This window comes from Sturnira hondurensis, unplaced genomic scaffold (assembly GCF_014824575.4).
Source record: "Sturnira hondurensis isolate 20B ecotype Veracruz unplaced genomic scaffold, ASM1482457v3 Scaffold0007406, whole genome shotgun sequence".
NCBI lineage: Eukaryota > Metazoa > Chordata > Mammalia > Chiroptera > Phyllostomidae > Sturnira > Sturnira hondurensis.
This window is the reverse complement of record NW_028080037.1, coordinates 13,855,900-13,925,068: the sequence shown is the minus strand read 5'-3', so window position 1 is coordinate 13,925,068 and position 69,169 is coordinate 13,855,900. Positions and strand designations below refer to the sequence as shown.

Here is a 69,169-nt window from a genome sequence, read left to right as displayed (position 1 = left end):
AGGCAAGGAAGGGAAGACAGCCAGTAAAGGATGTGTTATGGAGCAGGTTACCACTGTGGGCCACAGGGCTCAATTCTGTCACTGAAAAGGACACTGGGTGAACAGTCACCTGGGGGTGGTGGGGAAGCTAAGGATTTATACACCAACTCCTGGAAATCATTGATTGGGACGGAATCCACCAGCCCTTCCGACTGTCCAGAGCATGGGCACAGGGGGTCCAGTGGCCAGAAAGAGCCCCCCAGAGAAAGAAGTGCAGAAATGTGGAAGTAAGTTAGCCTGGCGCAGGCCTAGGGAATACAGGCAGGGCCCTACCCTCCACCCCACGGGCCAGCTGCAGGCCCCGTCTTGTCTGCACCCACAAACTCCTATGTGCACAGAAATCCCCTAGTAGCAGAAAGAGTGATTCAAAGCTCAGGTTATGGCACAAGGCAGATTTGACCTCAAATTCCAGCTCTGTCACCCTCTACATGACAACCTGGGCCAACAGTCTTCTTCCCTGGAACAGGGCCCTGCATGGTTGAGGGGACACAGTAACAGGGGCATAGGAAGTGCCAGGCACATACCAGGGGCGCCAATACACGGCAGCAGCAACAAGGAGTTACGGTTGCGGTCTCCGATGGTCTCCGATGGACTCAGGAGTTCTTGACTTGCTGCTTTTGGGATATGCACAATAGATCACATGAGATGGTCCACACTTTGTAATAAAATGGGCTTCGTGTTAAATGACTTTGCCCAGCTGTAAGCTGACGCAAGCGTTCTGAGCACATGCCAAGTGGGCTAGGCAAAGCTATCACGTTCAGTAAGTCAGTGTATCAAATGCATTTTGGGCTTAACGATACTTTCAACTCACAGTGGGTTGATGGGTTTATCACCACGTAACCGCGTGGCAAGTCAAGGCCGGTGTCCATTCATTCTCTTTGCCCCCAAAACAGTAAACATCAACATTTTCCCACTAGAATTTTCCTCTCTTCAATCACGTTTAAAATTTAACTGATGAAACAGAATACATCGACTGAGTTCCAGATCCAAAAAGTATCGAAGAAGGAACTGGGGAAACCCTCCCTCTCTCCTGGTTACCCCGCCACCAGGGGTGCTCCGCACACGGGACCAAGGTGGTCAGCAAGTTGGAGCGTTTTCCCAGAGACATTTCCACACGGCATTCTAGCATATTTTGGCCTTGCTTCTGCTGTTCCATGGCTGAGCCCAGTGCATGATGGGATTTGATTTGGCATAAGTAATGTACGCGGGTTTAACGTTCGATGTTGAAATAATTATATATTTACAGAAGAACTGCAAAGATAATACAGACAGTTCAGGGTATGTATATCTTTCTCCCGGCACCCCCTCCCCAGCGTTAACATCTTGCATAACCACAGCTCATTGGTCAAAACTATGAACTTGACGTTGGTGCCCTATTATTAACTATATTAAAGATTTTATTCGATTCCACACCTTTTTTTTTAACTAAAGGGGATCCAATTCAGGATAACGTGCTGCATTTAGTCATTATGCCCCCTTGGTCTCCACCAACCTGTGACAGTTTCTAATCGTCCCTTGGTTTCATGATCTTAGTACTTTCAAAGGATATTATGCAATTATTTTTAATTTAATGAATTCACGTGTCTTGCTTTCTCTGAAGACGCCCAGATGCTCATGCTTAGAATTGCTAGTGCAAGGAAGGGGCAGTGAGCCCTTTATTGCTGTTACTACCACAGTAGGGCTGGAAATTCAGATCACTATTGCTGTGTGTCTTGTACAAGTCACGTTCCCTCTCTGAGTTTTAGACCTCCCCTTCAGCAGGACAAAGCAGTCCCAACCACTTCAGCATTTCTGAGGTTGTGTGGGCAAAGCGGTCTACACACTCTGAGACCTCTTGGAGATCCCCATGTATGTTAGCATGTTAAGGGCCCCGAGAAGTCTGCAGAAAAGACGCCGGCTTCAGCACTGTGTCTCAAGGGAAGGGCAGTTGTGGCCACATTCCTGCTAAGCAGAGGACCACTCGTGAGTCCTAGAGATCCAGCCAGTCCCTCCCTGGGGGAAGTGATCATACTCAATGAAAACAAATCACTATGAAGGACTCACCCAGCTCAACAGCCAAGAGACAGACAGCCCAGTGTTTTCCCTCCAAAAAAGGTTAGGCAGATGACCAGAGGACATAAGAAGATGCTCAACATCATTAATCACCTGGGAAATGCCAATCAAAATTACAGCGAGATGTCACTTTACACCCACAGGGACAGCTCGAATCAAAAACAGGACAATGACAAGTGTTGGCAAAGACATGGACAAGTTGGAGCCCTCCCGCCCTGCTGGTGGGGGTGCACAATGGTGCAGCTGCTGTGGAGAACACTCTGGTGGTTCTTCCGGTTGGACCGAGAGTCACTTTATGACCCAGCACCCGTGTGTGTGTGTGCGCGCGCAGAAATGCATCCAAAAGAATTAAAAGCACGTGTTCAAACAGATATTCTGAGCCAATGCTCACATCTGCATTATTCACCACAGACAAAAGACAGAAACAGCCCACGTGTCTACCAATGGGTGAGCAGATAGAAAAAATGGGGTACGTCCATGCAATGGAATACCACTCAGCCACAAAATGGAATGCAGTACCGAGGCATGCTGCACCGTGGGTGAACCTGAAACCACCATCTGAATGAAAGCAAGCCTGTACACACATAGTGCACAACTCCATTTACACGAAATACCCAGACTAGGATTTCATTGATACGAAACACTGGACCACCCAGACATAGAGAGGAAGGCTGATCCATTGCTTTCCTAGGGCGGGGGCGGGGAGCGGGGTGGGGGGGGGGTGGACAGCGAGTGACTCCCAGACACTCCCACACACAAGGAGTGTCTGGGAGCTCCTTCTGGGATGATGAAAACCATATTCTGGAACCAGAGAGCAGTGAATGCGCCTGTGTCCCCTGTGGGGTCCCAGTGGGCACATCGTGTGACCGCTCTGTGCCTCAGTTTCCTCATCTATACTGTGAAATAACGGTACCAAAGCTACGGTAAGGGTGCAATTCAACGCGCCTGGTACACGCTGAGCGTTCTCTGTGTGGAGGGAGAGGCGACTCATCTGACCAGGCCCACTTCCCACCACACCATACATTGTTCCGTGGGGCCCCCGCCCCATCGTGGGACCCCTGGAAGTCCAAGCTCCAAGGCTGGTCCAGCCTCTTNGAGAGTCACTTTATGACCCAGCACCTGTGTGTGTGTGTGTGCGCGTGCAGAAATGCATCCAAAAGAATTAAAAGCACGTGTTCAAACAGATATTCTGAGCCAATGCTCACATTTGCATTATTCACCACAGACAGAAGACAGAAACAGCCCACGTGTCTACCAATGGGTGAGCAGACAGAAAAAATGGGGTACGTCCATGCAATGGAATACCACTCAGCCACAAAATGGAATGCAGTACCGAGGCATGCTACACCGTGGGTGAACCTGAAACCACCATCTGAATGAAAGCAAGCCTGTACACACATAGTGCACAACTCCATTTACACGAAATACCCAGACTAGGATTTCACTGATACGAAACACTGGACCACCCAGACATAGAGACGAAGGCTGATCCATTGCTTTCCTAGGGCGGGGGCAGGGGGCGGGGTGGGGGGGTGGGCAGCGAGTGACTCCCAGATACTCCCACACACAAGGAGTGTCTGGGAGCTCCTTCTGGGATGATGAAAACCATATTCTGGAACCAGAGAGCAGTGAATGCGCCTGTGTCCCCTGTGGGGTCCCAGTGGGCACATCGTGTGACCGCTCTGTGCCTCAGTTTCCTCATCTATACTGTGAAATAACGGTACCAAAGCTACGGTAAGGGTGCAATTCAACGCGCCTGGTACACGCTGAGTGTTCTCTGTGTGGAGGGAGAGGTGACTCATCTGACCAGGCCCACTTCCCACCACACCGGACAGAGTTCCGTGGGGCCCCCGCCCCATCGTGGGACCCCTGGAGTCCAAGCTCCAAGGCTGGTCCAGCCTCTTCCCAACTTCCAGACGCCCAAGTGCCTTTGGGATGAATATGCCTCCCATCGCGCGTTCGCGGTTTAGACTGCGATGGAGATTAGGCGGGTCATAGTGCCCCTGGGGAGGAAAGAGCCTTTGCGAACAGTTTATGCTGAATTTAACGCGATTTCCAACACAGGCGCCCGCTCCGCTCAGAAGAGAAGCTGGTTTGCATGGCCTCCGCTCGGCTCTCTTCAATCCCCTGGTGGCAGGAAGCCGAGAAACCGGAGCCATGGGAAACATCTCAGAGGGCTTGTCCCTGGAAACCCAGTTTGTTAGAAGGCAAATCCCAGCGTGGCAGCGGAAGAGCAGCGCAGAGAAGGCGGAGCCGGAGCGAGGATGCGCAACGCCCCCTGCTGTCCATCAAAGGCGGTTCTCTGGGCTCCCCAACTCTGACCAGCTGTGGGGTGCCTCAGAGAACTCCAAGCTGGGAAGATGGAGGGGACTTCACCGTCTCTAAGCTTTAAGTCACGCCCCCGAGTATCGGCGTTGAGCTGGTGGGCAGAGAGAGAGTCATTCTCCTAGTCAGAGACGGCTTTGAGAGACGTGCGTTTCCCCGGGCTCCGTTTGGGGGGCACTGGCAGGCGGACACTATCCTGGCCCTCGGGAAGAGGGCAGCCCAGGGGTTCTGCCACACGGTAGGAGAGGCAGAAAAGAGTCTCTGGAATTCTCTGGGGAGAATGATTAAGGAAAGATGGTGGCCGACTCTCTCTGACCAGCAGACCTTCTGAAAACAGGTGTTATGCCAAAGTTAGAAAAAGGGTAAAATGTGTCCAAGTGAAGGAAAAACCATGGCCACTGAAATTAACAGGTGTCTTTATTGCAGGACGTGCCGCTGCCTTTAACGTTACGCTGTGCCCTGTGGGTCTCAGAACCCTCTGGGAAGCATCTCAAAGACAAATGGGCTGCAGACCGATCGAATCGGAATCCCCGGAAGTGAGGCTCGGGACACAGTCCTGTCCCAGGGCCTCCGGGTTGACTTCAAGGGTCAGCCAAGCTTATCTGGAGACAGCAATGTGGGACTGTTAAGGACTGAATGCTTGTGTCCCCCAAACTCATGTTCAAGTCTAATCCCCCTTCCCCAATGCTGTTTGGAGGTGAAGGCTTTGGAGGCAATTAGGTCACGAGGGTGGAGCCCTCGTTAATGAGATTAGTGCCTTTATGAGAAGAACGAGGGCTAGTTCACTCTTCCACCATGTGGAGAAATGAGGAGACCTTGGCAGTCTGCCACCCAGAACTCTCCAGAAGGCCACCCTGATCTCGAACTTCCCACCTCCCAGAACCATGAGAAATAAATAAATGTCTGCTATTTATATGGCACCCAGTCTCTCTGTCTTTCTTTCTGCCTCCCTCCCTCCCCTCCCTCTTCTGTGAGAATAAATGGGAAGGGGCTGTCTGGTGCCTCCAGATCTGCCGGTGCCTCCAGATCTGCCGGTGCCTCCATCCTGAATTTCCCAGCCTCCAGGACTGTGAGAAATACATGTTTGTGGTTTAAGCCGCTGATCGAGGGTGTTTTTGCCACAGAAACCCGAGCTCACAGGCACCTAAGCACACGTGTTGTTACGTGTTCACCCCTTCAGTGTACATCTGTCTGCCTGCAGCCCTGGTCCGAGCTGTGTCCGTCACCCACTCCCCACTAGGAGACGTGCTATGGAACCAAAGTCTGGTCCAGGTGTGCCCGTGAAAGGAGCCTGGTACACACATCCCAGACCAGGACAAAAATCGCTGAGCGTGCCAAAGCAGATCGCGCAACTCGGTCCGTCAGGACTGCAGGGCCTCTTTTGGGAGGTCTGGTTTTGCCCTCATCCTGACACACGGGTACTGGGGCCAGAAGGGTGCTCAGGGGAGCCACCAGTGAGAAGTCTGCAGAGGCTGGAGGAAGGGCTGTGTGGGTGGTTCCTGTGAGGGGGTCCTGACGCAATCAGAGTGCAGCGAGTGGGTTCTAGAAGGAGGTGATCTCCAAAGGTACGGGGACGTGGCCACGTCTGAACTCTTGGTCCCGTCCCTCTTCTGCAGGATTTCAAGGGGCTGACCTCCCATCGGACGGTCAAGTTCCTCCCAGGGTCCACACTAGCCAATTCACTCTCTTCCACCAGCCTCATCCTGGTATTCACAGCCATGCAGCATGGGGTACTAGACAATCGTAATATTAGTCCAGATCGTTTTTTAAAATCACCCGTTCTTCTCTGGACAAGTCATTGAACATTTCTGAGCCTCAGGTTCCTCACCCGCAAATAAATACAGTAGAATAAAATCTACCTACCCAGATGGGGAAGGTTCAAGAGAAAACATTCCAAAGCATTACAAGATCTTCAATCAGTGTGAGTTACTCCTTCATCCTTGCCTCCTTCTTCCCCCAAAGGGCTTTGCATTGGAGAGGTGAGAGACACCAGGACAGTTTCGCCCACCAGCCTACACGGTGACATTGGCCATCTCCCGGGCTCTGAATTTGTCAGGATACCTTTGGTGAAAAAGAAACACAGACTCGCTCAAATGAACTCAAGCAGAGGAGGAAGGGAGAAAGAGTAATTGTTATGAAAATGCAGGGCTGACTGAGAACCTGAGCTGAAATGCACCCGGTTCGCAACAAAGGGCCAGAGATAGGGACTGGGAGGAACTAGGGAGCTTTTTCTCTCCTTTCATTTCTAACTGCTTCCCAGTCCGCAGGCCAGAGAGCAGCCTTGGACACTGCCCTGAACACCCAAACTGGGCCCGTGGGACCACCTCCCCTAAACCTCACTCCCGCCTCCCGAAGAGGGCTTCCAGTGGCCCCACTTGGGCTGACTCTGACCTTGGCCACCCTGGCCCACTCAACAGTGTCCACGGGTAAGACTACGAGGCTCCCTTGGCCCAGACCAAGTTGGCCCTGACCCCGATCCAATCCACAGTGTCCTCAGGTGGAGCCATGTCCCAGAATCACAGCAGTCTCTGCTATAATCGTGTGGGTGGACAGAGGAAGGGACAGTCCCAGGGAACAGAAGGAGAGTGTGCCAAACAATGAGTGACTTGCTGAAATGAATGACACGTAACGCCTGGCTTCAAGGACTTCCCATTTCCAAGAGGGGACAGACCCACGACAGATAAACTCCATTCCTACTTAGACTCTCCCAGTGATCTGACTCAGCGAGGCCTACAGCACCAGCATTCAGTGGGAGAACTTCCCAGAAGTGGCCCCGACTGCCACCCCAAAGCCATCCTGGGACCTGACAAGCTAATTAATCACAATTATTATTTATGGCAGTGCCAGGCCACCTGCTCGTGTCACCAGACATTAGTTATTGCCAGGACTGATGAGTCCCAGGATGTAGAGCATGCTAAAAATATTAATCTACAAGTGAAAATTACTTTAATTGGATTTCGCCCTTGGGGTCGTGTCAGGGGCCCCCTTTCAATCAGACGTGTCCAGTCAGCACGGCAGACCCCAGCCTTCCAAATTGAAACTGTGATTGGCTGGCAGAGGTTAATAGAAATGTTGGGAAATAAATAGGTTATTGATTGATCCTAACAATCAGCGGGCTCCAGGCTTACCTTCCTGACCTCGCCCACCCCATTGTACGGCAAACTCGGTTAGCATCTCATTATGGATCACTTTTACAATGCTGCGTATTAATGAGCAGATTATACAGTGGGGGGGGGGAGGGGAATTCCTACTGGGGAAGGGCAGAGAAATATGGCGAAAGCTCCTGTCCAACTCGGGGAGAAGGGTGCTATGAGGAGCTAAGTCGCTCCCCTCTGATCCCTGCTTCGGCCTCATTCTCTCACTCCGAGCACGTTTATGGGGCGTGAGTCTGGTGCAGGGAACCTGGGGACACAGCACGGTGTTAGATGCAGCCCCTGCTCAGGAGCTCACTCACGCCGAGAGGCAGGGGTACCAAAGCATCCCTGAGCATAAAAATTGCTTGGCGGGTGGCTTATTAAGAAGGCAGCTTTGGGGGCCTACCCTCTGAGGCTCTGATTCAGAGGGGCCGGCGTTTTCCAGGAGCCCCCCAGCTTGAAAATCCTGATGCACTCGGGGAAGCGCAGGCTGAGACACGCTGGTTTAGATGAAGAGAAAGAGCCACATAAAGCAACGGAAGTCAGAGCTGAGAATGCCCGGCGGGAGGCGGGTCCGGAGTCCAAGGGGACATGAGGGACGTGGGCACAGCTGAAGCCGGACATCGCTGTAGGACAGGTGATGCTGACACTGAAACCCGGCTTCCAAGGCGAGCTCCAAGAGCAGAGAACCCCCACCCAGGGTCGCTTTTGACAGGCACCAGTGGACCAGGGGTGTCTGTCTTTGCCTTTCCAGGGACTGGCAACCTGGCTGGGAAAACACACACAGGAATAACTTTGGATGGCCTCCTCCATTCCCAAGGGCACGCACCTCACAACACACAGACGCCCCCAGGGTCACACCGGTGGGGAAACTGAGGCTTGGCGGGGCGCCAGTGGCCTGCTGGAGGTCCTTCTGGACGATAACACACGTCCAGTGGTCATGCACTGAGGGGCTGCAGCTGTCTCATCAGGGAACACAGCTCCTCCGAAGAGGGCAGGGAGGTCCGGGGGTGAGGGCATGATCAGAGTCACAGGGGGCCACAGTGACCGGTGGCCCAGTCAGCCTTTAGGACAGTGCTGGGAAGCCCTGACTCCCAGCTAAGCTGGGTGTCCTGAGGACTTTCAGGATGCTGAAGGGAGTCTGTTAAGAGAGACCCTCCTGCCTTGAAGGTGGGGAGTGAGAACCTTTTAAAGAACAGGAGGCCGAGCGGGCACTGAGGGGGGGTGGCCAGCGGTGTTTCAGCCTGGGCGTCTGGGCCGTGCCGTTTCTCGCCCAGACGCTCCGCAGACTCCTCCCCAGGCTCCCTGCGTGCCCCTCAACCCTCACATCCCCACAGCCTCCTGCTGTGTCCCTCAGCACACCAACTCTTCCCTGCCCCAGGGCCTCGGCCCTGGCAGGTGGTCCCGGCTGACAATCCCCTCCTCCGATGGAGATGACTCCACCTTCGGAAACTCGGATGCCGCGTCTGCTCCCAGCCAGATCTGGTCCACCCCGGCCACCCTGGCCCATTGCCCTGCTTTACCCCTTTCATAGCAGCGAAGGGTGGTGGAAGCACCTACCCCTCCTTGTTTAACACCTGCCTCCCCCACAGCTGGGGCAGGGGGGGCTGTGAGACACAGACAGGATGTGGGGGCCACAGGGCCTTCTCCTGGGCTCCTGTGAAGAGCAAAGAGGACAGGCCAGGAAAAGACAAATACAGGTCACAAGCTGCAAGGCAGACGAAATCGCACTAGGGTTTACCTGCTCTGGGCATCGCTTCTAGTCCAGATTCCTGCTCTACCTGATAGGTCGTGAAGCTGGTGACTGTCCGAGAGGGAAGTGCGGGGAAGGGAGACCGGGAAGAGTGGACAGAACCAAGAGAGAGTTAGGAGGGGAGATGCCAAGACTTGGCAAAGGTTGAACAGAGGGTGGGGGAGGGCGGAAGGATGCCCCCCACCCCGTTCTCCTCCGGGACCCCAAAGACCAGACAGCAGGGCTCCTCCCTGACACCGGAGACGCTAGCAGAGAAGAAAGCTTGTGGGGGAGGGGAAGGTCCTGAGTTCAGCTGACAGGGAAGCAAAGTTGAAATATATGGGTTACCTTTTATCACGCAAGACCTGGTGGCTTAAAACGAGAGTCATTCATTTTGCTCCTGAACCTGCCGTTTGGCCTGGGCTCGGCGGGGGGGGGGGGGNGGAGGGGGGGGGGGGGGGGGGGGGGGGGGGGGGGGCACTGTGTCTGCTCCACTCGAGTTCCCTGCGGCGGCCCAGCCAGAGCTGGAAGACGCATCTTTAAGACGGTTCACTCACATAATTGTCTAGTTGTGGGGGACCGGTGGGGAGCTCAGCCAGGGCCGTGGACGGACAGGAGGGTTCTTCCCCACTGCTTGGGCTTCCTCACCTCAGGGCAGCTGGATTCCACTGGGGTCACAGCCCCCCGAGATTCAAGGAGAGAGGACGGAGTTGGCCTCTCCGTGGGAGGAGGGCCAAAGTCACGGTACCAGAAGAGCGTGTAGGGTGGGAGATACTGTTGCTGCCGTTTTGGGGAAACAAAACCGACCACGATAACAGCGTGTTCATTGCACGCTTAGCCTGCATCGGGGGCATCAGGTGCGTGGGGCCCTTCCCCCTCACAGCTACCCCCAGAAGGAGGGACTGTTCTCACTCCCACTTGACACACAGGGGCACAGGCAGAGTGACTCGTCCTCAACATGAGTATCTGAGCCAAGATCTGAAATGGGAGCTGTCACACCTGCAGGTGGCTCAAGGCAGAGGTCAGCCCCACCTCTCTCTACACCTCAGGGCGCGGCACGGCCCCGACCCCACAGCACTGGTGCTCACTGAGAGGCTGAAATCAAGACCACGCAAGCCCAGCAGGGGCTCGAGCACTCCCAGCCTAGGAACCTGGGAAAGTTTCAGGCAGTTGAGGCCTGACCCCAGTGCCAAGAGGTGATGTCTGGAATGAGTTCCCTGGTGGCCCGGTGGCCCGACCATCCCTGAGATCGCTGGGAAAATGTCCCTGCCGCCCTGGGCTTCCAAGGCACCCTTACCCTGGGGCCCAGCTGGAGGTCCCAGGGCATTCCTTACATTCCAAAATTTTCTCTGAGAGAACGCCTCCTTCCCACAAGGAAGGCCTCTAGCAGGGCCACGGGGAGGCCACCAGGTGCGTTTCTGCGGAACCAGCTCTCCGAAGGGGCCTCGCTCCCTGTGGGCACTTTGCATGGGAGAATCTGTCTATTGGCCACGGCCTGGCGAGCAATGTGGACAGGGAGCTGGCCCCCATGACTGCAGCTCCTGGGGGTGGGGGACCCGCTTCAGGCGGGATCAGAAGCTGGGGCACGAGGAGGCCCAAGCCCCGGCTGTGCTGCCTGCCAACTTGCTCCATGACGTGGTCCAGTCACCCCTGCCCCATCTGATCCTCAGGCCCATCTACCTCCCTCCTGGATTCTGTTGGCAAGGCACACCTGCCCAGGGCCAGTAGGTTACGGTGTGTGAGAGAGGCATCCGGGGCCCATCCTACACTCATGCTTTGCATCCACCCTCTGTGACAGGGGACAGTGTTGTCCCCATTTTACAGATGGAGAAACCAAGGCTCCAAAAGGTGAGGGCGCCAGCCTTAAGTGATACAGTCAGAGAAGAGTGGGTCTGGACACTCCCAGGTCAGCTTGGGCACCACCCGCTCCCAAGGCTCAACTGGCCCCCTATTCTAATCCCTTGACAAAATCTTCTCGACCTCTGACCCTGTGAAGGCATGGGGCTGGGTTCCCAGGAGACAGACATGAAGCAGGCAGCACCATCCCCGCCCTTGTGGAGCTCCCAGGGGAGGCAATAAATGAGCAAATAAATATGAAAGCACCAACTGTGCTCAGCTCCCCAAGGTCAGGGCCACCTCACAGACAGAAGTGACAGGAGAGAGAAGCAGGCAGAGAGAGTGATTGCAGGGGTCTGGGGGTCGAGTAGGGGCAGATGAGCCTGCCCAGAGGAGGACACCAGCGGGCCCTGCACTGCCGGAATCGCCAGTGTGGTCCACCTAAAGTGTCCCTGGACAGGAGAAGCACGGTGAAGTGGAAGCCAAAGTCATAGTTTGCCCATTTTGCAGAGAAGAAAACTGAGGCTTAGAGAGGGGACATGATGCAGCTTGACTTAAGAACAGACGCCCTCAGCAGAAATCAGCAGCGCTTTTCCAGAGCTGCCATCCTCAGCTACATCCACTCCAGCCTTTTCCTTCTCCAACCCATGCAAGGCCCTACCCAGGGCCATGGAAAACTCTGGAATCCAAAGAGTATCCCCATTGAGCATTCCCAAATACCCTCAGAGAGTAACCAGTTTTCCAAACGGAGACTGAGTTGCTCTTGGAGCAATACCACCACCTTCTGGCCACGCTGAAGAACTGCAGCTCTGGCTTGGCCTCTTTGGGCTCCTACAATGAGCTCCGGGACCCTTCGGTCTAGGACCAGACAACAGAGACCGACAATAGACAGGAATCGGACAAGAAAGCGAGGTAACTCAAGATGGGGATAAGTGTCAAGCAAGAAGCAAACAGGCCTTGTTACAGAACAGCAAGGCTGGAGATGAGGTCCGAAGGTCTGGGGATGAGGAGAGATATTAACTTGCCTTTTTCATCTTGTTCCCTCACAAGTTAAGTGTACAGTGGAGTTTTCCGGAGGGTACATGCCGTGATATTGCAACAGATTGACTGCAGAAGCAATATCAGAATCCAACAGAATCCATCTTCAATTTAGCTAAACATTAAAGAGATTTACAAAAAAAAGTAAAATAATGCCTCTCACTCAATTCATTTTGTTTTGTAAATAGATTTATTTTTCATAAAGAATACATTATTCACATGGGCATGCAATGAGTTTATTTTTGTCATTAATTATCTTTCAGTGAATAATAAAGTCTCTAAAACATCTCAGTTCTAGTTTCTAATGTGTTAGACTCTGTCGACTCCTCACTCCGGTCACACCCTCCTCCCCACCCCGCAAGGTGTCCCCTGTCCTTGGAGAGCTGTGCAGTCTGCTCACTTACCGCCTCCCTTGGACTGTGAGCCCCGCCCGGGCGCGGGCAGTGCCTGCCTGTGTCAGGCCTGTCCCCTGGGCCCCCAGCCCCGTGCAAGGCTCATGGACCAGCATAAGGCTTTGTGGAATGAAATGGAGAGCCAGCTGAGCTTTGCAGGTGGGCGGTGTCCAAGCAGACTTGGCAGTGACCATTTCCTCTACGGCAAGAGCATAAAGGGGTCCTGAGACCAAAGTGTTTGAGAACCTCAGTGACAGAGTTACTACAGTGGGGTGGCCAGGGGAGACGTCTCTGGGGAGGTGATGCTCGGCTGAGACCTGCAGGCCACAGTTCATCAATGTAAAAAGCACAGGGACATATAGGCCAAGCAAAGGGATTAGCTAGTGCAAAGATGCTCGGGAGAAAATAAGATAGGTGTATCAGAGAAAGGCTAGCATTCTGGAGTCCAGGCCAGAGCCCGGTACACAGGCAGATTCGGTGGGGGAGAGAGAGAGCTGAGAAGAGAGCAGTGGGTGGCCAAAAGCTGCCACCAGGGGTAGGAGGAAGTCATCCAGTAAGGCATCTTTTAGTCCTTTGAGGGCAAAGGGGCCTTAGAGGTCCCCTATACGAACTGCTTCTTTTACTGAAGAGACCGAAGCCCAGAGGGATAATGTGTCTCCTCAGGATCACCCAGACCAGATGGCAGCAGAATAAAAGCCAGAAGCCAGGGCTGCGGGCACAGGGACCGTGTCCTTTGGGCTGGAGAGAGTCCAGCAGCTGTGGGGAACTGTGTGTGAGCAGGCTGGTGCGTGCACGCAGCCTCCGAGTGCTGTCCTGCCCCTACTGACCTGCCTCTGCCCTCTCTCCTCGCTCCCTCCTCCCCACCCCAGTGTCCAGAACTTCCACAAGACCAGCAACCCCTCTCCCTCGTCTGTCTGGCCCTCAGGACCTGACAACCCCAAGGGATTCTCAAGTCTTCTAATCGCACCCTGGGCGCTGCCGTGCAGACAGGCCTCTTCCTCCAGCTCAGGCTGTAATGTAACCTCCTCCAGAGTGCCCACCACCCAACACCCCCACCTACTGGAAAACTGGCCTGGTGAAACACCTGCAAGGCCATGGCCATTTTATTTCTGTTGGTTAACTGTCCCCATCCTTCAAAGCTTTGCTCGTGTACCACTTCTTCCAGGAAGCCTTCCCCTACCACCCCACCCTCACTTCACCTCGCCCTGACCTCTTCTCCAGCAGGTCCCTCCCACCCCCACCCGCACATCCCACCCTCCCCCGTGCTAACTCAGAGTGGAATTGGGGAGGGGGGGACACAAGTGTGTCGCTCTGCAGGAGCACTCCCCTGCGGTCCCTCACAATAGTCCCACCAGGTAAGAGTGGTCCCGTCTCACAGAGCAGTCAGGGCTCAGAGAGGGAAAGTTAGCCCCAAGAGCTCACAGCAGGTAAGTGGCAAAGCTGGGATTCAAACCGAGGTTCGTCAGGAATCTCAATCCTAGAACTGACTTCAAGTTCTTAAGAATACCCCAGCAGTGGGAGTCGGGGGGGGGTGGTAAATGGTGATGGGAGGAAACTTGACTTGGGGTGGTGTACACACAATACAATACACAGATGGTTATAGAACAGTACACCTGAAACCGACAATTTTATTAATCCCCATCACCCCAATTTAAAAATACCCCAGCAGACTGGTCTTGGCTGCCTAGAACACCACTCTAAGGAAGATCCTGAAAATACATCCAGGTTCCCTAAGAGAGATAGGTGATCGACTAGCAATGTCTGCCACGGGTGCTGGAGGGGAGGGTGGCAATGGGTGTGCCATGTACTTGCAAGCCTGACAACACCACACACTGAACGCTTTCTATTTTCTCTGTCACCAAAGAGCTCTTTGCCTTCCCAATGGAGTATAAGCTCCCAGACAAGAAAACCTGGCTCTTCTTTGAAGCCCTGTCCTAGGCACAAAGTAGGGCTGTCAGATAGCTAGATGATAGACAGATAGACAGATAGGTAGATAACAGATTAATAGATGGATGGATGATAGACAGAGGTGATGGCTACGCATCAATGTGAATGCACTTAATGCCACTGCGTTCCACACTTCAATTTATTAAGATGGTAGCTTTTATGCTAAGTGCATTTCCCCTCAGTTAAAAATAAAACTACCCAATTGTATTGACAGGACGGGCAGAGCCCACCCTCTCCTGACCCTGGCTCGCTCCCTCCCCAACACCATGCATCCCTTTTGCCAAATAAGAAACAGGCATCCTTTGGGTGTGAACTGGTTTTTAATATCAAAATGGTATTTAAACAGAAGATGAGACATTCGCGGGTGACAACAAGAAGCCAAGTTTATACTCCGTTGCTGGATCCATGTAAACATCTGGTTTTTCATCTACAGCAGAATTTCTGTCCCCGAATCCAGCATCCCCAGGAGGCAATGACATGGAAAATGTCCTCTCTGGTCTGTTAAAGTAAAACAGTGGGTCCCGGAAAAGACCCTCAAGAGGGCCTTTGGGGTCTTCTGTGGGCTGAGACCGGCCCCCCAACCCAGGAACCCTCGCATCTCCATGTGCCAGCATTTGTGACCCAACAGCCCTCAAGCAGGGTGTGCAGTGGCCACGCCCCCAGGCTGCCCACCAAAGGGTTAAGATGCCTTTCCAGGCCCCACCCCCATTCATGAGATCCTGCTCCTAATGAGCTTGAGTTTAGTGGGCTCAAGGCCAGCGAAAACACCAGCAAGCCCAGGTGAGGCAGGGAGAGGGGGGGAGACGCAGGGACCATAGTGTGCCTACTTGGGCTTAGTGTCCTCCGGTATGAAGTCATGGACACACAGTCATCACCAGGCTCAAAGGTGGCCTATTCCCAATCATTGTCCCCAGAGCCAGGATCTGCCTCTTGCATGCCTACTCCTCCCCACTGGCAGGTGCCCCCTGCAACCAGCCGCCCAGAACAGGTTCCCACTCCAATGAGATTCTTAGACTTGCAGTTCATGGCCACGCCCCCTCGGATCTCCCCTGGAAGCCACCTACTGCCAGGGGCCTGGGAGGACGTGCTTTCCAGACGGCCCCTCTTCAGAGGCAGCACTGTCCCTCAGCCAAGCCGCAGCCCGGCCTGAACGCTGCCCTCTTTGCTTCGTAATCATTGCAGCACCACCGCCAACCAGGGCAAGTTTATCTCCGGATGGACCCAAGGGTACCCCTGGTTTCAGGACGTTCTAATCCGTTACCTAAAATTTGACCAGAACTCCTGACAAGCTCCTCAGAATCCCACCTGGGCCAAACTGCCAGCCTAGAACGAAGACCCAACACCTCCCCACCTCAGATCACATCCGCGGCCCCCGCAGCCCTTAGGACAAAGCCCGCACTCCCTGGCAAGACAGCTGGGTGCGTGTCCACTTCCCCTGTCTCCTGCTACCCTCCCCACGAACCTTCCAGAACCCCTCTGGTGCCCAAAAGCTACCGTGACTGCCCACACCCCATGTCACCCCTGCACCCACCCGACCACTAGCATTAAAGTGCTGAAGAGCAGTTGTGTGACCACCACTCATCCCCAACGCCTGGCACTGTGCCTGGCACAGGACGTGTGCGTCATTACCCTTGTCCATAGCCTGGGCTCCTCCACAGCCCCCATGGCCCCTACCCCGGCTCCCACGGGCCCCGCTGAGCTGTATAAGCACCATAATGGAAAAGTTCCTGTGTGGATCCCAGCACCCACAGCACCCAGTGCTTGGCACAGAGTGGGTCTTCAGCAGCAGCAAATCTTTTTTTTTTTTTTACATCAAATCTTTGTAGATGAATAAAAAGGCATTGCCTGGCATAGGAAATGTTTTAAGATTCCTGCTTCAAGTGAAATGGGGCGAGATAGCCACTAGAGGGCAGCAGGCACGTGTTTCCCCAGTGCAGACTCCACCCCATCCCGTGTCCAGCCAGCAGCCAATGCACCTTCTCTAAGCTCTTGCTGGAGCATCCTCCTCTTATTCCCTTTGCAATCCAGGCCTCGCTGCCAGCTCCACTCGGGTAGCTGAGTCCATGACTGTGCCAGACTCTCAGCCCTACACCACCATCCAAGGACCCACTCAATCTGCCTGCAAGGCCTCCAGACCGACCTCGGCTGATCCAACCGTCCAGGTCCCACATGAGCTGCTCCCAGCCCCCCGCAGACCCTGACTACCAGACCGAGCCAGCAAAACCGGCCCCTCTTCCCATGCCCCTCTCAACCTGGTGCCACCTGCCGCTCCCCCAGGAACCCCTGGCCTCGTGGCTTCCTCTCTCTGCCCCCAAAGGACCCTTCCTCAGCCCTTCCAAACTCCCTTCCGGCCAAAATCCCACCATCTCAGCGCAACTAAATTGCGCACAAATTAGAAGAGGAAGCTGAGCTACTTTACACTAAGGTGTAAACAGGCTAATATTCCAATCTAAAGCTTTACGTCCTGGGCCTCCCGAAACTCCAAAGTCCCCAAATTGAGGCCTCTAGGCCCTGGGTTGGTAACTGATGGTGATTTCATACGTAAGGGCACAGTCTCTGAACACAGGGGAGGGGCACTTTCTGGACTCGAAGAGCCATTTCCACTCCTTTTGACTATTACGGCTCTGAGGCTCTAAGAACCAAAGCCCAAATGCAGATAATGAGGGGTTAATAGAATGCGTCCAGTGGCCATCACCTTGGATGGCGGGCTCTGCTTCCTGGCCCCACCCCAGCCGACACCACTCCTCCATCAAGGCTGAGCCACACCACCCCTCCGCCGGGGCCCTGCACCTCCTTTACGGCCCCTCGCTCTTTACTGACTTCAGAGGGTTCTGACCCAGAACAGTCGCCAAGTCCAAGGCTACTAGCTACACCTCTCCCTGCATTAGTCCAAGTCCAGACGAGTGTTAGCCCCGACCCAGCCATGCTGACATCCACGCTGTCAACAGCAACAGTGAGGAGTGTTAGACCTGTTGTTAGTCAGGAGGAAATCCACAAGCCGTTAGTTTCTGCTGAAAGGAACAGACCAGGAGGGCAGGAGTTAGTTGAGGTTGAAGGAGAGGTTAATTAAGAGCCGGTCAGAGCCAGGCTGAGAGCCTGGAGCCCCCACATGGGCAGGGCTGGCTGTTAGTGGCCAGCCCCCCAAGGGGCAGCCAGGGCAAGGCAGGGATTAGCTGGGTGAGAGCAAGGGTTAGTGCAAGGGAGCCAGAGAATAGCCCAAAGAGACCAAGGTGCCTACTGGAGGTGAGGTACAAAGTCACCCCCAGGTGTGGCCCTGGCCTAGCGGCTGGCGGGCTCTGGGTGAGGCAGGCTGGGGCCAGGGTGTGGGTCAGAACAGGCCAGGGGGCCAGGGGGCCAGGGACAAGCTCCCAGCTGGCCTGAGGGGTTGCAGAACCCTGTGGGGCCCTGGGGCTCATTTCTTGCTTCCCACTTCCTTCTCCTGCAAACTCCAAACCCAGAGTATCTCTGCTTTCTTTCCTGCCTTCTCAAGCTTCCTGGCAAGGACAGCCCTTCTCAATGACTTGCAGTAAGATAAATGGCCCTTATCTACTTTTTACGTCGGGTGAGGGAGATCCAGGTATCCCAGCCTCCAGTAGGGGAAGGGCTGTCATAGGAGCAGCCACCCCACTGATCTGTTGGCCACACCTTCTCCCCGCCTTGCGAGCAGGTCAAAGACGCCCCTCTTGCTGACTTCTTCCCATCCTTCAAATATGGGAAATGCTCTCTCTGGCTGCCTTCCTTTGCTAGATGCTCCACTCAGTAATTTCCAGTATGGGAAAAGCCCTTTTATTGGCTTCCCTTACTGACTTCCAGTGCGAGGCGAGTCCCTCTGCTGACTTCCAGTGCGGGACATGCCTCCCACCACAACCACCACCACTGACTTCCGGTGCAACACCAACTTTCCAAAGGGGAAAATTCTACCCTCACTTCCCTGCAAAGGACACACGGGCCCCTTCTCTCCAATCCCTTGGCTGGGCTGGGAAAAGCCCAGAGCGCCACATTCTGGACCCACAGGCCCCCCCACGCACACCCCAGAGGTTGCCCTGGTCCCGCCCACTCCCAGTGGCAACCAGACTTCCGCTCCGAAGAGAGCTGCTCGTGCTCAGAGGCCAGCCTCTGCGTCCGCACGACCACCTCCTCCTCCGGGCCACCCGTACGGTCAATAGGGCTGTCCCCTGCCTCAGACCTGGCCCCGTGGGCTCTGAGCTCACAGCCACTCGGGGCAGCCAAGTGGAGCCTCTGCCCGCAGGGCCAGCCCCAGGCCATCTGCTTGCCAAAAGGAAGGAGGACCAGCCCTCAAGGGGGCCCAGAGCTCGGCAGAGCTGGGGTTAGTAAGAAGAGAAAACAGGGTTAGTAGAGGCTGGGTTAGTAAGTCAGGGCACAGCACCAGCAGACAGGGGCACCTCAGCAGACACACACAGGAGGCGCTAGGAGAAAAGGAAGAACACAGCGGGCCCGTTAGTTTGTTAAGGGACGGTCGGGGTGCCCTTGAGACCCCTCCGGGTTAGACGGGTTAGTAATCGAACACAAGAGCCGCCTACAGAAAAGAAGGCTGAGGAGGAGGAAGAGTGTGGGGAAGAGACGGTCAGGGGATCGAAGCGAGTGTCTGGCCCCAGGCAGCAGGGTCTCTGTGCAGAACACCCAGTCGACCAGGGCTGGGCAGGGTTCATGGCCAAACAGCTTTTCTGGGTCTCTCACCCTCACCCCAGCACCTTTTCTTTTTTACGTATCTGCCACTTGTCGAGTCCTTAATATTCCTAGGACTCCTCCCTGAACCCCGTGAGGTCAAGATCAAGACTCCCAAACCACCACTTAGGAAATGGGGTTCAGAGAGGTGAGGTGACTGCTCCAAGTCACCCAGCAGGAAGTGGCAGAACCGAGGAGTCCTACTGCGTGCCCTGCCCTGGATTGTGGGTCCACACAGAGACCCCAGGCTGTGGGCAGGGCGTTCCGGAGCCTCATGTGCCCCAACGTCCCAGGGCCTTGAAAGGCCCTTGAAAGGCCCTTGAGCTGCGAGGTTAGTAGGGTCAGAATGCGGGGAGTTAGTAGGACATGCTTGGGCCTGGTTAGTGGGTTAGTCAGTTGGCAGAAGGCCAGGCACCTTGTCACAGGCCACAGCGTCCCGGCCGAGCCCTGGGTTAGTAGGTTAATCACACCATGCAACACTGCCCGGCCCCTCCAGCCGGGGAGCCTGGCCTGACCAGGGCAGGGGGTCTGCCTCAGGGCCCCGCAGCCCCACCCGAACCAAGACCATCCACGTGGAGCCTGCCCAGAAGCATCTGCTTCCCTCGGAAACCCTCTCACCAAACATTTCAGTTCCCTTGAAAATAGACCTCGCTTGTCTTGGCTAGACGCCCCCTGCTTGGTTCTGGTCAGGCCCTTCCCAGAGGGCTGGATCCTGTCACACGCGCACACACACGCACACGTGCACACACCACATCTTCCCACTAAAGGGCCGATGCCCCAGAACCACTGTGTGCAGTGGGCTTCTCTTCTGGTCACCACCAGCTGGGCCTCTGGCTGCTCCAACCACGAGCTGTCTCCGCCTCATCCCCGCACTGCGCTGAGCTCACCACCACCCAGAGCCAAGGTCAGACGTCCTTGCCCCTCCTGGTCTATGGCCTTGCCAGCCAATGTTGCAAAGCACCTTCGTGCGCCCCACTTACAGCCTCTCCCATCACTGCTGTTAACTTCCCCACAAAAACCTCCGCACTTCCCAGGCTTCCCTGGCACTCTGTTGAGATTCTGCCCAGTGAAGTCTGGGGGGAACACCCCATCCTTGAGCGTTCAGCATCCACCCACATTGCAAAGGCTCTAAGAAGTCCCACAGTTCAGAAACGTACTGAATTTGACCTCGCCTTTTTTTTTTTTTTTTAAAGAGCAAGGGCATCTCCTGGAGCTCACCTGGGAAATCTCTGCTCTAATTCCACGCCCCTCACCCCAACTCCCACCGGAAGCTCTCTGCGAAGCCACATCCTTCTCAGCTTTCAGCGCCCTGATGGGGTCGGCCTTGCGGGGAAGTCCGTCCAGGCTACTACAGCCCACTCTGGGATCTCACTCCCGCAGCCAAGCTCTCAGAACCTGGGCCTCCGTGGACGGGCTTCTGCCCCGTTTTCCAGTTCTCCAGTTCTCTCTGGAGAGCTGCTTTTCTCCCGCTCAGCGAGGCTGTGAAGTCTGAGCATTGGAACCACGGCTAGAGCTTCACCTGGACCCCTCCCCAGTGGCTGCCCAGGAAAGGGCTCCCAGCAGATGCTCCATGCTGCCGGGATGAGAAGAAGTTAGATAGGAAGCTTGGGAGCTACTGCGGAGGCCACGAAGCACAGCCGCTTCCCCAAGCTGCTCAGAGAGGGGTCTTAAGAAAACAGGCAGGGGAAGAGCTAGGCAGAGATGCTTCTGGATCGAAACATGCTGACTTCACAGTCCAGAGCACCGAGAGAAAAAAGGCAAAGCCTAGATCTAAACTCCTGGGGCGGGGGGAGCATCTCATGGGCACCTATTAAAATGCAGGCCCTGTGCCAGCACTCGGTTTCACTGAATCCCTCCAGGCCACCCTCCCCCCAAGGGAACAGATGGCCCCTTCTACAGAGTGGAAGTCAGACTCACAGAGAGGAGGGGACAGCCGAGTGTGCACGGTGCAAGGTGGAAGGTGCAAGGTGGTACGGCCGAGTGTGCACCCTCAGCCCAAAGCCCAGGCTCTTCCCAGGACATCCCTCTCCTGGGGGGGTCCTCCTCACTGCCCTGCGCCCAGCCAGTTCTGTGCGTCCCCGGGGGACCCAGGGCCACCCTAGCCCAGGCCCCCCACACTCTGTTACACCTGCCTGTAATGGACTAGTTGGTGTCCCTCCCCAAATTCAGAGGTTTCAGCCCCACTGTGACTCTGTTTAGCGATGGGGTCTTTAAAGAGGTAATTAAGGCTGAATTAGGGTGGAGCCCTAATCTGGTAGAACTGCTGTCCTGATAAGAGAGAGAGAGACACCAGATTTACCCATCCCCACCCCCACCTCTGGGTGTGTGCACAGAGAAAAGGCCCTACGGGGACACCAAGAAGGTGGCCACCTGCAAGCCAAGGAGAGAGGCCTCAGGGGAAACCAACCCTGGCACCTGGATCTTGGACTTCCAGCTCCAAAACTGTGAGAAAATACGTTTCTGCCATTTAAACCATTCCATCCGGCAGCCCGAGCCGACTGGCACAGGCCCCCTCCCCACCCTGGGAAAACGACCTCTAGCTTGAAGCTTGCCTGAGGAAGTCCAGGGGGGGTCTTGTGCAAACACTAGAACCAGACCCTCCAAAAGGCCTGGGATGAATGGAGAATGGTGAGGTGGGCGTGAACCTGTGTGATGGGAGAAGCGTGGGGCCTGCCTTGCCTGCCTTGCTCCCCACAATGACAGAATCAGGGAGCAGGGCTCTGAGGTCTGACACCTGGGGAGACCCTGCGCTGGGTCTCCTCCTGTGTTGGAAACCCTCCTCTTTCAGGATAGCACACCCATACCCACCCCCACAGCCGCCCCTCCCAGACCCTGACGGCCTCCTCCCAGTGGCCGTCAGATAGAAGAAGAGCACGAAATATCCCCGCGAGCACCACTCACAGGGCAGATGGCGCACAACAGACTGAGCAGAGCCGCTCTGCCTTCCCTCCCACTGGCAGCTCCGCCCAGCTCCCACCTGCTGCTGCTGCCCACCCCCCACCCCCCCACCCCCGCATCCTGTAGGGTCCTCAGGACCAGGCCTTGGGGAGGGTGGGGTCAGTGGGGCCTCTGCCCTGGCTGGCTCGTACCACCAGCAGAAGGTCAAGGAGGAGCCAAGTCTGCGCAAGGTCAGAAAGTGAAGGCCCAGAAGGCGGGTCCAGGCAGCTGCAGATGGGACGGTGGGCTGCCGGCCACGTGCACACCCCTCGAGCTGGCCTCTCTAGCCAGGTCCCCATTTCCCTGAGCATCGACCCGGAGGGCCCGGCATCCACGCAGGAGAGGCTCCATCCCGGGAGTCGGGCAGAATAAGGTCTTGGGAGAAATAGCGAGGATTCCAGAAAACCGCCGAAAGCTGCTCCCTGTGCCCCTGTGGCCAGAGTCACACGGGCTCCAACGACAAGACCAAGGCTGGGAGTCCCGGAGCTGCGGGCACACCTGGGGGAGGCACGGCGAGTTAGGATAAGGGCACAGCCTTCGTCCCCGGCACCTCACATCCGCCCAACCACCAGAGGGGGAACACCTTCGGAGACCCCCAGGCTCCCTCCGATGCCCCCAACACCTAGACAGGGTGCAGGTGAGGGCTCTGAATGCCACCAACTTTTAGAAGAATAGGAAGTGATAAAAGCCGTGGACACCCACCTGGGTAGGACTAGCTGGGAGAAGAGGAAGCAATCAAGGAAACCCAGAGCCAGCCCCGTGGGCATCATGACCGAGGGCCAAGGGTACCAGCGGAAAGAAGGGGCCTTCAGAGTCCTTGGGAGGCCTGGGTTCCTTTTACAACATTCCCGCCAAGGAGACCTCTGCAGTGTTCTCCAAAAATACACAGCACACACGTACACATGTACACATACCTCCCAGGACGGGGAGCTCACTGCCTCGCTGAGACTGTGACAAGGCATGTTCTCACTCGAGCATCTACAAGGGCAGAACCATGCCTGTGGTGTGCACTTCTGGAGCGTTGGACTGGGAGAAGGGCTTGGTCCATGAGTGTGCTGAATGAAAGAAGATGCTGAAATCGCTGCCGTCGATCTGCCCCCACCAAGACCACACAGAACAAGCCTGCTTTTCAAGAGCTGAGGTGTCTGGCCAGGCCCAGACCTGGGGCAGGGTCTGAGTGGGGAGACAGTCTCCCTCCATGAAATAAGATCAGTGGACCCTCCCTCCCCCAGGCTTACCCGGGCTCACCTGGCCACGCCCAGCCAACACAGCGGTAGCCAGGGCCCAGCTCCTGGCTCCCACGTAGAGCCCCGCAGGCCCATCCTGGAAGACAAAAGAGCCACCACACTGCAGGAGAAAACTGCAGGCAGGCCCCTCCCCAGACCTGACCCAGTCCTGGGCTGGGCAGAATCCTCTGCTAACAAGAGGAAAGCTTGAGAGCCAGAGGGGCGGGGCCCAGGCACATCCCCCTCCTCCTCCCTTCCTCCCATCCTGGGACATCCGTCACCCACTTCCTTGGTCCCCAGCAACAGCGGAATGGGACCCAGGAAAAATGGAACAGAGACAGGAGTGGGGAGTTTGGATCCCAGCTCCGGGATGCTGTGTAGCCCTGGAAAGTTTGTCTCTCCATCCTGGGGCCGTGGGACCCTCCCAGCCCTGACAGTCACCCGAGGCACACAGTAGTGACAGTGGGCAGGAAAGAGCAGGGGCCCTTGTTCTCAGACACAGTTATTTTTCTGTCCCCCGCCACCTCCTCAGATGCCCACTAATTCTGGCCCAGACCATCTCCCAAGTTACGCTTTGGGTGACAGATAAGCCACCTTCATCGAGACTGGCAGACCTGGGCTAGAAGAGTCGCTGGCCCTCCACACATATTTCAGAACCCACTGTGGGCACCTGGGACCTGGGGCACAGGTCTAGGGGTGGCGCTGAGAAGAATGTGTCCTATAGGCAGTGGCTGCGGTCCCCACTGGACCGCCAGGCAAAGGAGCCCTGGCCGAGTTGTATAACTAGGAAGACAAAGGGCCGGTAGTGAGGACAGAAGGGCCAGCCCAAGTCACCAGGCGTCCCCAGCCTCCCTCTGAGACCACATTGGCCAGTTCTCAAAATGAAGCAGTTCAACTCAGCCCCTCAGCAGTTCCTGACAGTGGACTTTCTAAAACACTAGACTTGACCCCACAAGCAGGGTGTGAGTATTACCTTTCGTGGGGCCCCATAACGTGGGGACAAGCCCTTTCTCTGCGGCACAGAGGAAGAAAAGTGAATGAGCTGCATCACCAACGCCCCCTCCCACCTGGGGGCGCCTGCCTGCACAGACCAGGAGAGGGCAGGCTGGGAGGCTGTGGGCTGGTAAGTTTGAATACTTATCTGCAAGGCGGCCTCCTGCGCGGCCTTGGCCGTCCAGAAGCAGTCAGAAACTGCCTTCTCTCAATTCTGCCCCGGGATCTTGCTGTGCTCGGCAAAGACGTCCTCAGGGGAGCATCGTGTGAGCAGAAAGACCCTGTCCCCTGGCCGTCATGTGCCCATCCTGGAGGTCAATAAGACAACGGCGTTCTCAAGGACGATGTCAGCTCCTGGGTCAGGCTGACAGCTGTGTAGGAGAGAAGAAAAGAAGGCTCTGAGGTCAGACACGCACAGATGAGGCCCCCAACCCCATGGGTCCGACATGTGACTCCAAGTTCATTCTCCAAGGCTTAGGCAGTGCCTGGCACACAGTAAGTGTTCCAAAACCTACTCTCACCAGTTAACGATTTAAACTGCGAGTAAATCTTGGGGGAATACTGATGTCCCAGCAACATGAGTCATAGTTTTCCCGTGGCATGGGTGCCCCCCAGGGTGGGGGGGGTAAACACCCAATTAGAAAGGCCAGCTCTAACTCAAACCCCTTCTTAGTGATGGGACCAACCACCCCCAGTACCTGCATCTGATGGAATCTGCTTGGCGGGGAAGAGGGACAAACTGTTGATACCATGGGTGAACCTCAAAAACGTACAGAGTGAGTGAAAGAAGCCAGGTACACGTGCCAGATGGTCCCACTGATGTGAAACACCCAGAAAAGGCAAACCCACGGAGACAGTAAGTAGACCGGTGCTTGCCTGGGATTAAGGGTGGGGTGGGGGTGAACGGTAAATGGGCGTGAGGAATCTCATTGCGGCAACGGAAACTCTAAAACCGATCGCTGGTGCTGGGCGCGCAACTTGGTCAATTTACGGGAAATCACCGTGCTGTGCTCTTGAAGTGCGTGCGTTACACCATCTAAATGATGCCTCCGTGGCGTCAGACGAAAAGGGATAGAACTTCTGATCCATGCAAAAACAGGTACAAACCTCAAAACCTCGGTGCCAAGTAAAAAAAAACAAAAAGAAAAAAGCCCAAACACAAAAGCTTCCATATTTGCGGCACCATGGAATGAGCAACCTTATCCACGGGCGTAGAAAGCAGACGGTTGGTTCCCCGTGCCCGAGGCTGGAAGACCATGGACAGGGGGCACTGTAAGGGGTAAAATGTTTTCTATTTTGATTGCCATGGTGGTTAGCTAGGTGTGTGTATGTTAAAACACGCCGAAATGTACGCTTTAAACGGGTGCCTTTCATTGTACGTAGATTCTGCCTCAGTGAGGTCATTTTTGTAAAAATTGCTTCTCTGTGATGACAGAGGACAAGAACTGAGGAGGGCTGGTTGACAGGCCATACAGAGACCTGGTGGGGGCCCCAGGGCCCAGCATCTCGGCGTCCTCTGGCCCACAGGAGCCACGCCCCACCCACTTCAAGCCAAGTCAGGTGCCCCATCGGAGAAGCCTTGATGGAGGGACTGGAGCCCAGAGAATCCTGGAGGCCCCGCCTACCTCTGAGATCCAGGTCTCAGCAAATACGGATTTCACGGTAGACAGGCCTGAGCGCAATGCTGGTCTCTACCGCCCCGTGGGTGCACAAAGGAGAGGACGGGTCACCCTGGTTACTCCTCTGAATTTGTCACAGCTACAAGCAGCCTCCTGAATGTGTCTGGAACTACACAGGCAGGCAGAGAGATGCCTCCACCTGTCACCAAGAGAGAAAGAGAGAGGGGTGGGGAGGTAAATACGTACCCGTGGGCTCATTGGAGAGAGACGCCAGGGCCCTGGTCTGAAATCACAGGCTGCATCCAAAACTGATCTCATCGGATACAGAGCAGAAGCAAAACAGGAAACTGGGGGGACGGGTATCTGGGTCGGACCAGCACCAGTCAAAACACCCTAACCCACTGGAAACGACGGGGACTTTAGGGCACAGGTCCCTGTCCAGCTCGGCCGCCCTGAGCAAGCGCATCACCCCTCTGGGTCTGGCTTCTTATCCATGACATGGAGACATTAAGTGCCTGACCCCCAGGGCTATTATGAGGATTAAATGGGATGATAAATACGCTCTATCCACTTGCATTCTATTTACTACCCTGTGCACATCGTTCCTTAACACCGCCCAGAGGCTGTTCATTTCTGCGTGTCCCCCCCTCCGCCCCACTAAACTCTGTGCGCAGTTCCTGGTAATGATGAACAGCTGCCAGGAAAACATGCATTTGGTTGCATCTTAGGATCCCCCTGGGTTTTAGATTTTTTCCCTGACTCTGGAATAAAATAGAAGAGATAAGAGGCTTGCGGGAAACACTGGCCTAAATTGCTTCAGATGAGTGAGTGCTGAGAAATAAGGAAGCTCCTGGGAATAACACAATGTGCACGCGGGAGACAAACGCTGAGGGGAACGGAGGCTCCTACAGAGGCGCAGAATGCACTGTTTCTAGACAAAGTCCAACAACCGACACAAAGGAGGAACTTTGGAAATAAAATCTCCCTCAACAAGGAGCCTCTGAGGTGGGGAGAGGTTGGGGGGGTGGGGTGCAGAAAAGCAAGAAGGAAGGAAAGGAAGGTCAACAAACATTTCCTGGTAGATACGAACAGGGGCACCTTTAGCTATCTGACACAACAGGAGCTGGGTTTATTGTCCCCATTTTACAGAGGAGGAAACTGAGGTTCAGGGGAAAGCGCCTTGCTCCAAGATCACCCAGAGACAAAATGGTGCCAATGGATTCTAAAAAGGCCTGCTGGACCCCAACGGGGCAGAAGACTTCTGTTCAAGTGTGGGGGTGGGGATTAAATGCGAAAAGACCTGTAGGAGGTACTTGAAAATGGCAAACACTGGCCGTCAACATTAGTGTCACTGTGAAGACACTGGACCTCGACTGTTAAAGCGTCTCAGATGGCTTTACTCTCATCACTTCGACGATCTTGAGACAATCAGTCCACGTTTCGGAGAGGCGGTATGGTCGTGAAGTGCAGTATAGCGTTGTAGTTACAGACACGTCTCAGAGTTATGCCAGATCCAAGTTCCCATGCTGGTTCTACAATGAACTTGCTGTGTGACCATGAGCCAGTCGCTTCACCTTCCTGAGCCTCAGTTTCTCGTCTGCAATGCTCACCTCCCAGCCTTACCATGGACAAGACGCAGTATCCAGTGAGAACCTTGGTAAACAGTTACTAAACAGTAGCTAGAGCTGGTTAATGAACAATCTCCCCCACACTCCTGAGCACACACCAGTTCAGCCCCTCCCTCCCTCCCATGCATCATTCAGTAACCTTCAGAGGGGCCCACCTGGCACCAGGAGGGAGACGGGACACCTGCCGCCTCTGATCCAATCAGCCGCCAGAGGGATGGGGAAACAGATGTCACCCTCAGCAGGCCCCTGCCTCTGCCCCTGAGTATCTCTGGCTATTGTTCCCGAGCTCCAGCTGACAGATGAGCCGGGCTGAGGAGAGGAGAAGAAGAATCCCCTGGGAACAAAGGCTTCTGCTGTAAGTTATTCACCAGCCCATTGAACCTGCATAATGGGCCCAGTGCTCCAGAAACACCCTACCCACATGGCCCAAGGCTCGCCCTGAGGAACCCACAGCCCAAATGCACACGAAGGCAGATAACCAAGCGTTTATCTGTACGGGACCCGGGGGCCGTGGAAGTGAACTCTGAGTGTACACAGTGGTTACACTATAGCAGCAGTGTCTTTATGAAGCACCTACTGGGTGTCAGGCATTTTACACACCCTGGTTCAGAGCCTCAGCCTTTTAAAGCAGGGGCCCTGATTCCCACTTCACAGATAAGGAGACCAAGGCTCCGGGAAGATAGATCACCTCCTTCCTGAAGCAGACCCGGAGAGCAGGCAGAGAGAAGGGTCCTTTCTCTTCCCACCACACCCCACTGCTGCAATGACGGACAAATTCTAAGAGCGTAGTTCTGTCCTGGACGAAGCATGAGATCAGGTCCAGAGAAAGACACTTAAAAATGAAGGTGGATACAAAGAAATCGACCGGCAGGTCCAATGATAGGAAACTGAGCAGAGCGAGCGTGTTTGTCTACTTCCTGAAACACCAAACCCCACAGTGATTTCTGCAGAGGGGATGAAAACACAGGGAGACGCCTTTGATGTAACTTGGTTAAAGGTACATGTCCCGCACAGTCGCAATGAGTATTTTCAGTATAGAAACAGGTACCAGAAAAAGACACATGAACACGGGAAACACAGAAGTTGTTCTTGGGCGATGAAACTATGGAGTTTTCTTCCCGTCTTTTTCCTCAAATCTTCTACCATTATCATGTATTTTAATAAGTTTTATCAAATTTGTAAAAATCACCCCAAATCAGAAAGTTCTCCTTTGGAATCGGGTAGAGACAGTGGTTCTTTTAAGGCTCCCGGTAAGGAGTTGTGTGAAGACAGGAGCACTCTCCTCCACTAAAAGGTGGAGAGATGGGTGGAAAGGGCAGGAAGAAGGATGCAGGGTAGAATTCAAACTCTTTCTCCATGGAGGGCCATTACGTAATAAAATAGGTGGGCTTTGGGGGCACAGGGAATGTCACCTCAAAATCCTTCATCATGAAATTAACCAAACTCGGTATGGCTTTTCGGCGCCACCCAAAAGCTAGCTGCTGGCAAAGCGTCTCCAAGGAAACCATTTTGCCCAGACTGCTTCGCGGTTCTAGGCCAGGGATGAGGGTAGATAGCGGGGAGGAACTGTTCTCTCAACCGACGGTCGGCCCACGGGCAGGAGGAGACGGTGTCAGGGGCCAGGGCACACACCCAGCCGCCCAGCCCCACCCATTCCTGCTGACTCATGCCCTGGCCACGTGGCCCGCGCGTCTGCGTATTAGAAGCACCGCCCCTGAGGTCTGAGCACCGCTGTCCTCAGGTTTCCCTGTCTGTCAAGTGGAATTACTCATCCCTACCCGCCTACCCAACCCCACGCCCAGCGAACCAGAAGCCCCGAGACTCTCCCCAAACGAGAATGTGCTCCGGAAAGTAAAGCACCTTGCCGCTGGGTCCCGTGCTCCGCCGGAGGCTGGCGTCGAGAAAAACAAAGCCGCTTCCTGCACGTTTACTCACCTTTCTGCCCCCACCCTCCCCGCCCCATCGCCTCCCTCCCGTCTTCCCCCAGCAGCAGGTGGGGGCGTTTTCCCCGCCGGGGCACTGCAGTGGGGTGTGCGCGCCAGCAATCCCGGCTCACGGCGGCCCCTGGTCTGGAGCCCGGGATGAGGGTGGAGAATCCAGGCTCCCGGGGTCTCCCCCTGCACCGTCCAAGAAGCAATTTCTCTAGCCCGGGCCCTCTAGCTGGGGGAGAGGAGAGAGCTGGCCCGCTCGCTGCCCAATTCTCAGCCTCTCCAGAGAATGCATTGGAAGGGAGGAGAGGTGAGCAGGGAGCTAGCGGCTTCTGAGGTCTCCTCAGCCCCATTTGGGGGTGTAACCTGGGCTTTACAGTCCGATATACCTGGACTCAAAATCCCTAGCTCTGCGACCTTGGACCCGCCGCACGGAACGCTCTCCGGATCTAAATTGCCTCACCCTTAAAATGGGACCGCTGTGATTCGCATGCAAAGCACTAAGCACGCTGTTGGCATGGGGCAAGCTCTGCGTAAACTGATGGATCGTTATTACAATTATCAATGGTTTTCTGCCCCTCTCCGCCCTTTTGGAGCCACACGCAGGACGCTAGACATCTGGAATTTGAGTCCCAGAAGTGGAGCATTGGCAGGAGCTGGGGTGGGGGGGCGGTGTTCAATATGAGAGAAGGGGGCTCCGGGACTCTGCTCCACCAACCCGCCCCCGCCCCCAGTTCTGAGACTATTGGGCTCTGTCCGAGATTTGGCCAGTTAACAGCTAACCTGGCGGATCAGAAAGGTCCAGGGTCCCCTCATGTCTGTCTAGTGGCGGGGGGAGAGGAAGGTCTTTGTTCCTCATCCTCCCTGGACTCCCAGGGCATCCTTCCCTTTCCCTTCCCCGGTGCCCCACCCAAGCCGGCGTCTTAGCTGCATTTCATAGCTGCAGGCTGGAAGGAAAGGCTCTTCATCCATCACACTAGGGGCACTTTTGCCATCCCATGAACCCTGCCTGGGACCCTGGGACCCTGCGACCTACCCTCGGGGAATTAGGCTGTTCCAGGCGCGGCGACCAGCATGCTTAAGAGAGGGCGATGTGAGGATGGGGCGGCGGCTCACCTCGAGTCGGCGGTCCTGCGGCTCGAGTGCAGAGGTCTCTTTGTGCCCGGGCTCACAGCGCAGAACTGGGGAGCCCCTGCAAGCGCCTCCCATCGCAAACTCCTCCCCGTACTCGTCCGCAGCCTCCCTCCCTCTGGTCCCCCGAGCGCAGCCGGCATCGTCTTTGTAGCTGCTGCAGCGCCCAAGAAATTTTAATGCGGGAGCGTCTGGCAGGCGGAGGTGCCCCACCCCCGGCCCTCGCCTCGGCCCTGCTCGCTCCTCCCCGCACCCCTGCCACACCACACTCCACCCCCTACCTTCCCTCGGGGGTCCAGACCAGGGAGCAGGGGTGCGGCCCGGAGTGGAGGGGCGGCACCGCTGCCCCCGCCGCACAAAGGGACCAGCCTCGAGGGGCGCTCAGCCTCCAGCATCCCTGTTCGCGCCGCTGCCATAGCAACGCTCACCGGGCTGGACCCCGGAGCCCAGAGCGCAGAGATGGAGAGGCGCGCTTGCGGTGCGCGACCTCGGACCAGGGGAGCAGAAGCCTGGACCCAGGCGTATGAGGACGAAGAGACTGGTCCTGGGGTACCAGCTACTTAACCCGCACCGCCTCGGTGTCTGCCTCTCAGTTTACCCTGCTAGATGGACACGTGCCCGTGGTGGAGTCGAGATCTGAACCCAGCCTGGGTCTTCTTCACGCCCATGTTCGTGCCACTCCGTCGCTTGGCCTACCTTTTATAAATTTGGTCTTTTTTTTTTTTAACTGCCCAGTCCTTACTGCCTACTAGTTCTAGAACTAGAAAGGAGTCCTAGACCAGCAGTGTCAACACCCCTTGGAACGTGAATTCTCAGGCCCGACCACAGAGCTCTCGGATCCAAACCTCTGCGGAGGGGACCGGAGAATTGTGTTTTCATAAGCCTTCCAGAATATTCTGATGCACATTCAAGCTTGAGGACCATGGTTCTAGACCAGCGATTTTCAACCTTTTTTATCTCATGGCACACATAAACTGCTAAAATTCTGCAGCACACCCAAACATATATTTTTGGCTGATCTGACAAAAAACAGGTATAATTTTGATTCATTCACGCCAGATACCTATTGTTGGGTTGGCTGGGGTTTTTTTTATTTTTATTTGACGGTCTAAGGGAAAATGGGTCAGTCCCCCTGACTCAATAGTCAGGTATTGCACGTTTTAAAAATTCTGTGGCACACCGTCTGAAAATCGCTGTTCTAGCCCTGCCCGGACCGCTCACTTGGTTGGTGGTCATCTGGCAAAGCGAATGGTCTTCAGTTGGGTTCCCAGTTGGGGCACAGGCCTGGGGTTGGGTTTGGTCCAGGTCTGGACGTGTGTGAGAGGCAACCCGTCCGTTTCTTCCTCACACCAGTGTTTCTCTCCCTCTCTTTTTCTCCTCTGCCCTCTTTCCCTCTCTCTAAAATAAATGTTAAAAGTCTTTTTTAAAAATCAGCCCTGTAGGGTGTGGGTCAGTGGATTGAGCACCAGCCTGAGAACCAAAGGCTGGCCTGCCTCTTGGATTCCCAGTCAGGGCACATGCCTGGGTTGTGGGTCAGGCCACCAGCAGGGGGCGCTAGAGAGGCAGCCGCACATTGATGTTTCCCTCTCTCCCTTCCTCTCTCCAAAATAAATAAATAAATATTGTTTTAAAAAAAGAATCACTGTTCTAGACCATCCCAGTGGCCTCTGTAACTACTCTGTCCTGACTTTAAATGTCAGCTCTGTCCATGTCCCTTAGCTGATTCCTAAAATTCAGTTTCCTGTTCTATGAAGTATCTGTAATATTAGAATCCACCTCCTAGGGTTTTGTGGGTTAAATGAGGAAATACAGGGGAGGGGATGCCAGGTAGGGATGCCTGGCATTTAGTAAGGACTCAAAAGCATGTTTTTATTATAGTATTATCTGTCTTCTTTAATTTTCACACTCCCATGTACATTATTTGTCATCTTCACGGCTCAGACTAGGACATTAAGGCTCTGAGGGGCAAGGAGAGCTGCCCACAGTTACTCTAAGGGACCCAGGGGGGATTTAAACCCACCACTTCAGGTTCCAAGTTTGCTAGCCATCCTCCTTACTGCCCATCTCTTGCTGGGATCCACAGCTTTGATCTTCAGAAACCCCAGACCCAATTCAACAAACCCTATAGCCCATTTCCAAAGATCTCGGCCCAAGGTCATTGCAGGAACCCAAAAGGCCCCAGGGAGGTCCCAGGTGCAGCCTCCACGCCGATAGAGCTAGTGGTTCTGACAGAGAAGACCCACGTAGAGCAGGCACCATGGGGTGAAGTCACAGCACTGGCCAGAGCACACGGCCACACAATTGTCATTACCAGGGCTGTGAGTTTCTCTTGCATCACCAAACCACAAACGAAGGAGGAAGTGGTGCCCAGCGTGATACGCTCTCCACGAACACGGTGGGCACATAGGAACCACTCTCTGCCTTCAAGGATTCCCAAGCCGCCTGTTTCATAGTCTGTTCCTGAATTCCCCGAGTATCAGCCTATCATTTCCAACATCCATTTGGGAAAAATGAAAACACTTGCCAGCTCCCAATTTTCAACTCTTCTCCTGTTCCTGGGGCTTCTCTAAGCTGAACAATGAGTCCAGGGTCCTATTTCCAAGTATCTTGGCTCTAGGGATAGCCTTCCAAGGAGAGCAGCCGGGTGAAGGCGGGGGCAGAAGTGGTGAGTATGAGACGGTCCTCTGGGCTCACTGCAAGGTGATCATGTCCAACTCCATGGACTCAGGGTGAACCCTACACTGAGTCATGCGAGGAGGGGCCAGACCCCATATCCAGCAGATTCCAAAACTAGCGTGGGCCCGCCTGCTGTCCTCTGTCCCTGGTTTTCTAACACAGCACCTTTTTTCTGATCATGGGTAGCCCAAACTGGCCGTCCTGAGGAATTCAGCTGGCTCTTGGCCCTTCTTCCACCCCTCTGCCGAGTGCCCTTATGGTGAGCTAAACCTTCCTTAGCATCCTCCACTTTCCGGGGATTTCCGGGGCGGGGTTAGAGACCTGCAGCGCCCACTTCCTCTCCTTTGGGCTCGGGGCACAGTGACCACCTCCTTTGGGATCCATATCTAGCTCGATGGCTAGAGCTGGCATGCTTCTTGTTCCCCACCAATGCCACTCCAACCCTCACTTTATCTTTCGGGGAGACCCCGGACATGGCAGAGCACACCCCAAGATGGTCAATGTCATCCTCACCACGTCTCACCAGTCTTCCAGGTGACGTTTACAGGGCTGACTTGAGCCCCGAGAGCCCACGAGCCAGTGACAGTAGCAGACCCCAAAGAGAAGTGTTAATATTCTCTCCAGTCTCCATCGAAAGTGGCCTGAGATGCTTCGTATGGAGTGTCGGTTGCCATGACAACGGGGTCCACTTCAGAATAAAGTTTGCCTCTTTAAACTGGACCAGGTGGTTACCTCACCTATTCCCATGAGACATCACAGCTGCGAGGATCTGCAAGCTACATGGTCTTTGGCTCACGACACAGCCCAGCAACCCAAGATTTCCAGGGGAATTCTGACCCTGGTGACATGTCCAGCAGAGGGGACCCAGGGGTCCTTATCTCTAAAGCAATCCCTGCAGAAGTGCAGGTGGCCCAGGGGGTCAGGGGCCCAGTTGCAATTCTATCATCAGGCCCCTGGGTGCCTCTGAGCCCTCATTCCTTGATTTGTTTGTGTCCTGAAGTGAAGAACTTCATGTAATGCGAACCGCTTTGCAGGGAACAATTCAGTGGCATTTAACACATTCATAGTGTTGTGTAATCACCACCTCTAGCTGCTTCCAAAACATTTCATCGCCCCCAAATAATACCCCTCACCCACTAGGCAGTCACTCCCCAATCTCTCCTCCCCCGCCCCAGCCCCTGGCAACCACAAATCTACTTTCTGTCTCTGCGGATCTACCTATTCTGGTCATTTCGTATGTAAAGAACCATGCAGTATTTGTCCTCTTGGTTCTGGCTTCTTCCACTTCCACATGGACAAGGGTTGTCCATGCCGTGGCAGGTATCAGCACTTCCTCCCCTTTGATGGCTGGCTAAGAGCCCATCTCGTGGATATGGCCCAACTTGCTCACCCACTCCTCCACCGGCGGATGGGCATTTGGCTCGTTCCAACCTTCCGGCCGCTGTGGATAATGCGGCTGTGAACTCGCACGTACAAGGATCTGCCCGAGTCCCTCTTCTCCATGTTGGGGGCACACTGCTCTCTGTGTCTCTTTGCATAGTCCTCAGGGAGCCTAGTCAGGGAGTTCCAGAGGAGTGGCCGGGTGGGCTTCTTCACCTTGCAACCTAAACTATTCACACACACACACACACACACACACACGCACACACACACACAGTGCCACCTCTCTGCCGGGCCACACAGCTGCGGGAACCCCTGAGAATGGGCTCTGGGAAAAGCCAGCTTTTGTGTGCCCTCCAGCCACGTTATTAACGGAGACTGCGCTCCCATCGGGGTCTCCGGGGAGCCCCTCTGACAGCTGTCTCCCCAGTAAGTCTCTCAGATAAAAGATCTCGTGTTTGAGCCCTGGCTGGTGTAGCTCAGTGGATTGAGCACGGGCCTGCGAACCACACAATCGCGGTTCAATTCCCAGTCAGGCCACATGCCTGGGTTGCAGGCCAGTTCCCAGCAGGGGACCCATGAGAGGCAACCGTACATTGATGTTTCTCTTCCTCTCTCCTTCCCTTCCCCTCTAAAGATAAATATTTTAAAAAAGAAATACATGTATTAAAAAAAAGATCTCTTTTTGAAGCAGCCAAGCAGCCACTCCTGCCCCGGGTAAGGATGGGGCTCCTTGAATTTCGGGGGTGGGGGTGCTGGTACAGCTGAGGAGAATGGTGTTTGGTGTGGCCCAGAAAAAAAAATGCCGTTCAACAACTCCCTGTAGCTACAAAATTTCCTGTAACCATTTTCAAATGTAATGAACTTGACCCCTTGACCCTTACTTGACACAATTCTGAGTGCTTTACCCATATCCACCCTCTGGGGAAGGGTGGATATCACCTCTGTCTGACAGATAAGGTAAGCGAGGCTCAGAGAGGGGAAGTGACCTACCCAAGGTCAGCCAGCTAGAAAGTGGTGAAGCTGAGGCTCAAAACCAGCGCCGTCCGATTCCAGAAGCTGCGCTGAAAACCTGTCTGGATTTGTGCTCAGCTCTTCCTTCCCCCCGGAGGGATGCAGGGCCCCACAGCAGCTGGACAGTGACCCTGCCACCTTGCTGGGGTCTCCCTGGGGTCCGTTCAGTCGCCCTGCCCTGGGCATGTCCAGTGGCAGTTCATCTCTGCCTCAGTCTAGGAGGGACATCCTTCGTTCAAGATCCTGGCCATGGATGAGTAGTCTAGTGGCCTCCAGAGTCTTATCTGTCCTACCCCGAGTGGCGGCCTTAATGTGTGGGGGCCAGCAGTCCCACTAGACAGGGCACGGACAGGAATATTAGCCTAGATCATCCCAGATGCAGACCGTGAGACGAGGGTTCAAGTGCAAGCAGTTTATCTGGGAGGTGACCCCAGGAAGCATTGATAACGGCATGAAGTGGTGAGCCAGGGCAGAAAAAACAGGTGCATGGATGAGAAGATTGATCTGCTAGGGCTGCCACAGACTGGGTGACTTCACAGGCATGTACTTTCTCCCAGTCCTGGAGGCTGGAAGTCCAAGATCAAGGTGCCCTCAGGGTTGGTTTCTCCTGATGCCTCTCGGCTCAACTTGCAGATGGCCACCTTCTCACTGTGTCCTCACATGGTCCCCTCTATGGGGACCCTTCTGGTGTCTCTTCCTCTTCTTGTAAGAACCCCAGTCCTACTGGCTTAGGTCCCACCCTGTGACCCCATTTAATGTGAACGACCTCCGTACAGGCCCATCTCCACGTATAGTCACGGTGGGGACTTTGGGCTTCAACATGTGAACTTCAGAGGAGCACAGTTCGGTCCACACAGTGAGCACATCGTGTGGGTATCCAGGACCCTGTCCTGCCGAGGTCCTCTGGGACAGCCTGAGGTCAAGGAAGCCAGGGCACTTACACACCAACTCTTACATGTCATAGGTGAAGGAGGCTCCCCGCACATCGTCACCCCTCGCCACCTCCAGGAACAGAGCAAACACATGCCCTTTACCAGAAAAACCATCAGCGTCATAGAGGTCTGCAGTTCAAAGCCACTGAGGTGCCTGGGCACGGTGCATGTCAAGGGAATACCCACAACAGGAACCCGTGGGGCATTCATTCCGTCATCACCCTCCCACTGCCCAAAGCCACCACAGCAGAACCTGCCCCGGCCTCAACGAATCCAGGGTCACCCCAGTTTGAGAAACTTTTCCCCACTCTGTGCCAAGCTGACACAGGCTGCTGAGTCACACAGGGCTCCGGGCTTCCAGGAGCTCATAGCCCAGTCAAAAAGCAGAAGTTACTGTGCTCAACGCCATAATTAAGGAAGTTCAAGGATGAATAATATACGTTTGTGGCACAACTGGCCTTCAAAGTCAAGAGAAGGCCTTCCAAGTGTCAGACACTGACTGTACCAGGTACTGAGAATCAAAACACTTAAAAGTAAGTACAACACTTCTGATCACTAATTTTTTTCAGGCCCTTTTCAGTTTCAAGGGGGGTAGAAATGAGTCCAAGGCATAATGGTTTCAGGCACAGCTGTATCCAGGTGTTCAAACATTACTAGGGAACTGTCTTTCTCCGGCTGCCTGCAAGAGTAGCTGGGAGGACCCCACCAGGGGCTGCCAGACCCGCTGCCACTTGGCAGTCTCGTTTCCTGTCTTTGCTTCTGGGACTCTCAACCAGGGCCAGCAGCCCAGACGTGGACACGGGTGTCAGACAGACCTGAGTGTGAATCCCACCTCTGTCCTTTACTCTACCACGTTACTTAGGGCAAGAAACGTCACCCCTCTGGGCCTCGGCATCCTCTTGTAAAATGCAGATAGCATAACCTGGAAGAATTCAGTGGTCCGAGCGGAGAAAACACGTGACCCTGTCATGGGGTCAGTAAATTATCGCGTGCGCTCTCTCCACCTCTCTCTGTTGGGACCATTATAAGAGAGTTTCCAGGACCTGAATTCTTATTCCTGGGAATTATTAGAAGGGGCCTAGGACACTAAACAGACCCAGCGCTGTCTGCAGAGCATGCAAATAACAAGTCCCACCCACAGATACACTTGCTTTCTTTCACGTGTGCATCGAGCTGTTGGTCTGACTCAACACAGGTCAAGGGCAACTCCACAGCACATTCAAGGTTACTTTCTTTATCATCAGCCCTTGTCTCTATCCCCATGACCTAAATGCATATCTTCAGCTTTGTGGAGTCCATGATCTATTTTCCCCTAAGAAAAAGTCCAGTGGGCCTAGTGAGGTCTGGGGCTCAGAGCAAGGCTTGGAGCCTCGGAGGTCTTGCGTGAGGTCTCAGGAGCCTCCCCACCTGCCCCCCTGGTTCCGAGGGTGCCTGTCTCTCCAGGCCCCCGTGTCTTTGTCTGCAGCATGTGTGTGCTGTGTGGCTGTGGCCCGAGATCCCGCTGCTTCTTTGTCTCCGCTTTTGTGTGCAGACAACGCAGAAGGGGGGCAGGGTGTGTGTCGCTTTCATCTATTCCATTTCATTATCCATCTGTCCATCTGCATGCCGACCTCCTCCAGACGCCCCGCACCTGCTCCGGGCCCTCCCAGCAGCCACAGCAGGTGCTGCAGCCGGCCAGCCGCTCACTGCTGCTGCTGAGAGAAAAGCAGGAAGGCGCAGTCTGCAGCGACCCCCGCCCCACACACACACACACACATGGCCACAGTCTCCCCCTGCCCGGCCCTCCCACCTCATCTCCTTTCCCACAAACACAGATGCTGGCAGAGCCAGGGAAGGGCCCAAAGGAACCGGGGCTGGGGAGAGAAGCCATGTAGCAAAATTTACAAAGACCCTCCTCCCCTCCCCAATTAAAGTCACCCTGCAGCATTTTAGGTGTAGTTATTCTTTTGACAAACATATGTTGTCAAAAGACAACACCCCTCCCCTCTCTCTCCCTCCTCCCCAGCCCCATTACAGCACCCTCTTGAACATTTCCCCAAGTCATCCTCACCCCACCCAGTGGCACCGCAGTGTCTGTCTCCATCATCCCCCGCTGCGACCTCTGGCTTCCACCCCAGGTCCTTCCGATCTGTTCTCCGACCCAAGCCAGAAGAGTCTCCAAACAGAAAGCTGACCTCACCATTCCCCAGTCCACAGCCCTTCAGCGACGTCCAGCTGGTCTCAGGATGAAAAGCAAGCTCTCACCTGTACCTGCAAGGCCCCACCCTAGCTGGTCCTTGCTGACCACTCTCCGAGCTCTGCTCCAGCCACACACTGCCCCGCCCAGCCCAAGCCTCATCGTCTCCGGGAAACATTCTCTGACCTCCGGGCAGAAGTCAAGTCCATTAGTTACACACACTTCCTGATTGACCCAGGCTACTCTCCTTCCGGGCTGTTTCAGTTTGGGACCATATATTCACTTGCTTGTCCACCGTGTGTACTTGCTTGTACACACGTACACACAGACTCACCCCACCACCCAGCTGTGCAACCCCCCATGGAAGGAATCTACCCTGCTTTTCCATGATGTCATCACCAGGGCTTGGCACCTGGTCTGAGGTACAGGAAGCCTTCAACGTATGTTTGTCAAAAGAATAACTACACGTAAAATGCTGCGGTTCTGGAAGGCCCCTCCAAAACGTTGTATAGGTGGACAAACAGAGACACGGAGAAGGAAAGCGACTTATCCCAGGCCTCTCCTCCAATGTGGCCATGCTGTCAGGGTCATCCCACTGTCCCTAAGGCTCCCTAAAGGTCCGCCTCTCCTTTAGAAGCCAACCCAACACCTCATGCACCCACCCTGAAATGGCTGCAGATACTTGGCCCCCTTTCGGGGACATGCCTGGCTCTGTGCACTGGTGATTGTATGAGCGTCTCTTGCTCCAAACACCTACCTGCTCCTGTCTCCTCGAACGCCTCTGCCTATTCCCTCCCCATTCCTGCGGCCCTGGGCCCTCTCCCAGGCACAGATGCGATCCTAACCCCAGCCTCAGTGCCCTCCCCACTGCAGAAACAACACAAAGCTCTTGGGAAAGACACTAAGGAATGATGCTCCCTGAATATTTGCTGTGTCTCACATTCTGGGCTGAACGCTGTAAATGCAATAGCTGTAACAGCCCAATGGTGCCGGGTACTGATTTCGTCTCCCTTTGACAGAGGGGGAAACTGAGGCTTAAGTGTTATAGCTACCAGGGTGTGAACCGAGATTCAGCCCCAACAGTCTGGACCCAGACCCAGGCCTCACAGAGACCCCACCCCATCCTGGTCCCATTGCACCTTCCCAGGCTGTCATCACCCCCTGCACAGTTGTCCCCACCCCCAGGAGCTCATCTAACCCAGCCTTCCCACCCACCTCAGGGCCACCCTGCAGGACAGCACATTCTTTATTTATGAGATGCATCTGGGCTTCCTGCAAATCAGCCGGAGTGCTGAGCGCCTGCAGTCGGGAGGCAGAGGGCCTCAAGGCCAACAGCCCCCCAGGAGGCAGGCAGGGGCTGGGCTCAGGGCACCAGGCTCCAGCAGGGCCACCCAGTGGGTCTGCAGAGCGCAGAGTGGGACTGGGCATAAAGGGATCTGTTCTTTGGCTCCCCTTGGCCTCCTGGCCTGCCCCAGGCAAGCGGCCGAGAGTCCTTGGTTGGGGGTAGGCGTGGAGAGATGGGAAATAGGGCAGGAACTGATACTAACTGAGCAGCTCCTGAGACCCACACAAAACTCTTCAAGGCAGGGAGTCACATGCCCACCTTACGGGGGAGGAAACTGGGGTTTGCAGGAAGTTGGCAAGCTCTTTCTGAATGTATAACTCTGATTTGCCCCCCCGCCAAAAAAGAGGGGATTTAATGTGGTTTATAAAAATGTCCTCAGCAGAGCCAGAAGACTAAATATAAAGTAAGACATAAAAATTGGGCCAAAGAATATAAAGTCAGGAATTAAGTTCCAAGTGCCTGCCACATGGCTCTATCTAGTTGCTAATAATCCTAGGGACATTGGTTCTGAGCATCCCAACAGCCAATGAAAAAAGGGAATGCAAATGATTTTGCAAATTTCCAAGGTCTACACAGAAGAAAGAAATTAGATGAGCAAACACTCAGCTGTGGTGAGAATTAAGAACATAGAAGGAATCTCAGGCCCTCTCATTGTATATCATAGCTCTAATTCCGCAGAAATTGGCCCCTCTCCCAGGGCCCCAGGACAGAACAATTTTCTGACAGCACCTTGGAGGGTGTATTTCTGTGTCACCACTAGGTGGCAGTGCGGCGCAAGTCTCCGGGGTAGGTTTTTAGAATGGGAGATGACCTCTGCACGGGAGCGGCCTGCAGTGGTGGGAGGGGCCAGGACCGGCTTGAGGAACCTCAGGGAGGTGGTGCCACGCTTTCGATTGAACCACAAGGAAATCAGTCTCATGCTGGGCATGAAGGAGCCTGGAAGGGAGAATCCTGAACAGCGATTCAGGGGTCCCGGCGTCTCTGTGCCAACCCGAGCACATCAAGTTGCCTCTCCTGGCCTCAGTCTTCTCATGTGAGCAAGGGGTGAATTTGCCCCTTGGAGGAAGAGGAAACTGAGACAGGGCCGGAGACGGTCATGGTCACTAAGGTCAAGAACAGTCAGAGGGTAAAGGACTGGGAACTTCTGAGCTTCCGGGGAGAGGAAGAAAGGCCACTGGGGACCCTAGTTGGGACAGGAGGGGAAGTGGTAAGCTCTTTGTTTCCTTGGTGGGCTTAGGGGAGTCAGGACTTTTAAAAATATAAATGACAGAAACTTATCTTAAAAGGTCTTAATCCAAACAAAAGTGGGAAGAGGGTGTTTTGGGCCCATGTGACAAAAGGCACACAGGTGTCTCTATGTCAGGATGGTCAGACTCACTCCCCCCCAACCCCCGCCCTGTTCTGGCCCCTGCCTTCCCTAGACTGGTTTTGTTTCCAGGCTGCCTTTGGTGGCAAATTCCAAGCTTACACCCTATTGCTTCACAAGCCTGGCTCAAAGAGGGCTTCTTTCTCCAGATGGTGGCGAGCAAGACTCCAGAGCCAACTCTCATTGGCTTAAATTGGGTCGTGTGCCCATCCCTGACCCAGGTGTGGTGACTATTATCGGCCAGACCTGGGTTCTATCCTCACCTCTGGAATCAGGACAAATCAACCCTTCGGATGCATTCATTCAGACGGTGGGAGGTGGGGTTCTTTAAACTGAAACTGGGACTCCTCCCAGACGCTGCTTGCTGAAGATCCCCAGAAGGTGCGAACAGCCGACCGCGCCCTCCGGGAGGAAACTGCCACGCCCCCCAGGCCTGCCTCCACCACCTGTCGTGTTGAAAGGATTCAGGAGCACCTGGCGGGGAAAGACAGGGCCTCCCCACCTGGGAGATATTTCCCCTCCATTCACCCTGTGATGATGGCTCCTGTAAACAGAGGCTCCAGCAAGTAGGGGTGGGGAGGCACTCACCACCCACAGCTCAGGTGTGTGTGAGGCTCAGCCCCCTTCCTCCTTCCCTGCCAGGTGGGCACCTCCCTGGCCCACATCCCTGGTAGGCAGCAGCGAGGAAGGCTCAGACAGAATGGATGTGGGGGTGAGTGCCTGGCCCCGTGCCCATGCAGAGTGGACACTCCATGGATACTGTTCCTCCCTCCTTTCTGCAAAGGGCTGTGGCGATGAGCTGTGAGTACGGGAGTCATCACCAGTGCCACTTGTTAGGGACAGCAGGCGTTCCATGCGGTCACTTCTCCAAGGGTTTGCAGGAAAAGACATTCTCTCTCTCTCCCTATCCCCCTCTCTCCCCTCCTCTTCTCTCCACTATCCATTCCTTCCTTCCCTCCCTCCCATAAACACACCCAAGATGAGGCATCTTCACCTTCTCATCCCCTTTTATTCTAGGTGGTTTCTTTACTTTTTTTTTAATTTAGAGAGAGGGGACAGGAAAAAGAAAGAGTGGGAGAGAAACATCAATGTGTGGTTGCCTCTCGTGTGTGTCCCCTACTGGGGACCCGGCCCACAACAACCCAGGCATGTGCCCTGGCTGGGAATCGAACCTGCGACCCTTTGCTTCACAGGCCCCTGCTCAATCCACTGAGCTACACCAGCCAGGGCTCTTTCCTTTTATTTGGCCATGTCCACCACCATCGTTGTCACGGCCGCTTTGCTCCGGGCGGGGGTGGGGGAGGGGACTCAGTGGGGCAGGGGTGAGAGGAGCATGTGGGCAAGAGGAAGAGCTGGACAGACCAGGTGGAGGGGACCACAGAGGGAGCGAGTGACGAAGAGAAAGCCTCACGTGGCGTCGCATCTTATGTGTCACAGCACCTTTTTAGGCATCCCTTTCCTTGACCCTCATACTGGCCCCACCTTGAAGAGGTGAGGAAACTGAGGCAAAGCGGCCCCCAAAGCTCTCCCTATCCAGAAAACTCGGGATCCTACATCCAGACCCAGGTGTGTCCACCTCCAAATGGCGGTGACCTTCTGTGCCACACTGCCCACTCCGGATGTGAGTAGCTGGGTGATGAGGCTGGAGGAAGCAGCAATAGGGATCACGTTTGCTGTGTGGTCCTGAGCAAGTGCCTTCCCCACTCTGGGCCGAGAGCACGCTGGTTTGGGACTCATGGGCCCAGACCCTGTGATCAGTCCTCTTGGCTGAGTGCCGTGTTCTGGATGATGGGTGTTCTGTGCTTACCACGTACTTCTGAACAAATACCATCAATAATCCAAGCTCCCTCTCCTTTATAACCTAGAAAAATGGGTCTCCTGGCAAGATATGAAAAATAATTTCATGCTCTCCTTCCTCCCCTCCCAAAATTGCCCCTGACAAATCGTCTCTTCATTGCCTGTCACTCCAGCCATCATCACACATCCGGGGTACCATTTTTCATGGTCACTGGCCTTGCTTTGGCTCTGACCACAGCTGGCCCTTAATAGGGCCATCAGCAAATTCCAGTGAGGCTCCCTCATTCATTCATTCATTCACTCATTCATTCGTTCAGAAAATATCTGTTTTATTTCCAAAGAGCTAAGGCTTTCTTATCATAGATGAGACACTCCCCAGTTATTTATACTAAAGTGTGAGGGGTTACTTTCTTAACTCTTTATATTTTTTCTTTTTAAAAGCAAATCTTATTTACTTTCTGTTGCATTCATTGGGGTGCCATTGGTTCACAACACCATGCAAGTTTCAAGTGTGAAACTCAATAAAACATCATCCACACACTGCATTGTGGGCCCACTGCCCCAAGCAAAGTCTCTTTCCATCACCATTCCCCCCTTTTCCCTACTCCCACCACCTATCCTTCAGCCCCCCACTTCCCTCTGGCTACCACCACACTGTTGTCTGTGTCTATGTGTTATGCATATGCATTTTTTGCTAATTCCCTCCACCTTATTTTATGCAGTCCCCCAACCTCCCTCCCCACAGGAGGTCAGAGCAAAGGTCTGCAGTTAGATAAGCACCAAGAAGGACCAGCCTCCCTGCCTCTCCCACCTCCTGCCTCAGGCCTGTTCTTACCTCCTGCAGCCCTACAGCCCCCACACTCCCCCCACCACAGCTTCTACCCCAGGACATTGCAATCCACGGCACCCCTGTCTGCCTTCCCCATCCAGCTGGGTGAGAGGAAGGGTTTTCTGTGTCTTGCTCACCGTTTCCCTGCCCTGGAGCCCAGTAGATCCCAGGCAGATAATCGTTTGCATGAATGGAACAAAACAATGAGGGGTTAAAAATGAAGTGCAAATGTTGCTAAACACATCCCTCCCTTTGCTGAGCCAGACGATGGTATCTTGTCCAGCAGGTCATTCAGACCACCACCCCTTCCTGTCTCCACAACTCACTTGTGGCACAGAAAGGTGGTGAAGAAAAAGAGCCAAATGGCTTATGACTGTTAAAGATAATCATAGAATAAAGAACCAGGAAGCCCTGGCTGGTGTAGCTCAGTGGATTGAGCGTGGGCCTGTGAACCAGACAATCGCGGTTCGATTCCCAGTCAGGGCACATGACTGCGTTGCAGGTCAGTTCCCGGCAGGGGCCAGTTCCCAGCAGGGGATGCACAAGAAGCAACCATACATTGATGTTTCTCTTCCTCTCTCCTTCCCTTCCCCTCTAAATATAAATAAATAAAATATTTTTTAAAAAAGAATAAAGAACCAGGAGAGTAAGGAGTAGAGGAGAGAGAGAGAAGGAGAGTGAACACAATCTCCCCACTCAGGCTGCAAGTGGAACGGAAATGTATTTCTTCCTTTCAAAGACTTTCTTTGGAGGGTGGAGGATGTTAAGTGAGAGACTCCAGGGTGGTGTATGTGAGAGAGAATGGGGGAGAAAAGGAGTCAAAGTTTTGCTAGGGGACGGAACAGGCTCTCTCTATGCATGGCTTTAAAAAATGCTAGTGGGGGTGGGGGGGAGTGGGCTGAGCTGGGAGTAAAAGAAAACTGTACTTAAACAACATTTAAATAAATAAATTACAAAAAAGCCAATAAAAAATTTTAAATACATAAATAAATAATGCTAGCCAGGAACAATATTTGGAAAACAGCAATCATAAATATATGCGCATCAAATAACACAGCACCCAATTCTTGAAGAAAAAAAAATCAGGGAGAAAAATGGACAAAACTGAAGGGGGTAGGAGATATTAACAGCCCTCTCTCAGGAACTGATAAAAAAAAATCAGCAAAGATACAGGAATATCTAACCCAACAGTCAACCGAATTAACCCAATCAACATTAACAGAACTGCAGAATGTAAATAGTTTTCAAATCTATCAAAAATAGACCCCATACTGGACCATAAAATAAGTCTCAACTCACTCCAGGTTGCTGAAATCTTGAGTCTGTTCCCTGATCACAGTGGGTTAATATAACAAATGAATAACAATAAATTAATCTAGAAAAATCCCAAGTATTTAGGTAACACGCCTTTAACCTATGGGTCAAAGAAAAAAACCACCAGGGAAAGTAGAAATGTCAAACTGAAAGATAATGGTGCTCACCTCTGCAGCACATGTACTGAATGCTAACAAAACACAGGGAATGATAATTTGTGGAAGCAGCTAATGCATTGCTCATAACTTATAGCTCTAAATGACTGTACAGGGCGACGGTGGAGAAAGGGGACTACACTTAGTGGTTCGAGTCTACCTGGAAAAGCTAGAAAAATGAAGAGTAAACCTGGAGCAAATAGAAGGAGAAAGTACTAAAGAGCAAAACACAGCAAAATAAAACACACCAACGGTAGAGGAACTTAACAAAGCTAAAAACTGGTTCTGGAGAAGGATTCATGAAACTACAGCACACAAGCTAACACTGGACCTTTATTACTTTTTTATTACTCGCAGGTTTTCACGCTGACCATGCACGCGTGGACTGGCTCGTGTGGGTGCCGGGTCCGCATGGACTTGCGGGGGGGGGGGGGGGGGGGGGGGGGAGGGTGGAGCATGTAAGGGCACCTCCGCTCCAGACAAGCGCGGGCTCACGGCACTACACGGCGCCGCCCTCCTGCTCACTGCTGGATCCTGCGGACACTCTGCACCTGGAAGGTCTGGGCGTGAGTGCCCCACTCCCGGAAATGCTTGTAGTCGCCCGAGTGGTGATCACACTCCAGCACGTACTGAAAGCCTCGGTAGCCCGGGAACTGGGAACACACCCACCTGGGGGAGGGGAGAGGCATACTGTTACCCTAGAGAGGCACCGGCATGGAGGTTGGGACAGGGACAAAGAGACCCATGCTGCAAACCCATTGCAGCCGTCATGGCCTTCCTTCGGGGCCCAGAAGGTGCCCCGCGCTTTCTACCACTGTGCTTTTCGTCATGCTGTTCCCTGTCCCAGGAACACCATTCCAGCCATTCTTTGCCCTGACAAGTGGTAGTTATCCTTCAGGTCTCAGCTCCATCATCACTCCACCAGGGTGATCGGCGCTGTTCTCCAAATCAGGGCACAGTCCCTTATTGTAGCTTTGGAGCACTCAGGTGACGAGGTGATTAAGAGATTACCTGTAAAATGTCCCCCTCCTCAACATACAGTAAGCGCCTGGGGATAGGAGTGTGTGTACCTGGTTCATTGTCCTCTCGGGGGCCTAACACAGTGCCTGGCATGGGGTGGGGCTCAGTAAATGCTTGATGGATGGATGGATGGATGGATGGATGGAGAGTCATTCTGTCTCCCTCCTTCCTTACCCAGAGGCACTTCCAAGAAAAGGCCTATTCCTTCCATTCATTGATGCCTGTGATGTCCAGGACTGGACACACTGCTATCTCATTTTTCTGAGTTGACTCAAGAATCCCAAGAGACCCACCCTACTCTGAAACAATGTAATTCTCTGGTGATGGCTGAAAAAATTAAAAAACAAAAACCCTACCTCACCTACCTCCCACCTGCACCCCTGCCTACCAGAAGCCAAAGGGCACCTCGGCAGGCGGCTCCAATGTCCTCCCCAGCTGAGGACCGCCCATGTCAGCCTTCAGGTAAAAATGGTAGGAAGGGGCAGTCGTTTCTGGGCTCGAAGCTGGATTCAGTCACCTTCCTGCTGGGGGACTTGGAGCAAGTGGCTTGGCCCACCTCTGGGTTGTGACTGGCCCTGCATCCTCTGCTCTCTGCTGCTAGAGCCTGTCCCCCCTCCCCCTCTCAGCCAACGTGGGAAAGTGCTCACTCTAGCAACAAGCATGTGACCCGGCCTAGCCAATCGGAACACCCAATGATGGTGGACATGGTGATTGGTTCTGAGTTGAACACATGACCGAGGCTGGACCAATAAGAGCCTTTCCTGGAACCTTTGGTGGGAATCACTGGGAAAGAAAGTCCTCTCCTAGCTGAAATGAGAGGATGGAGCTGCCATGTTGCCTTCATACGGTTAAGAGCCTGCCTAAGGATATAACTATAGTGACAAGCAGCGCAGGAGGGGGAGAATAACAGAATCTTGCTGAAGCACCTGGATCCAGCTGTACCTGAAGCTAATGGCAGGGGCCAGTAAATATTCTTCAAGCTTAATATCAGCTTGCAATCCCAGAAATTCTGCCTGATGTCACCCTATGTTTCAGTCTCCTCTCTGGAATGTGGGCATCAGAGCCCAAAAGTCACCAGCACATTATTGTCCCAGGAGGTGTCCCTAATCCTCCCAACATCCTCTCTTTCCCTGCCAGATAGAGCTCTGGATTCACTTACGCCCCAGATTGGACGTGGAAGGAGCCCACTTCACTGCCATCCCATCCCATGGCCTGTAGGGAGGGGTAGTCATCACTCAGCTCTCCTTTCCTGCCCAGGAAGTTCTCTTGCTCGAAGATGGTCAGCCTTGAGTCACGGTGGTTCTGCAGGCCCAGAGAACAGGGGCAGGCCTGTCAGGTGCACAGCTGGAAGTCCGGGAGCTGCTGCTGCCCACCCCTGGCCCGCCCTTGTCTTCCAAATCAGTTTTCCCTGCAATCCTTTTGAAAGGCACCAGAAAGCTTACAAGGGGTAAATAAACAGGAAAGAAAAGAGGAAAGGGGAGGGGAGGCAAGGGAAGGAAAGAATTCAACTTGAGTCTGCAACAACAGGAATGAGGAGGTAAGCTGGCCTATTTGTGCTGTGATGTAGAGGAGGGTGCAGGGGTCTGGGTGCCAATCCTGCTCTCCGCTTACCGGCTGGCTGAGCTTACACGTGTCACACGGCACTTCTAAGTCTGTCTGGGAGTCTCTGGGCTGGAACCTGCCATACCCGCTTTCCAGGGCTGTTTCTGAAGACTAAGGGAAGCGGGTTTGCATCTGCCAGGGGCCACCGTGGGTCCCGTGTCGGCGCAAGACCTAAGCCGCTTGTGGAATGAATGAACAAATGACCCTACTCACAGAGTGGAATTCTGATCAATGTGAGGGCGTTACAAATTAGATTAATTTCCCGGGAGGATCGTTGTGATAGGTTTGCCTACAGAGAAATGCTGGTTTCCAGGCCTTTGGCTTGTTATGATTTAATTTTATAACAAAATGATATGTGTATATAGCTATGCAGTTCTAGCTATAGATACTGAAATCTCTAGCGCTATAAACAGTGGGCTGCTATCTCAGAGGTGCGGGCATGAATGATTTTTATTTTCTTATTCTGCCATGTCAGGGTTTTTCCTGAATTTTAGATGATAAATATGGGATTTTAAATCCATAAGAGTCGTTGGTGAAGAAAGAGATAATACACCTTTCAGAGCCTCAATTGTTTTTCTCCATCTGTAAGATGGGAATAATAATGCCCACCTCCACCCACAGTCCATAAGCAGCAGCTCGAATATAAAATCGGGAACACGGGTCATGAATCAGGAGCGGGAACTAGAACCCTGCCCCCCCACCTCACCCTGCCATCTTCGGCACCCAGCTCCTCCCCCAACCCTGAGTCATAAAAAGGGGGCGCACATCACCCACGTGTCTTCTTCCCATCTTAACGCTCCTCCCCTTGTAACCAAAGTGGTAATGGGTGGAATGTTTGCGGCAGGTCTGCCCAGATGCTGGACATTCTTCTTCCCCACAGTGTGAGTACTAGGGCCCCATTTCGTGATTTAAAAAAAAAAAAGAGGCTCAGGGAGGGGCGACTGCCATGTCCCACAGCTTGAAGAAGTGACATGAGAAATCGAACTCTGGGACATCCAGTTCCCAAGGCCCCACAGGAGGGGTCAGGCCTCCCTGGGAGGAGGCCGCCGCAGGACTCACGGCGCAGGCCACAGGCCGGAAGGAGGTGAGCCGCTGGGCAGGGTAGGCTGTGTTGCCGCTCCAGGCGTCCCAGCGTGGGTACTCGCCCCGCTCCAGCACGTACTGCTGCCCTTGGAAGCCAGCGTGCTCAAAGCCCACCCACCTGCGGACAGGGCGGAGAGCACAGGACACAAGAGATGAGACCCCTGGCCCAGAGTTCTAGACCGATGGCTGTCATGTAGGGGTAACTCTGTCCCGCAGGGAGACTTTCAACAAAGTCTGCCGACATTTTTCATCCAGATACTGGGAGGAGGGAGCAGCGGGTATTTGCAAATGGCACTTAGTGGATAGAGGCCAGAGACAGTGCTAAGCCTCCTTCAAAGCGCAGGACCGCCCCCATCCAAACAGGGAGTTATCCAGCTCTGATTGCCAATTGCGCCGAGGTGCAGAAACCAAGTTCAGACCTAACAACCCACTGACTCGCCAGGTGTTCCACTGGGAAGGAACTGCTGTGTGCAGCTGCCTGACAGCCTTGCCTGTGTCCCTCTAGGCCATGTGGACAAGGCTTGACCCCAGACTAACGTGAGCCTTGAAGGGATTCCACGCGATCCTCCGGGAACATGGGAAGATGGGCAACCTTTCAAGGAGCTGCCCTGTGCCAGGTCTCACACCTCTCCCTTCCATGGGGCGGTGCTCGGCCTCCTGCCTGCTTCCCAGGAGAATGGGACTTTCCTCCTCGCCACCCTGCAGGGTGCGGCGCAGGTGACAGCTGAAGCATACAGTGTCCCCACCCCCTCAGCATCAGGGGGCTCAGCCTTCTTGCTGTCAGATGGCCCCTGTTGTTTGAGTGCCATTCTATGGGACAAGGGACACAGGAGGCTGACACCATGCTGACCTTGCCCTTGCTGTCTATATACGTCATACACAGTCTGGTTTACCTGAGCTTGTTGTCTCCTTTCTGGCCCAGTCTGCTGGCCTGCTGGACGTGTCCCTGGACAGGTCACTGTCCCCACTTGAACCCCAGTTCCCCACCTGCACGAAGCAAAAGCTGAAAGGGTGTTCGCCTTGGTGCGAGCGGCACAAATGCCACCCGAGATGACCTTTGGTGGCACTCATAGGCACCGCATGACGTGACCACACACACGGAGAGAACACTGTTCTCCTTTCCATCTACTTTCCAACCTTCTAGAAACTTCTGATCAATACAGGAGCCATTAGCCACGTGGTACCAATCAGATGTAAACTTAAATAAGTTCAATCAAATCAAAGCCTCACATGTTTTGTCACACGAGCTACATTTCAAGCCCTCCGCGGCCCTGTGGGGCTTGTGGTTCCAAAGCCATCAGTGCAGGGGCCCGGTATTTTCATCACTGCAGTGAGTTCGCCCGAACGGCGCTGGTCTAGAAAGTCTCGGGGTGGTATTGGTGTCTCCTTAACATCTCTGTGCATATCACCAATAAAAAAAAACCACCGCATCTCTCCTGCTCGGAGTCTCAGTCAAGCAACAATGTTCAACTAAAAATGAATAGCTTTTTTTTACTATATGTTAATGGTTCCCTGCCATTTTGGGTCAGCGATGTTGCTTTTAGATTGATGCCTAAGAGGGACGTTTCAATCCCAGCGATCCATTCTCAAGGTCAGCCCCTGCAGCGTCCTCTCACCCGGTGGACGGGATCTGTGTGAATGGCGCCCCCTACGTGTGGGCAGTGCACACTTTATAACCTTAACACCGCCGTTTGCCGTGCTCCCCGGCACTTCTGGCTCACCGGAAGTTGCAGCCTGGGAAGATAGGGCCTAAAACGTCTAAAGGTTCCGGCACCCCTCTCTAGATCCCCTGCTATCTCCCCGACCCCGGCTCAGATTACCCCAGACTCACGCTCCGCTCAGCACTTTCAAAGACCGCACGGTCTCAAAGCCAAGTTCCAGCACGCTGGGGCACTCCGCGGTGAACTCGTGCCGCCGGCCCTGGAAGCCCTCCTCGTCCCACACCACAATCTAGGACAGAGAGGAAAGATGAAGACCCACACCACAGTCCTGGGGGGCGGGGCGGGGCGGTGAGGGGTTAGGGGTTTGCCCCAGGACTCAAGATGAGGCGGGACAGATAAAGGTGGGGATTGCAAACGCAGATGCCTCCAGTAGCCAGACTTGTAAGGCGCACGCTAGCCCAGCATAAACAGGTGACGTCTGCCCGGGGCCTTGTTATGTGGGGATGCAGGCCAACTTTCCCGATTTCTGAAAACAGTCACTGTACCTGGACCCTTCAAATTTTTAAAAGGGGATGACAAATTTAAGGGGTTTTTTAATATATATACACAGAAGAAGCCACAAAAGACTTCAATCACCAGTTTGCCATCTCCACCAGAGAGCATGATAGTTAAATCTGGGGACCAGAAGACCCGAGGTCAATTCAAATCCTGTGTGTGACCTTGGCCAAGTTCCTTCCCTTCTTTCAACATAGACTCCTTCCTCCGTGAAATGGAGGAAGGCTTCCATGGAGGTGAAGGTGGGGGACGTCCTGGACCTGGGTTTGACCCGTGCCCCCCACTTCCCAGGCACCCCCCACACCTCTTCCTACCTTCCAGTGTCCCGCTGACTTGGTGCATTGCAAGGTCATGTTGCTGCCTGCCTACACGAGAGAAGAACAGGGTAACCTTGGCCCTGACTCTGCTCTCCTCCTTGACGCTGACATCTAGATTAAGCAAGATAGGGAGCCAGGTGGGGTCTAGATGTGCCTGGACTAGGGGCAAGGCCCCACTTTGGCTTGTCCCCCTCCTTCCCTTCCCACTTGCTTTGCTCCTTTCTGTCACCATCTCAAAACTCACCCGCTCTGGTGGAAATCAAAGCAACGGGACTACGAGAATAATTCTGTTTTTAAGTGAGGAGAGCAGGTACGAGTCTTGATGTCTGGGGCCTGGCCTGGGTTAGGATGAGGAAGTCATGCAGGATGACACAGGGATGTCCCCAGGATTGGGGACCTGGGCTCCCCTGCCTCCCAGGCTACTCCCTCAGAGTTTGGCCCCACCCCTTCTCCAAGCCTGGGACTTACCGAGGATGGACCCAGAGAACATGCCCGACCTGGGACCAGGCGAGGTCAGGCTCTTATAGGCAGGGAGGGGAGAGGGCCTCCGGGAGGCAAAGCTCCGACTCAGCAAGTGAGCCGCCGCAACAAAAGGCTGCCCTGGCTGAAGCCCCAGCGGAGAGGTGTCAGCACCATTGGCTTCCGTTGGGAGGGAAAGGGGTAGGCGGCCTCCCCGCAGGATCAGCCACAAAGAAGGCCAGAGGAGGAAGGTCAGCCTTAATCAGTTCCATGGAACCCCTAACTGGAGCAGGAGAATGAGCACCGGACAAGGAGTCCAAAAACCAGGTCCTTCCCAGCAGTGTGACCTGCACCAGGTCATTTCTCCCCAGTTTCTGCCTATAAAATGGGACGAAAATAAACTGTATCACTGGGGTGTTGTGATGTTCTATCACACGACTGGCATAACACTCAGAAAATGCCTATATCTTTCCCCCTTCTTACGCTATTTCTGCTTTCAGAAGGGGCAATCGGGGTAGGCTTCCTGCTGGAGGTGGCATTTAAAAATAGACTCTGAAGGGTGAGGAGGATTTGTAGAATGTGAAATGGAGGGAAGTGCTTTTCTAAGCAAAAGTGCAGAGGTGGGAACTTAGGATATGTCTATGAGAAAGCGCCCGACGGAGCTGGAGTTCAGAAACCCTGAAGGAGTAAAGAAAGCCAGGCAGGAAAAGTGCCTGGGCCCAGGCCCACAGGGCCCACGAAGCCCACCAAGGAGTTCAGGTGGCTGTGTGGGCAGACTAAAGGAGCCGGTGGGTGCAAACGCACCATGCAATCTGTAGCACTCCTGCCGAATAGCCAGGCTTTGTAGAATCTGCTTTGTACATCCTCTTCCGGCACCTTCTGGTTTGACCTAAAAGGGGCTTCTCACAGAGTAGGCAGGAGCATGGCAGGGACCAGTCTGGGTGAAATCCAGGGCTGCCTCTGGACAACCGGGCGACCTGCAGAATGTCTGATCTCAGCCCCTGGCCTACACAGAGGCCACATTGGTCCCTCTGCGGGGGTTGAATTACAAGCAGCTCCGTCAAAGGCAGGGCTTCCATAAAGGGCTGCCTTGAGGATAAAAGGCTAAGAATGCAGCCTCGGCGGCCAGACCTCGGGTTTGCATCCCGCTCTTGCCGGCTGGATAACCTTGAGTGTGTTAACTGAATCTCTCTGAGCCTCGGTTTCCTCGTGCGTGAGGCAGATACAACAGAGTAAACCAGGTCAGCCTAAGAGACGAGGGTAAGTGAGGGGCAACGGGAAGTACACTTGAACACCCTGGGGACGCAAATGGCACTCTGTGCTGCCGTCATCGTCATCATCACTGCAAATAATAACCATGACTACTATTAAATCATGATTCATATAAAACCAGGAGTGCATAGTGTAAAGAGCTTTGGCCCAGGAGTTTAAAAAATGTGCCTTCCCAATTGCATGTTGCAGACGAGCCAACAGGCTGAGAGAGGGGAAAGGGAAGTGCCTCAGTTTCCTTGTCCGCAAAGAGGATCGACCCAGGAGACCCCCTGCACCAGCGTGAGGACTGCAGGAGCCAGGTCACCACTCGGCGTCCCCAACCTGTGCCCACCCTTTGGCAGGCAGCCCCATTGCCGGGGGAGAAAGGGCACTGCCCCAGACATCCTGGCCTGGAAGCCCAGACCTGTGGGTGGCCCCCCACCACCCATGTGTCTTGGCCCCATTCCTGTGTCCCATCCTGCGGTTCCTGCCTGCCTCCCAGGCCTTGGCGCAGGATAAAAGACGAAGGAAGCACCTGGGATGTGAGGGAGTGCTGGGTTGGGCGGAGGGGCGGAAAAGAGCGCCGGCTACGGTGATTTCAAGGCACAACTAGGCTTCAAGGGAAATGGGGGTCCCTGGATCTCTGCAGAAGAGGCAGGAACCTGGGCAACCCCCCCCCCCTCGCTCCCCCAAGCCCACCTGGTGTAGGGTGGTGGGAAGTCAAACTGCAGGCTGACCTGGCTCAGTAGTTCGTCTGGGTTCCTTCAGCCCTGTCTCTCTACTGTGAGTTCACACCACGTGACCTAGTTGAACTCACTTGTTCTGCCTGGGCTTAGTTTCTCCGTCTGTGAAATGGGACAATTGAATGCTAGGACTTCTGGTATCCGTTCCACTATTCTGGGTCTATTGCTCTTTCGCCCCTGTCTCTCTGCCTGCCTCCCCCTCTCTGTCTGACCCCCTCTCTCCTCCACTCTCTGGTCCCCTCCCTGCCCCTCTGTATTTCTGTCTCCATCATCCTTCTCTGTCGCTCTCCACTTCTCCCACCCGGTGTCCCCATCATTTCTGTCTCCCCATCTCAGTGCCCCTATCTCCCCCAGTACCCCCTTCCATTATGATCCACTGTGACCATCTAGTCCCCGCCAAACTGATAAACCGCCTACTTTGTGTCAGGCCCTGTGCTAGGTGCTGGGGCCTGGGGGTGACAGGCTGTGGTGGTGTTGAGGGCCTCCCAGAGGAAGCTGGGAGATAAGCAGTCATGGTCCCGGCCACCAGCTCTGTCCCTAGAGTCAAACAATGGGGCAGACGAAGGGTCTATAGGCTGGTGGTCAGGAGAAAGCAGGGGGAGGCGTCTGGGCCCAATGTGAGCGGAGGAACAGGACCCAGGCATTAAATCAGGGGTGTCAGACTCATTCCCACCAGGGTCCACATCAGCCTCATGGTTGCCTTGTAAGGGCGGAGTGTCATTTTAGGGCTGTATAAATGTAACTACTCCTTAACAGTTAAGCGAGAGCTCGGCGCTGCCACAGGGTCGAAACAGGGTGCCGGGCCGGATAAAACCAGGTGGAGGGCCGGATTCGGCCTTGGGCCTTGTGTTTGCCACCCGTGCGTTAAATAGCCAACACACCGAGCTCAGGGAGATCTCCCAGCCCCATCCCTCTGTCTAGAAGCAGGAAATCAAGCCAGGGCCAAGGTCGGACATCATGAGAATGAAACATGCAGGCCTCCCTACCTGGGCCAACTCCTGCCTCTGACCTCTCTGTGCCCTAGCAGTGGTCATCTGTGAAATGGGTACAGTGAGAATGCCAAGAAGGTGGGCTGTCCTAGATTTCAACCAAGATGGCGTGGGTCAGGCATTTGGTGTGTAGCACCCCGCAAGCCCTCGTAAGTGGAGCTGTGGATAGTACAGCCCCACGTGCCTTCACAAAGCCTGTTCCCACCTCCTATGCTCCTCATCACCTTCTTTCCCGTTCAGCATCCAGCAAGGACACTGTGCCAGCAGCCGAAGAGGTCCTGAAGAGCAGAGACCTGCCGAAAGGCACACAGTGGCTGAGCTGGGATTCAAGTCCAGGTTTCCTACTTGCCATGGGGCTCCCCTTTTCCCTGCTCCCAAACTGGCAGCTGGTGGGGACCCCACAGGCCCCCTGGGGCTGGAGTTTCTGAGTGAGGCAGCAGGGGAGAGATGGGGTGAAGTCCCTGCTGACCAGGGTTTCTGATGTGCGTACCCGGGCTCACAATGGAAACTGCTTCTCTCTGCAGTAACCCAGGGAGGGGGCACCTCAGGCCCCCCACCCCCACCCCTGCCGCATGCCCGGGGGCTTGCTGAGCCAGCTCCTTCTTTGTGCCACAGACTAGAGGGCCCGGTGTCTGCCAGACTATAAAGTGGGGGGTCGGCTCCAGGGGCCCACAGCACCCACCCGTCTGTCTGCCTGTCCTCCAGCAGGAAGTTCCAGGTCCCCAGGTAAGAGGAACTCATCACGCCACTGAGAGCTGAAGGGGAGGGGAGACGAGAGAGGCGGCAGAGAAGGTGGGAGGCAGAGAGAACAGTTACAGGAGAGTTAGAGAGAGAGGAGGCAATTAAGGGAAGGGGGAGAGGGAGGGAGAAGAAAATACGGTGATAGAGAACAGACAGAGGGCTCGGCAGACATAAAAAGGAAGCAGGATACTGGAGGAGAGAGAAACAGGCGTGGGGTGGGGAGGAAATGAACAGGAACGTATCTCCAGGAAGAAACGAGTCCAGCCACTAGCCCAGGGAGTGTTGATTCACAGGATGACACAGGGGAGTAAGCGAGAGCCTGGAAGCCACAGATGTGGCCCAGATGTCTGGCCTGCCCATGGCAGGCTGCGCACCCCAGAGTAACAACAGTCTTTCCCCAGGGGAGGTGGGGGGGGGGGAGGTGGGAGGGCTTCTAGAATCCACTGAGCCACAGGGGCTCAATCTACATTGTCAGGGTGTCCTCAAATCCCTGGGGATTGTCTCTAAAATGAAAGGGGGATGTTCCCTCCATGGGGACAAAGACAAAGCATTTGTCAAACACTCAAAGGCATGCATGACCCCCAAACAACAAGGAACCACTGAAATTCGGGCTGCAGCCCTCCCCACCCAACGCCTACACAGCCACAATCCTCATTTTAGAACCTGGACATGCACCGAAGACATTCTCTGGAGACCTCCTTCCTTCCCCAGTCCCAGGCCCGAATCTGCACCCACACACTCCTTCCCAGGGAACGTGCGAGGCCTCAGTTTGACTGGGGAATGAGACAGACACAAGCATCCATTCCCTTTCTGAACAGACGTTAGATGAGAATCCCCTTCATGTTGGGGGCTAAGCCGGGTGCTGGGGACAGAGGGTGAAGACATCAGAACAAGTAAACAGCAGAGCGTTCCATAGCCCTGCCTCTGGGTCCATCTGCTGGAGCTGAAATTGGAGTCCTACCACTTAGTGGCTGTGTGGGCTTGGGCAGGTCAGCTTCCCTCTCTGGGCCTCAGATTGCTCAGAGCGGATGAGACGGCACCTGCGGCATGAGGTTAGGATGCGAGCAGATGAGTTCAGAACTGCATCCAGCAGAGCCTGGCAAACCTATCCTGCACCCAAAAGCGACTTCCTGTTGTTAACCTGGTAAAGCAGATTGAAGCGGCACAAGCAAAGAAGTGTGATAAGGGGTGTGAAAAGCTGCAGGTGTACAGTTTGAACATGGCAGGTGGAAGGAAAGGCAAGACTGGGGGGGGGTTGCACCTGGTTAAAGGCCTGGAGGAAGCAACATCAGGGAGGCATGGTTCTCAGTCGGGAACTTCTTGCTTAGGGAGGGAGGTCAGGCCAGAAGACTTCCAGGATTATGTTTAGAAGGAGAAAATCAGAAATGAGTTGAAAGGAGCTTGAAAAACACAGGGGCAGGGGGTATGAGAGTGGGGAGGAGGCTTCGGGGTGCCACTCCTGAATTAACCTAGGCCGAAGGTGCCTTTACAGGCGTTTGCTGGTGGGGGAGCCATGTCTCAGCCTGCCAAGACCTCGACACCAGCGGCGGTGAACCCAGGCCCCGAGAGCAAGGGGAAAGGGGCTCCGCCCACAGGCCCCGCCCCCGGCCCCGCCCCGGCCCCAGCGTCCACGCCCAAGCCCACCGCCAAAGTCGGAGAACTGGCACCGGGGAGCTACCGGGTAAGGACCTGGGGGCGGGGTGACTGAGTTCCACCCCAGGCTTCCTCCTCCCTCCTCCCCTCCTCCTGCCAGTCTCTGACCTGCGCGAGCACGTGTTTAGTTTGTGAAAGCAAGAAGCGAACTAAAGAAGGGAAGAAAGGGGGCTGGCTCAGCGGCAGGAAACACCTGTCCCCGAAGTTCTCTAAAGACAGCAGGGTGGCCTCCCGCCCTCCTGAAAATTGTCTCAAGTTCAAGCCGCAAGTCTTCCTGGACAGCAAAGGCCCCTGGGGGTGGGTTGGGCTGGTGTCCACCTCAGCGGCACAAAACTGGTTCACCACCTTTGGTCCCTGACATTCTCCCCTGTGGTCCGCGCTGGCTGGCTTTCATTACCTAGTCGCTTACCGAATTGTTTATTTTAATCTCATTTTTAACACACACCTACACACCCACCACCCGTATTAAAAGTTAGGACTCAATAAAAAAAGCAAAATCCTCTAATTCTAAGGGAAATGTTCCCCACCAGCCCCCAGCCCTCCTCCCCCGGCTCAAGGTAACTGCCATCTTCACCCCATCTGTCCTTGCTTTGCTTGCTTGTTAGTGCATTTTTAGGTGCTATTCCTTTAAAAGTATTTCTCTGTTGTTAATGTGTTTTTAGCTTATTGAAATGTGCCGTATGTGGTCATTCTGGGCTTTTCCTTGTTTTTCACTCACTCTGAGGTCCCCAACAGTCATTCATACTGTTTTGCATTGCTGGGGGTCAGTCCTTTCCCCTGCTGTATGGCTTTTCAGAGTGTGACAGTCACTCGTATAGTGTGTTACTCATATTGCTGATGATGGAGCGAGCACAGTATGGGGCACTCAACCAAGTGCACCTGAAGAGAAGGCATCAGAGAAGGCTTCCTGGAGGAGGTGATTTCTGAGCCTGAAACAGAACAGGGAACATGAGCTCTGGGATGGGGAGTGTGGTGGAGAGGGCGAGCCAGGCAGAAGGAACAGCACAGATCAAGGATTGGAAGGAAGACCCATCGGTTCCTAACAATGGTGCAGATATTAAGTTCAGAAGTAGAGGGAGGGACCACAAAGTCATTTCCAGACCCTGGCTCGTGGCATACTCCCCTGGGATTTGTACATAGCCTGCTTTCACTTGGAGAGGGACTTAATATATTTTTCTCCAGTTTGGAGGCGCTCCTTTCCACTCACTCTGCCCCCACCCCACCCCGGGCTCGGGGCTTCTCTCCTCCAGCTGGTGGTCTTCGAACAGGAGAACTTCCAGGGCCATCGGGTGGAATTCTCCGGCGAGTGCTTGAACCTGGGAGACCGCGGCTTTGACCGAGTGCGCAGCCTCATCGTCACCTCCGGACCGTGAGTGTCAGGCAGGCGAGGGACTCACTTGCTGCCAGAGTGAAATAGCAATGAAGCAGTAGTAGCTGCCATCCACCGGGGCATCTGCTCAGTGCCAGCAGAGACACACATACTGTTTCTAGCCTCCGGGTCAAACCCAAGACGGAGGAGGGGAGCTATTACTGTCCCTGTTTTACTGAGGAAACTGAGGCTCAGGAGGTGGTTTGAGTAGCATAATGCCACAGTGACAGTAAGGCATGATTCTGGGCTTTAGGAAAATACGGCTTCTGCTATAAAAGGAGGCCTGCCCCTCGCTGAGGGCAGGAGACCAAAGGGCCGGTGTCTACCAGCTGTCTCCTGTCCTGGGTGTGAAGCAATCCTAAGAGGAACAATAAGTACCTGCTGAGCACCCACTGGGTGTCAGGCACAGACTCAGGGCTTCACCTAGATCACACAGTGCTGTTTGAGGGAGGGGCTATTCTTATACCCCTTTGACAGATGGGCAGACTGAGGCCCACAGGGGTTAAGTCACTGGGCCAAAGTCACCTACTGGTAGGTGGCAGAATCTGGGTTCAACACCAGTTGACCAAGTTCATGCTTAATGCTCCCTGGCCTGCCCCGACTTTCTGGGCTTCTCTGGGCCTCAGTGACCCCCAGGAATGGTTTTCCCTTAGACACAGTGGCTGTACCAGCTTCAGCCCTGTGGGCTGAAGTGAGGACACACGATAAGACCTGAGTGGCCCCTTTGCTGCTTGTCTCCCCAGCCCCAAAGCCCCCGAGGGGCAATGGTCAGCCTGTGTGTCCAGCATCCTGGGGCTCTTTGCAGTACAAATTGCAGAGATGGGCTGCGAGCTCACACTTGGATGCAGGTCCCCTGGACCTTGCTCAGTCTCTAAGCCTCAGTGTCCTCATCTCTGAAATGATGTCCCCACTACTCTCCGATGAATTATTCTGAGCCCTGAAGGAGATAACGCGGCTTGGGGCTGGCACTTCCTGGATGCCCGCCCGAACATGGCGGGGACAGCGATGATTGTGAGCCGTCCCCATTGCCCTGTGAGTTTAGCTGAGTCACCCTGGTTGAATGTGGGGGGGGCACATTTCTATATCCTGCAACCACCCCCACCCACAGTGTGGTCAACACAGCCTCAGCTCCGCCCCCATTCCTAAAGCCCAGCTGGGAACAGAAGCTGGCGGATGTGGCCAGTTGGGTTTTTAAGCTTTTTTTCAGTGCCAGTGATTCAAACCCAAAGTATTTCTCCTCAGACAAAGCTGCAGCTGGTCTTTGGTGCGTGTCTCGGGGCTGTGCCTGATGGGGAGAGAAGAGAGCCTGTGGTCCAGGGCCCCTGGTCTGTGTCAGGACCAGCAGGGATGAGGGAAAACGACGGTGGGGAAAAAGATCAGAGAGGATGAGGCTGGTGGGGGAAGGGAGGAGAGGCCTGACTTCAGCACAGGGGCCTGACAGCAGGAAGCCTGGGAGACCTCGCCCTGCTGCCACTGTGTGACCTTAAACAGGTGACTGAACCCCTCCAAGCCTCAGTTTCCAGATCTATAAATTAAGACCCCTGCCTTACCTTGCTTCTTGCTCCTAAGGCTCAAATGAGCCACAGGAAATGAGAAAATGCACTGAAATAAACACCGAACACTTCTTACTCATGTAACAGGTCCTCCCTGGGCACCACGAAGAGGACAGGGGTACTGGGGGGTAGCAGGCAGTGTGTCAAGACCATGTCGGGGTCTGCCCTTTCCTGAGCTCAGCCCTCCAGGGGTTTCCCTTGCTCTTCAGTCATAAAATATGCTATTTATTGTTTTCTCTGTGCTGGACTTGTTTTGTAGATTCCTTTTTTAGACCCTCATAACATCCTGATGAGGTAGATGCAGTCACTTCCTCTCTCGCTGAGGCTTCATAAGCTCAAGCAACTTGGCCAAATTCACGCAGAAAATAAACGATGAGCTGGGAATAGAGCTCGGGTCTCTGTTTCCGGAGTCTATGCCCTTCGCTCCTACCTGGCACCATCTTCCAAGGATCCTTTTTTCATCCACCTATGTCTCCATTCATCTATCCATTTATTCTCCATCCATTTACTCATCCATCTGCTTACCACTCCTTCCACCCATCCATTCTCCATCAGGCAGCCATTTGTCCATCCATCAGTACATTCGTCCATCCATCAATACACTCTTCCACCCATGTATCCATCACCCACCTACCCACTTACTCATCCATCCATCTACCCATTCATTCAACTATCAGTTCATCCATTCATCCATTTGTCCATCCATCCATACACTCTTCCACCCATGTATCCATCACCCACCTACCCACTTACTCGTCCATCCATCTACCCATTCATTCAACTATCAGTTCATCCATTCATCCATTTGTCCATCCATCCATACACTCTTCCACCCATGTATCCATCACCCACCTACCCACTTACTCATCCATCCATCTACCCGTTCATTCAACTATCAGTTCATCCATTCATCCATCCTTCCATCCATCCATACCTCCCTCCTTTTCTTCCCTACTCCGGACCATTCAGGGCTGAGATAGACTTAACTCCATTCTGGGAGCATAAGTCTGCGTCTTCAATTCCATCACTCCCATATGGGTTGGCTCATTCCTCAGACAAGACCTGGGGCTCCTGGACCCATTCTGTCTCAGCTGTGGTGACAGCCAACTCTCCACCCTCCCCCGCTATCTCCTTGGGTAGAGGAAGGTCCCAGCAGCCCCCAGGGAGATGATGCTGGTGTCCGCGTCCTCTTTCATTCCTGAGAACACAGAAAGAGCTGAGGTCCAGGGGTTCCTTAGTCTCAGCATCCTCATCAGTGACATGGGGATCATCCCATCTCGCCCAGAATCCCTGGTCCTTCTAACGCAGCCTCACTGCCCTCCTTAAGCAGGGCTGCAGAAGGGAAAAAGGCAGGCAAATCCCTCATTGGTCTTCACGCTTGTAGTTAGTTTTTGTTGAGGAACGAACACCTTCATATACATGATCGCGTTTAATTCTCACAGGTATCTGATCGGTGGACATTATTATCTGTCAGTTCCCTTCCACGGCCCGCGTACCAATTACTGAGTGTCTTCTGTAGGCCAGGCCAGTCTTTTGGTTTTATTTTTATTGATTTTTAGAGAGAGAGGAAGGGAGAGAGACAGAGAGACATTGATTGGTGGTTCCACTCATTGATGCATTCATTGGTTGGATCTTGTATTTGCCCATGCAGTGCCCTGCTGCCCTGACTGGAGATTGAACCTGCAACCTCAGCGCATCGGGAACGATGCTCTAACCAGCTGAGCGACATGACCAGGCCTGTGGGCCAGTCTTTACTGAACATAGGATTTAATCGCCTGTATCAATTTTCCCCTTACCGCTCTACCTGGAGAACTACCTTTATTTAATAGATTTCATTTAAAATGACCCTTGTAAACAGAAATAGATATATTTTGAAAGAACCCGTGCATCCTTTTCACAGACGGAAAGCTGGTATCCGTAAGGGAAAGCTGCCCATAAGAAGGGACCACGGTGCGCACAGAGCAGCGCTGTTGTGCTGTGGTCTGCTCAAGGCCCTGTGCTGGGGCCGGCTCTTCCTCTGCCACAAAAAACAGAGATTAGTGTTAAGGGCACATTGGCACCCAGTAGAGACTCTGCTGGCTGTGATCAGGTTGCAAAGGCAAATGTCTTCTTATGTGGTCTCCTACACCGGCTACTCCTAGTACTCAAATCATGAGCGAATCCTACATCGGGGGGAACTTTTTACTCACTTAATTATACATAGTGTCTCATTGAATCCTTCTCCAGCTCCAGGAAAACGGCAGTATTAGATGAAGAAATGAAGGCTCAGTGTCCATAAGCCACTTGCCTATGGTCCCAAAGCCAGTAAGTGGCAGAGACTGGAATCGGACCCCTGGCTTTGGGGCTACCTTGCGAGTGGGCGAGGGGCTTCTGCTAACAGTTCCTCTCCTTTCTGCCTTCTCCCTTCCCGGCCCTCCTCACCCTCCCCATCTCTCTCACATCCAGCTGGGTCGCCTTTGAGCAGTCCAACTTCCGGGGGGAGATGTTTGTCCTGGAGAAGGGCGAGTACCCACGCTGGGACACCTGGTCCAGCAGCTACCGCAGCGACCGGCTCATGTCCTTCCGACCCGTCAGGATGGTGAGTGGCTCCTGGACAGGGCCTGTGGCATCGGTGGCGAGGGCCAGGGCAAGTCTGAGGTCTGACAGCTAGCAAGCGAATGGGAGTGAGCAAGGGAAAGAAGGAGGGAATGGTGAGCAGGGAGGCGTGGAGACCTGTGAGTTGTCCAAGGATGGAGGGGGGACGGGGGCGGGGGGGGGGGCGCTCTAGTGTGGTCCGAGTCCTAAGGCATCTCCCATGTGTCCGGCCCCAGCTCGGAGCCCTGGGCAAATGAGAAACATGAAACCCATTTGTTTCCTTCCCTGCTCTCAAGAGGGGACCCAACCTCGCAGGGGTTGGAGCTAGAAACTGCAGCGCCTTCCTTAATTCTCTGCCTGGAATGTTTCCAATTCCTGGCCACACAGGAGACCCTCCTGGGGAGCTTTGAGCATCCAGATGTCCATTCAAAACATTCAGCTTGCAGGTGGGAACGGGTGCAGTGTCTGAGAAGAGGGGTGTGGTAGAAAGGCGCCTGGAACTTCTCAATAAGAAGGCAATATACTGAATTAGCCCTTTTACAGTATTTAGCTAGGTTAGATAGTTTGACTTAAAGAAGACTCAAAGCCAAGTTAGGTGGCGTTATCCCTAAGCAATTCACAGTTTCTCCAGAAGTGTGTTGACTGTGACTCATGAACCAACCGCATCCTCACTCGCCAGCATCCGATTCTCATGGTAACCAACCTGTGCCTCCCTGGACGGAATTTTCCCAAACAACATTCACGGGTGGCCCCCTGTGAGGCCCACAGCCAGCTCTTGGGGCACCACCCAGCTTATCTTAATGGATTATTCAACCAGATCGTTTCCAACGTTTTTTTCTCAGAATTCGAGGCTGAATGATCAGCCTTTGTAGTGAAGCCTTTGTAAGAATTCATGGAGGCGTCTTTCTATCGTGGAAAGGTCTTTGAATGGCAATCTAGGTCAAGAGAGCTCTTTGGAAGAGCCATCAGCCAGCGCACTTCCAGACCTCCTACAGCCTCGCTGTCCAGTGCAGTGGGCAGTGGCTGTGTGTGGCTGCCGAACTCTTACGTCTGGGCCAGTCCAGCGGGATACGTGCTGTACGTGTAACACACACACCAGACGTTGAAGACATAGGAAAAAGCAAGATAAGAGTGTAAACACTCTCATTAATATTGTTATATTGGTTACCAATGGAAAGTATGGTATTTTGGATGTATTTCCTTAAACCAATTCCCAGTGCCTGGACCCCCTCCCCAGACTAACGAAATCCGAACCTCTGGGACTAGGATGCCGGCGCTGCTACCTTCTTCATGCCCCCGGTGGATTGTGCAGTCAGGGCTGAGAGCCACTGGTCTGGTTAAACCAGTCCCTTATCCCTGTCTCCCTCCGGCTGTGGGCCACCTTTGTTATCTCCGCCCTGGACATCGCCAGCTCCCTCCACACTGGGTTCCCTGCCTCCTTCCCCGCCTCCTCGTCTGGATAGCTAGAAGGATCTCTAACCCAACCATCTTCCACTTACAGTCATGCCTCTGAATACCATTGGCTGACCTGTTTCCGCTGGGCTCATGGGAAGTTCCAGCTGCCAATCTGTACAGGACAGGCACGGTCCCTGACTTCGTGGGAGGCAGCTACTGAAACCTTATCATGGAAGTCAATCTGTTGTGACAAACCACTGTGGTCCGTGCTGCTCAGGGACCGTGCAGTGAGTGTGCTAGGAGAGCGGAAGGAAGGAATGGGAGCTCTGATGTTGTGGGGGAGGAGAACTCGGGGTGGGGGGGTGATCAGAGAAGTCAGCTCCTGAGGGGTGGACATTGAGTCAGCCATGTGGAGACTGGCAGAGAAGCCTTCCAGGGAACAGTGAGGGTGGAGTTTCTGAAGCTAGGAGGACTGGGTGTGTGGCTCTGGCCAGATGGCTCAGTTGTTTGGAGCATCATCTCATACACCGAAAGGTTGCAGGTTTGATTCTGGGTCAAGACACACCTAGGTTGTGGGTGTGATTCTCAGTTGGGGTGCATACAAAAGGCAACCAATTGATGTTTCTCTCTCACATCAATGTTTCTCTCTCTCTTTCTCTATCTCCCGCCCCCTTTCCTGTCTCTCTAAAAGCAGTGAAAAAAATGTAATTGGGTGAGGATAAAAAAAAGAAAAAAAAATCAGCCCAGAGGGAATGGAGGGGAGAGGGGTACCAAATAGGATGGGAGAAATAAAATGCTTCTCTAAATGGTTCTTCCCCTTGCTGGCTGTGTGACATTAATCAAGAACTAATGTCTCTGAGCCTCTGTGTCCTGACTGTAGTCATGAACATAATGAATAAGAATTTTGAGGGTCTGCTAGGCATTGTGCTAAGTGTTCTATGTGTATCGACTCATTTAACCCTCATGACAACTCCATGAAGTAGAGGCTGGCAGCTGTTCCCACAGGTGAGGGTGGCCCTTCCAGGCTGGACAGCAGCCATCCTGGGAGAGTCCCACAGTGCCCTGAACTGACTTTTCACACCCAAGAGGCCCAACTAAGTTGCTTCTCTTTGCCCTGTTCATACTTCCCATGCCTGGCTCGGCCTCTTCTTCCCCAGGACTCCCAGGAGCACAAAATCTGCCTGTTCGAAGGAGCCAACTTCAAGGGCAACACCATGGAGATCCAGGAGGATGACGTGCCCAGTCTCTGGGTCTATGGCTTCTGTGACCGGGTGGGCAGTGTGAGGGTCTCCAGTGGAACGTAAGTGTCCTCCTGCCAGACGCTCAGCCCCTGCTTCCAACACAGACAGACTTGGAGTCTGTGCCTCTTAGACAACACAACACCAAACACGTAGGAAAGGCCACAGCCTCTTTCTAGTTCTGCCAGTGCTCGTGGCGGGAATTCCACCAACAGAGCTTCACTCCTCGGGGAGATGGAGTCATTCTTTGATGAGTTACAAGTCAGTGGAAACAAACCTGACAACTGCGACTAAAAAGCTGGGGAATGGAGAGAATAGGGGCTTCTAAACCCTTACCGGGATTAAAAGAATAACTGAGCAGAGTTAATGCAGATAGATGAGTGTGGGTGGATCTAGGGAGAAAGAAATTCAGAGAAATCCAGAGCCTCTGGGGAAATGAGCAGAATGATTTCTGGGAGATGAGTCTGTGTAATCAAAGAGACTCGACTCTGCCACAGACCTGCTGCGAAACCTGGGTAAGCCCCGTGGCCCCGCCCCCCTACCTCAGTGTTGCTATTTATACAACGGGTACACGAAACTCCTTGATGTCAAAGGGCTCTTTCGGCTCTGAACTTGCAGTATTTGAAACGTTCTAAACAGAGCCCTGTGACCCCATGTCTGTGGGAAAGCAGGGGAGGGTTAGATGCCCAAAGGAGGTCATTTTATCCACCCCTGTCCCCAAACAGCCAGGCCAGATGCCCCTGGTCTCCCCTAGGTGAATGTCAGGCTTCTCCCTCTCTACTGTGGACTCTTGCGGAGCTGCTATAAAACCATCAGGGCCCTTGCCTTTTTCTTGTTCCTTCCTTCTTCCCTGAAACTCATATGCCTGCGTTGAAGTCATCAGAAATGTACTATGCAGTGGCTGGTAGGAGCTGGGCACTGTGCTAGGCACACCGGGGAGGAAGAGATGAATAAGGCTCAGTTCCTATCCTCAGGGGGGCTTACTCAGCCGAGCAGGGAGACCCACGTATATCTGTGGGATGATGTCCAACGGTGCTAAGGAAGAGAAGGTCCACACAGGAGGCCAGAGGAGGAAGGGAGGCTTCTGGGGAGGTGTGATGGAGTGGAGGACAGGTCAGAGACTTGTCTGAGGAGGCTCGAAGTAAAACCAGACCTTGCAAGGTGGCCATCCCCACTTTCTAGCAGTGACCGCAAGGACACATGGAGGACTGACCAATCCAGGCAGGGGTCTGGATGGCGGGCAGTGAGGCTGGCTGTCTCTACACAGTCCTTCTTGCTTCCCCCGCCCCGCAGCTGGGTAGGCTATCAGTATCCTGGCTACCGTGGGTACCAGTACCTCCTGGAGCCTGGTGACTTCCGGCATTGGAACGAGTGGGGGGCCTTCCAGCCCCAGATGCAGGCTGTGCGCCGCCTACGGGACAGGCAGTGGCATCGTGAGGGCTGCTTCCCGGTCCTGGCTGCTGAGCCCCCCAAATGAGTCCACACTCCACCTCTTGTCCCTCCTCTCACCCCTTCCTCAGGTTCAATTTCCCCATCTTTCTCATGCAAATAAAAGTTCCTAAAGCCAAAATGTCTCCTGGGTCTGTGACCAACCGTGTGCCTGGAGTTCCCTCACCATTTCTGGTGTGTGACTTCACCAGTCTCAAATACTACTACTACTAATAAAAGTGGCAGGCCCTGCAAAGTTCTCTACACACATTCTCTTGGTATATGTTTTGAACTCCTCTAGGAGGCTGGTATTATAATTATTCCCATTGAGCAAGCGAGGAAATCGAGGCTCAGAGAGGGGGAGTGGCTTGCCCAAGGTCACACAGCTAGCGCTGGGTGGAGAATTGGACCCAGACGGTCTGGCTCCACGGCTGCACTCTCAAACAAATCTGTGTTTTCAAACTCTATTTCCTCAAGCACTGTTCTCATGGTTTTTCACCCTCTCTACTTAACACCTGTTTTGTTATTTACTTAACATTTTTATTTAAATAGACTATTTTCCACTCAGACGCCTTGATTTGTAAATAAGACTTTATAACGCTACGGGAAGTGGAAAATTGGCATCATATGCCGTAGATACAAAACAGTCTTATAAATAAATACAATTTAAAGAAGGCCAAGTAGAGAATTCTCAACAGACACCATTGCCTGATGGAGGCTCTTTGACAAAATGGGTGATTAACAGTGTCAGAGGGATGAAAGACAGGCTTGCACCAAACTGAGATTTTTCTCCCTGACTTTATCAAAGATGGTGGAAAAGAGCATTGTTTTCTTGTATCCGATTCAGTGTTATTTAATCCTGGGGCCAAATTCCACCTAGAATCATCTCCCCCACTGCAAATGGTTATGTGCTCTGCTTTTTAGAAATATACATCAGGCAGTATTGACCCCCCCCGTATCATAGTTAGCATTGATTGATGTTATTAACCTTTAATCCATGCGGGAAGCCTGGGGGAGGTGTTTCCATGGTTATCTTCATGGAGGATGGGGGGGATAGTTACAGGAGGCCTTGAAGGATGGAGCAGGAGCTTGCTTGGTGGAGAACGGGGAGGCGGGGGATATTCCAGGCAGAGCAAACAGCAGGGTACCCACTAACGTCATAAAGGTTGTCTCTTCCTGAAGACATTTGACTGCGGTCTGCCAGAAATGATTGGTCTAAACCTGTAAAGCCTACAGTGTGGACCTGGCACCCTGGGCTGTGCTCAACTGGCCTTGGGCCCCCTGGAGCACCACGGGCAAAGGCACAGAGGTTGGGAGTGCCTGTGGCTGGCCCAGGCGGAGCTCACTGAGGGGAAGCTGTGGCTCGGTGGTTGTGGAGGCAGACGAAATGGGTGGGAAGGGGATGCTGAGTGAGGCAGGAGGTGAAGCTGGAAAACCAGACGGGGCCTCCTGACACGGCTCTGCAGTTTTGCTGAGCTTTGAAGTAGAGGTCCTGCCTGAGCCAGGTCGTTCCATCTGGACCAGGCATCCTCCCGCTCCCTCCCACCCTAGCTCCGCCCCCTCTCCAGTTTGCCCCCCAGCTTGTGTAAGAAGGAAGGCTGTCCAGTCTTGGCCTAGAAGATGGGATTCCTGGGCAGGAACCAGGAGGTACCCACATTAGCCCTGTTCTACTGTTAGGAGGCACAGTGGTGGGCAAATCACTTCTATTCCCTGGGCTGTATTCTCCTTGCCTACGAGATGACAGCTCAAATGGCCACCCAGCCCCGAGATTCTGAGGCTGGGATGCTGCAGTTCCCAAATTCCACAGTTCTTCCAGATTCTGTAATGTCCCTCCAAGCGTCCACAGTTCTTTGATTTCAAAGTCAAGCTACAGAGATTCCCACCCTCAGTCCCTAAGGTCTGTAGCTGCAG

General features: G+C 54.0%; 2 protein-coding genes and 2 long non-coding RNA genes across 9 annotated transcripts; 2 read left to right on the top strand and 2 right to left on the bottom strand.

The window, feature by feature from the left end:
• Window positions 1-21,144: 21,144 nt before the first annotated feature.
• Window positions 21,145-26,119, bottom strand: LOC118991245 (uncharacterized). 3 transcript variants are annotated; one of them, XR_005067375.1, is made up of 5 exons: window positions 25,963-26,119; window positions 23,959-24,708; window positions 23,367-23,441; window positions 23,033-23,173; window positions 21,145-22,616 (listed from the first exon to the last, which is right to left on the bottom strand). It is a non-coding gene; the product is annotated as an uncharacterized LOC118991245 (long non-coding RNA). The 3 variants fall into 3 exon arrangements; XR_005067374.1 differs by having other exon boundaries at window positions 23,357-24,708; XR_005067373.1 differs by having other exon boundaries at window positions 23,367-24,708.
• A 19,821-nt stretch (window positions 26,120-45,940) lies between these two features.
• On the bottom strand, window positions 45,941-52,412 carry CRYBA4 (crystallin beta A4). Of its 2 annotated transcripts, none has more exons than XM_037052397.1 (6): window positions 52,334-52,412; window positions 51,863-51,913; window positions 51,164-51,282; window positions 49,309-49,450; window positions 47,807-47,949; window positions 45,941-46,296 (listed from the first exon to the last, which is right to left on the bottom strand). In XM_037052397.1, exons 2-6 carry the CDS (start codon window positions 51,899-51,901, stop codon window positions 46,149-46,151), a joined length of 591 nt encoding a protein of 196 aa, XP_036908292.1. In that variant the 5' UTR covers window positions 51,902-51,913; window positions 52,334-52,412; the 3' UTR covers window positions 45,941-46,148. The 2 variants fall into 2 exon arrangements, with proteins under 2 accessions (XP_036908292.1, XP_036908291.1); XM_037052396.1 differs by having other exon boundaries at window positions 51,863-51,909; window positions 52,334-52,361.
• LOC118991244 (uncharacterized) lies at window positions 46,290-47,900 on the top strand. Its single transcript, XR_005067372.1, has 2 exons — window positions 46,290-46,622; window positions 47,785-47,900. It is a non-coding gene; the product is annotated as an uncharacterized LOC118991244 (long non-coding RNA).
• A 3,549-nt stretch (window positions 52,413-55,961) lies between the features above and the next one.
• CRYBB1 (crystallin beta B1) lies at window positions 55,962-67,403 on the top strand. Of its 3 annotated transcripts, none has more exons than XM_037052395.1 (6): window positions 55,962-56,033; window positions 57,529-57,729; window positions 58,952-59,070; window positions 63,069-63,201; window positions 65,750-65,892; window positions 67,124-67,403. In XM_037052395.1, exons 2-6 carry the CDS (start codon window positions 57,562-57,564, stop codon window positions 67,305-67,307), a joined length of 747 nt encoding a protein of 248 aa, XP_036908290.1. In that variant the 5' UTR covers window positions 55,962-56,033; window positions 57,529-57,561; the 3' UTR covers window positions 67,308-67,403. The 3 variants fall into 3 exon arrangements, with proteins under 3 accessions (XP_036908290.1, XP_036908288.1, XP_036908289.1); XM_037052393.1 differs by having other exon boundaries at window positions 55,968-56,033; window positions 57,522-57,729; XM_037052394.1 differs by having other exon boundaries at window positions 55,976-56,033; window positions 57,541-57,729.
• Window positions 67,404-69,169: the final 1,766 nt, after the last annotated feature.

What these genes read in the sequence shown, in the direction of transcription:
- CRYBA4 (XM_037052396.1), bottom strand. Translation starts at nt 52,355, where the DNA reads ATGTTCTCTGGGTCCATCCTCG. An exon ending in AGTCAGCGGGACACTGGAAG is followed by an intron (nt 51,283 to 51,862) that starts GTAGGAAGAGGT and finishes TCTCTGTCCTAG; the next exon opens with ATTGTGGTGTGGGACGAGGA. An exon ending in TTGAAAGTGCTGAGCGGAGC is followed by an intron (nt 49,451 to 51,163) that starts GTGAGTCTGGGG and finishes CCCTGTCCGCAG; the next exon opens with GTGGGTGGGCTTTGAGCACG.
- CRYBB1 (XM_037052395.1), top strand. Translation starts at nt 57,562, where the DNA reads ATGTCTCAGCCTGCCAAGACCTCGACACCAGCGGCGGTGAACCCAGGC. An exon ending in CTCATCGTCACCTCCGGACC is followed by an intron (nt 59,071 to 63,068) that starts GTGAGTGTCAGG and finishes TCTCACATCCAG; the next exon opens with CTGGGTCGCCTTTGAGCAGT. An exon ending in CCTTCCGACCCGTCAGGATG is followed by an intron (nt 63,202 to 65,749) that starts GTGAGTGGCTCC and finishes CTTCTTCCCCAG; the next exon opens with GACTCCCAGGAGCACAAAAT.